Source organism: Nicotiana tomentosiformis, chromosome 6, assembly GCF_000390325.3.
Source record: "Nicotiana tomentosiformis chromosome 6, ASM39032v3, whole genome shotgun sequence".
NCBI classification, from domain to species: Eukaryota; Viridiplantae; Streptophyta; class Magnoliopsida; order Solanales; family Solanaceae; genus Nicotiana; species Nicotiana tomentosiformis.
The window spans coordinates 137,285,037-137,357,125 of NC_090817.1; the positions used below are offsets into that span (position 1 = coordinate 137,285,037).

Genomic DNA, 72,089 nt, shown 5'->3' on the forward strand with positions numbered 1-72,089 from the left:
ATTATTATAGACTTATGTTGAGTATCGCTCATTCTTATCAAAGTTGGAGATAAATTAGTATTTTTCGCTGTTAGTGGATGGACTATTAATGGTAGATATTTGTTTTGGTTAATTGATAAAATTATTGTTGTTTGAATTGATATTAGGATGTTGGTTGTTGATTTGAGACAGGGAAATATTTGGGATAGTCCAAAAACAAGAAAAACTCTATCCGATTTTCTGTAAAATATCGATGAGGCTTACTTGGGGGCACTTGCTCCTAAGTGCCGGTCATGATCCTAAATTTGGTAGTGACTAAGTTGGTATCAGAGCTTAGGCTTTAAGTCCTGAGTCGTGGAGCAATGTTTAGTAGAGTCTTGTTCATGAGTATGTACACGCCCATACTTATGATCTTGAGGCTACTGAACATCTAGGAATATTTTTTCTTCTTTCATTCTTTGATCGTGCGTTGAGATAACTTGAGATTGACTTTGGAGTATTTCTTTCGCATATGGCTAGGACACGCACACCCTCATCTGCTGGACGTGGTGCTGGACGTGGTACTACCCGGGGTGGTGGTCAAGTTGGGGTTCATCAAACTAGAAGACAGGCTGCTCCTCAACCTGAAGTTGAGAACATGGGTCAACCCCAAGCTACTATGCCAGATCAAGTGCAAGAACATGGGTTCAGGATGCTCCATCACTAGTGCCAACTGTTGTACCTACTGTTGCCTTACCTACAGACGCAGTGGAAAGGTTATTGAATGTGTTAGAGGCATTGATGCCTACTCAAGGTGGAAGTTCATCTCCTCAGGCTACTTTACAGACACAAGCACCTGCACAGACTAAGACTTTCGGGAATAAGGAAGTATCCCTACAAGAGTTCCTGAAATTAAAATCACCAAAATTCACAGGTTCTGATAATTCAGCAGATCCTCAAAGTTTCTTGGATGGGACACTCAAGGCATTGCGTGCTCTAGGATGTTCTAGTGAGAGGGTCGTGGAGCTCGCAACATACAAACTAGAGGATATGGCTAACACATGGTATGAAACTATATTTCTAGGAAGGCCAGCATAAGCAGCCCTACTGACATGGGACGAATTCAGTAAGTTGTTTATGGATCATTTTCTTCTAGGTAGCCTGAGGCAAAAATATGCTAGAGACTTTGAAAGATTGGTTCAGACTCCAGATATAGATGTGTCAACCTACAACACGAAGTTTTGTAATCTGGCGAGATATGCTCTTTGCCTACCCATGAAGCTCGAGTTCGGAGGTTTGTTGATGGGTTGGTTGGTCATCTATACACTGCAGTAACCCCACAGATGAAGACTTCGTCCTACACTGATGCAGTTGATCTCGCTAGAAAGATTGAAAATAAGGGACATGATGAGCGTGCAGCTAGTGAATTACGTAAGAAGGCCAAGACAGGAGGATCTTTCAATGGAGGTTTTAGTGAAAATTGCAGAGCGGTATATCAGGGACAACATCAATAGGGTTCTCAGATAGGGACACATTTGTCTTCACAGTCCGCATACATACCACATTACAGACAGGGTACTAGCGGACCATCATCATCATATGGACATCGTAATTCTGGGAAAATATATGCCACTACTCCAGTCTGCCAGACCTGTGGTAGATCACATTTGGGCCAGTGTCGTGTTTTGACTAGAGAGTGCTTTCGATGTGGCCAGTTGGGACATCACTTGAGGGATTGCCCTCAGCCTACGAGGAATTTCAACCAGGCTTCTACTCAGTCAGCTGCACACTCAAACTACTCGTAATACCTTAGGTGCTACAGGTATAGGAAATTGAGGTCGAGGTGCTGGAGATCGTGCTACTGTGAATCAAGGACAAGGGAATGCTGGTAGAGGCCAGGCAAGAGTTTTTGCATTTACTAGACAGGATGCTCAGGCCTCGAATGCAGTGGTTACATGTATTCGTTATGTCTATTCATTTGATGCACTTACGTCGATTGATCCGAGCTCTACTCACTCCTAAGTGTCCTCGTACTTTGCTTTGAGGTTTAGTAGACAGTCTGAGCTATTGAATGATCCTTTTCTAGTTGCTACTCCTATTGGGGAGTCTCTATTAGCTGAATATGTGTATTGTGCTTGTCAGATTCGGGTTGAGCATAGAGATACTCTAGCTGACCTTATTGTACTTGATATGATTGACTTTGACATGCTGATGGGAATGGATTGGTTATATTCTTGCTATGCTATCGTCGATTGTCATGCAAACATAGTTAAATTTGAAATACCAAACGAACGCAGTTTTATTCTAAGAGAGAGTCAGGTTCAAGAGATTTCCAATTTTGTATCCTTTATGAAGGCTCAACGACTTCTGAAGAAAGGTTGCTTGGGTCTCTTAGCTATTATAAATGAAACAAGAAAGGAAACAGTTAGTATAGAAAATGTACCACCAGTGAGGATTTTCTAATGTATTTACTGAGGATTTACCAAGATTGCCTCTAGTACGAGAAATAAATTTTGGTATTGATTTGCCACCTGACACATAGCCCATATCAATACCCCCATATCGGATAGCACCAACAGAGTTGAAGGAGCTAAAACAATAACTGCAGGATTTGTTAGATAAGAGTTATATCAGACTGAGTATATCTCAATGGGGGTGCACCAGTACTGTTCGTAAAGAAGAAAGACAGATCCTTGAGAATGTGCATTGACTACATGAAGTTGAACAAGATAACAATACGCAATAAATATCCTTTGCCTCGTATAGATGACATGTTTGATCAGTTACAAGGAGTTGCTCACTTTTCAAAGATTGACCTTCGTTCTTGTTATCATCAGCTTAGAATCAAAGATGATGATATTTCTAAGACTTCTTTCAGAACTCGATACGAGCACTATGAGTTTCTTGTGATGCCTTTCGGACTGACTAATGCTCCAGCTGCATTCATGGATTTAATGAATAGGGTGTTCAAGCCATTTCTGGATAGATTTGTAATAGTATTTATTGATGATATCCTGATATATTCTCGTAGTCAAGGAGAACACGAGAATCATCTCAGGATTGTGTTGCAGACATTGCGAGAACATCGGCTTTATGCTAAGTTCTCGAAGTGTGAATTTTGGCTAGACTCAGTAGCATTTCTGGGGCATGTTGTATCCAAAGATGGAATTATGGTAGATCTTAAGAAGACAGAAGCTGTGCAGAAATGGCCTAGACCTACTTCTCCTACAGGGATTCGTAGCCTTTTAGGCTTAGCAGGCTATTACAGGCATTTTGTGTAGGATTTCTCCAGAATAGCGGCGCCACTAACTAAGCTAACACAGAAAAATGCAAGGTTTCAGTGGACGGAAGAATATGAGCAGAGCTTTCAAAAACTCAAAACGTGTTTGACTACCACACCCATATTAGCCTTACCATCGGGTTCTGGAGGATTTACGGTGTTTTGTGATGCATCGAAGGTGGGATTAGAATGTGTTCTCATGCTAAATGGCCGCGTTATAGCTTATGCTTTGATGCAATTGAAAAAGCACGAGCAAAACTATCCTACACATGATTTGGAGATGGCTGCAGTGGTATTTGCTCTAAATATTTGGAGGCATTACCTATACGGCGAAACTTGTGAGATTTATACTGACCATAAAAGTCTGAAGTATATCTTTCAGTAGATAGATCTAAATTTTTGTCAGCGTCGGTGGATGGAACTACTCAAGGACTATGACTGTTCTATTTTGTATCATCCTGGAAAAGCCAATGTGGTGGCTGATGCATTGAGTAGAAAATCTATGGGGGGTTTGGCACATATAGCTCCTACAAAGAGACTTTTGGCCAAAGATATTCAGAGACTAGAAGGTGCGGGTATCAGATTTAGTGTCAGAGATTCAAGAGGCATTGTTGGCTTGTGCTCATGCTAAGTCTTCATTAGTTGAGCGCATTAAGGCCACCCAATATGAGGATGAACGATTTTGCAAATACAGTGATGAGGCCTTAGCTGGTAAAAGCAAGGATATGATTGTTGAAAGTGATGGTGTTCTTCGAATGGGTGACAGGCTATGTGTTGCAGACATAGATGGGTTGAGGCATGCTATTCTTAAAGAAGCTCACAACTCTAGATACACTATACATCCTGGATCCACAAAAATGTATCATGACCAAAAGCAATTTTATTGGTGGGAAGGTATGAAAAAAGATGTTGCTAACTTTGTTTCTAGTTGTTTGACTTGTGAGCAGGTCAAGGCTGAGCATCAGTGACCCGCAAGACTGTTACAACAAATTGAGATTCCAGAGTGGAAATGTGAAAGAATTAATATGGATTTTGTCACCGGTCTACCAAGAACCCTTAGAGGTTATGACTCTGTATAAGTGATTGTAGATCGATTGACAAAATCAACACACTTTTTGCCAGTGAATTCTACGTATAGTGGAGTAAGATATGCACAGATGTTTATGAACGAAATTGTTTGACTTCACGGAGTTCCAGTATCCATCATATCTAATAGAGGATCACAGTTCACTTCACGCTTTTGGAAATCTTTTCAAGAAGCACTGGGTTCACGAGTAGATCTTAGTACTGCATTTCACCCACAGACAGACGGGCAGTCTGAACGTACTATATAGATCTTGAAGGATATGTTTAGAGCTTGCATTCTTGAGTTTGGAGGTAGTTGGGACTCTTATCTACCTTTAGTTGAATTTGCTTATAATAATAGCTTCCAGTCCAGTATTCAAATAGCACTGTACGAAGCACTGTATGGTAGAAGATGTCGTTCTCCTATCGGATGGTTTGAAGCTGGTGATACTAACTTATTAGGACCCAACTTAGTACAAGAAGCTATAGGCAAGGTCTAGTTGATCAGACAAAGCTTGATTACATCTCAAAGCAGACAAAAATCTTATGCGGATAAGAGAAGAAGAGACTTAGTGTTCGCAACTAGAGACAAAGTATTCCTACGAGTCTCTCCTATGAAGGATGTGATGCGATATGGGAAAAGAGGCAAGTTGAGACCCAGATTTGTAGGACCGTATGAGATAAGTGGGAGCTGTGGCTTATCGTTTGGCACTTCCTCCTGAGTTATCTTTTATTCATCTAGTATTTTATTTCTCTATGCTTAAAAAATATATATCGGACTCCTCTCATGTTCTTGAAGCACCGACTATACCGCTTGATGAGAAGTTGTCTTACGAGGAGGAGCCGATGGCAATTGTTGATAGAAAAGTAATAAAGCTACGGTCAAAGGAAATTGTGTTCGTGAAAGTCATATGGAGAAACCATACAGTTGAAGAAGTTACATGGGAAGTTGAAGATGCTATGCGAGTCAAGTATCCTTATTTATTTCAGTCTACAGGTACGTACTTGGGTTAAATTCGGGGACCGAATTTTTATAAGATGGGGAGGATGTAATATCTCGTAATTTTTTTTAAAGAAAAGGGCATATTGGTTATTTTAGCAAACTAATTTAAAAAAATCAAAAAAGGGGGATTAGGGCCAAATCCCATTACGGGAGGCACAAAGCATTCAAGGCAATAGAAAAAAAGAAAGGAAAAAAAGAAAAATCCTTGTAAGCCACTTTTGAGAATCAAAGGAAACGTGAGGTTTTAGTTTTCTGCCATTGAAGAGGATCACAAGTATTCAACACAGAAAGCTAATTAAACAGAGAAGAAAAATGTAAATTTCTAAACTTAATTCATAGATTTGATTCATAAATTCCATGGCTATAGAGTTGGGTTGAGAGTTAGTTGAAGTATTAATATTTATGAAATAATAGAGTCCATGGAATTTTTCATGAATTGGTGAATATACTATATGTTTGGAATTGTATACTTATATATTTGTGTATATACCAATAAAAAAAGGATATTCCTTCTGAAACTTTTTCGTTTCGTTGGTGATTGGTAACCAAATATGATTGCTACTAATATTAGTGATATTGAAATAAAATATTACAATGAAAATTTATAGTAGTGAGTTGGGATACTGAAATGGGTCTTGATATTTCAAGTAGAATAAGAGAAATTTTTGGGTAAATATAATTCATCGAATTAAGAGTCAAATATAAACCTCAGAGGATTGGGTATTCTAAATTACTGATGAATTTAGCCTAAATGAGGCAATTAACACGAGATCGATGTTGATGTGGTTATAGATTGATTGAAGAAAGTCGTATGGATCGCTCGAGGTGAAGAATTTAGTATTTTACACGAGTACTGTGAGTAGTAATCTTACCGCAATTTGTGTTTACATAACTTGCATGATTTATACATGATTTTCAATATGAATATGTTAACGATTATTTTGAGTTGCATGTGGGACAAGTCTTTTACTCGATATGATATCGAAATAGTTATTTGAGATGATTACCGTTGTTTTAAATATTCTTGTTGTCACTAGATATGTTTTAGTGTTACTTGAATTTATGGTTATCGAAATAAAATTACATGATTTGATAAGAACCGAAATGCCCTATATTGTATTAAAATATTTTCTTATGAGTATATACGGATCACAGAGACAAGTATAAATAGGAGTTGACTTTGAATGATCCCGTAGCTAACGGTGGGTTCGTTAGACCTAGTGCACCTTGTAATTACCGATTACCGTTACAGCCCTCGCTAGTGGGAAGGTAGAACTAGCATACCGTTACTGATTTCCCTCGAATAGGAACTACCGTTATATTTGAATTCTTGCGAAGAAGTCCACAGTTATATCGATTATATGATCCGTTCATTGAAACCACCCAAACATGAATATTAATATTACACAGTATTTACCGAGCTTATTACTGAATTGTCAATTGATTTATATTACATAAAAAAAGATGAGACTGATTATTTTTTATTGTTTCTGAAAGGGCATTCTTATGATATTTTCTATTTAATATATATACTAGCATATTTTCTGACTTGTCCCCAATAAAACCGGTTGTGTTAAGTGTTATTACTCACTGAGCTAGCGACTCATTCCCCGCTAATTTCTTTTACAGAGAAAGCAGTTGACGCGGGCGAGGATTTCGTTAATTAGAGCGCACGGGTTGATAGTTTTTGGTGAGCTTCGCACTTGTTCGCGTGAGCAGAGATTTTATTTATTGTTATGGTCTTTCTTTGAACTCTTAGAGTCGCTCCATAGTCATTATTTTAGTGTCATGAGTATTCTTTTGTTATTATAGACTTATGTTGAGTATCGCTCATTCTTATCAAAGTTGGAGATAAATTAGTATTTCTAGCTGTTAGTGGGTGGACTATTAATGATAGATATTTCTTTTGGTTAATTGATAAAGTTATTGTTGTTTGAATTAATATTAGGATGTCGGTTGTTGATTTGAGACAGGAAAATTTTTGGGATAGTCCAAAAATAGGGGAAACTCTATCCGATTTTCTGTAAAATATCGATGAGGCTTACTTGGGGGCACTTGCTCCTAAGTGTCGGCCATGATCCTAAATTGAATCATGACAAGAATACAAGAAAGAGATTTTTGTTTCCTAAGGGTTCAACGGCCTCTCAAAGATAAGTACAGATGTCTCAGTACCGATCCGCAAGACTCTACTAAACCTGCTCATGACTTATGAGACCTATGTAACCTAGGCTTTGATACCAACTTGTCACTACCCAAAATCTCACCCGTCGTGATGGCACCTATCTCAATACTAGGTAAGCCGACAACATCAATAACCCATAATTTCCTTTAAATACGAAAAACATAATAATTAAGTTTAAGAGAAAATTTCACAAATACTGGATATAAATACACTGCCAAAGTCTGGTGTCACTCAGTATATGAGCATCTTGTCACAACCCAATTTCTTCTCCATTAGGTATCGTGATGGCACCTAGTCTTAGGGACTAGGTAAGCCGAACATTTACTGAATAACAATAATAGATAACATCTAACAACCTTAGAAATTGAATTCTCTATTAAGTTTACAATTCCCAATACCAGTAGTAGAAGTCATAAGCCCTTCTAGGAGAAGTTTTACATAATGAATACATCATTGTTCTGAAATAAGAGGAAACAATGGAAATAAATACAATAAAAGGTGACTTCGGAGCATGCGAACGCCCAACAGGTGTACCTTGAAGTCTCCAACCTCACCAAGCATAAATCTCAAACCAACTCGATCCAAAGTACCTGGCTCTGCACAAAAACAATGTACATAAGCGCACGGTGGTACCTAGTAAGTATCAAGCCTAACCTCGGTAAAGTAGTGACGAGACCAGGTCAAGACACTCACTGAACATCTAAACCTGTGCAGGATATGACATAAAGCTAACAAGAAAGGAATATTCAAGAAATGTCAATAGTGGCAGAAATCAAATTACAAACAGCAATAACGATAAGGGAAAAACGAATGGCAACGTGAATAATCAAATAATTGCGCGACAACATAGTTGGATACAGACAAGGGTAGATGTACTCAAGTAGGGGAAACGATGTCAACTCAACCAATCAAGTCATTACTAATACACGATCCCAATAATCCAAATTTCCGAAATCTCATACCATAAATCACATCCTCCAAACCTTTAACACGCACGGCACCTTGTGCCCACATATTTCCATCTCATTTTACACGACAAATTCCACGTGCTACACAGTACATAATATTCGTGACAAATGCTAAATAGGATGTTCAACAGACGTTATGTATATGTCAAAAAGTAAAACTACGGCTTCTGAACCAAGTAGGAAGTCAATGAGAAAATGAGTTTATTTGGAAATCATTTGATTAATGAAAATAACCTCTTTCAAATAAATGCAACCCTGGATAAGCTACTGAATTTAATATAGAATTTATTGAATTACAATATAATAACAATACCTTTTAAGTAAAATAAAACCTTAGATAGGCCAAGGAGGTTAAGTTGAGGAATAAATTGAAGTAAAATATGACAACTAGTAGCAATGGTAAGTATCGAAATAAACGGCGGGTTTTAACTTAAAAGTCACACAAGACAGCGTGATATTAATTATTTTATTTATTTAAAATTACTATGTTACTAACAACTCAGCAAGACAGGAGGCAATGACTCAACGTAGTAAATTCACCTAGAAAATCAATTTACTATAATAATATTATTAGGCAAAAGAACTCAGGAAATGACGGCAAGGCGCTAAGTCAACGACAATAACTCAAATCCTCGGAAAAACAGTAAAGAACCGGGAATACAAATTCTCAGAATCACGTACGAAAGAACCGAACCAATGCGACAAAGCAGGGAAATACAAAGCACAAAGTATGTTGCGGCGCGCAACCCAATCCCACCATATAATATCATTATCATAATTCACCCTTATTCCACCATATCAATTCACCCTTATTTCACCTGTTGCGGCATGCAACCCGATCCCACCGTACAGTATCAATAGCATGCCAATACACAAAAATATGTTGCGGTGCGCAACCCGATCCTACCATATAATATCATAATTCACCCTTATTTTCTCATAACAGTCCACCCTTATTTCACCTGTTGCGGCGTGCAACCTGATCCCACCATATAATAGCAATATCATAATATAAATATCCTCCCTTATTTCACCACCTCCCTTATTTCACCTGTTGCAGCGTGCAACCTGATCCCCCTTACAATAATTTAAATCAACAACAACAATTCAATGACTTCATTTACAAGAATTTCTACAATCAAGGGTATCAGTACCCAACGACAAAGAAACCACATAAAACCCGGAGGAACACAACAATTATACAAAAATGACAGGGTAGATAAGGTACATGGTAACTAAGTATGCAATCATAACAATTAAGACAGGTAGCAGATAAGTGTAAGACATGGAACAATTCAACAATTAAGCGGTAACAAGACAATAAGGAAGACAATAACTTCAACTACGACATATAAGGCCAAATAACGAGTAAGGAGTACAGTAGATGCAAACAATGTCAGATAAAGCATGTAAGAGTAGACTAACAACGAGATACCACGTATTATGACAATTCAATTAAAGGCATGAAAAGACATTAGATAACCTAAACCAGTCAAATACCACATATAGACCGTGTACCCACTCGTCACCTTGCGTACACGACTTTCACATAACAAGATAGCACAATTAACTCAATTTCTAAGGGGTAGTTTCCCCCACACAAAGTTAGGCAAGACACTTATCTCAAAAAAGACAAACCGATACTCTAAAATGAACTTCTCGGGTGAAATAACCTCCAGACAGTCCAAATCTAACAAAAATAACTTCAAAGCACAAATAAAACTCATAAGAAACTACTCCGGATCATAAAGTCTCAATCTTTATCAAAATCTAAAAATCGGTACAAAAATCGACCCCCGGGCCCGCACTCGGAACCCAACAAATTTTATAAAACTCGAACACCCATTCCGATATGAGTTCAACCATACTAAAATTACCGAATTCCGATACCATTTCGTCCCTCAAATCATGATTTTTCATTTTGAAAAATTTCTTCAAAAATCACCATTTTCCTCAACTCAAAATACAATTTAAATGGTAAAATAAAAATAAAATCATGGAATATATTAAATTCTAGGTGAATAATACTTACCCAATCGATTTACTTGAAAAAACAATGAATAATCGCTCAAAACCGAGCTCTACAAGTCAAAATATGATAAAAATGGCCTAACCCTCGATTTGGAAAACTTATATTCTTCCCAGGTCTGAAAGCATCGCGAACGCGGAGAAAGGCTCGCGTTCGCGAAGAAGGAAAGTAAGGTTGTCCAGAAAAATCCTTTGTGAACGTGAGGGAAGGAGTGCGAACGTGAAGAACAAGGGATGGAACCTACGCGAACGCGAGACGGCGAACGCGAAGAAGAAATATGAGGCTGCCAGGAAGAGCTTCACGAACGCGGGTGGTTAATCGCGAACGTGGTGAAGGGGAAAAGCAAACCTTCACGAACGCGAACGCGTAGAAGGATCTCGAGGTGGTCAACAGAGACACTTAGTGAACACGAAAGGAGCTTCGCGATCGCGAAGAAGAACACCAGAAAAATAGAACAACAGTACAAAAATAGGAGAAATTGGCCCGTAGCCCACCCGGAACACACCCGAGGCCCCCGTGACCCCGTCTAAACATACCAATAAGTTCCATAACCTAACACGGACTCTCTTGGGGTCTCAAATTACATCAAACAATGTCAAAACTATGAATCGCACCATGAATCGAACTTATAAACTTTTAAATCTTCCAACTTCTAAAACTCGTGCCGAAACCTATCAAATCAACCCGGAATGACGTCAAATTTTTGCAGGAAAGTCCCAAATAACATAGCGGAGTTGTTCCAACTCTCGGAATCGCATTCTGACCCCAATATCAAAAAGGCCACTTCCGGTCAAAATCTCCGAAAATTCGACTTTTGCCATTTCAAGCCTACATCAGCTACAGACCTCAAATTCACCGTCAGGACATGCTCTCAAGTACAAAATCACCCAACGGAGCTAACAGAACCGTCGGAACTCCATTCCGGAGTTGTATTCACACAATTCCAACTACGATAAAAAATCCTAAGACTTAAGCTTCCGTTTTAGGGACTAAGTGTCTCAAATCACTCTGAATTATCCGGTAATTGAATTCAACCCCGCACGCAAGTCAATACACATAATATAAAGTTGTTCAAAACCTTATACCGTCGAACAGAATTTAAATTCTCAAAACGACCGATCGGGTCGTTACACATCTATATATCACTAGTCTGGAGAACACAGTCTATAATAGTCTGAGACCAAATACAGTAAACAAAAGATAGGGAAGGAGAGACAAGGTATGTGAAACACGACAGCTACCTTGGAATCCCCAGAAAATCAACTGTCACGACCCAAAATCCAACTAGTCGTGATGGCACCTAACCCAACCCGCTAGGTAAGCCAACTTTTAACTATCCAATTCCAATAACAATTATTAAAGAAATTTAAGTAAATAATTATCTTAACCTTATACATTCTCTAAGAACTGGTAGTACAAATCATGAGCTTCTAAGAATATAATATACAAAGCGGAAATGAAATAATACATAGTCTGTTTGAATAATACATAAACAGAGCTTTTATAAATCTAAGGCTACCCTGAACAAAAGGCAGCTACAACAGGAACGCAGGTACATCTTCAAGTCCCGCAACCATTGAGCACAGCAACAACAACAGCCAACATCTGCACGCAATGTGCATAAGTGTAGTATCAGTACAACCGACCCCATGTACTGAGTAAGTAACAAACCTAGCCGTAGGTTGAAAGTAGTGACGAGCTTCCACCAAGGTCGGGTCCAAAACCAATAGTCCACAACAATCCATTACAACATAAAGCAAATAATGCCAGAAGTAACTCAGGGATAAAATACCCAGCCAAATCATGATTTCAAACATAGTAGTTCTTTCTTTCAAATACATCAGTGAAAAAAAAACCAAATCATTTGTTGGAGTTGCCAAAAATATGAATAGTTTGAAAATAATAAATTTCTTCCAAAATCTTGTCAATAATAAATAAGATGTTTCATTTTCCTTCCAGATAACCCGTGTAAAAATAAATGCATCATTATGCCCATCTATCAACAATGTGTGAAAAATCATGAATGATGTGATGCAGTACATCACGAGGAAATACATCTCTTTGCATGTATGTCATGTGTGTTATGCCAATGTAATGCAACTCAATGATAAGATCATAAACAATCCCTCGGGCAGAACATCACTCATATACAGCCCCTCGGGCAAAACCTCACAGTCACTCGTGCCACTCGGGCATACCTCACAATCACTATTGCCACTCGGGCATACCTCACAATCACTATTGCCACTCGGGCATACCTCACAATTACTCATGCCTCCCAATCACTCAGCACTCGGCACTCGCACTCAGTAGGTACATGCGCTCACTAGGGGTGTGTACAGACTCTGGAGGGGCTCCTACAGCCCAAGCGCAATAATCTGCACGGATAACTCACGTACTGCACGGACAACTCACGTGCTATAATAATAAAGTATGTTGCAGGCGGGCATCCCCGATCCACAGTCATCCTCACAAATCAGGCCCTCGGCCTCACTCAGTCATAAATATGCTGCAGGCGGGCAGCCCCGATCCACTCATCCTCACAAATAAGGCCCTCAGCCTCACTTAGTCATAAACCTCTCAAGCCACTCGGGCATCTCAGAAAAATAGGGCATTCGGCCCAAAACATTTATATGCATCAAAATAGAGTCATAAAACTGAGTTATGATATGCAATAAAATGAATATGACTGAGTATGAATTTTCAATTTAACACAATAATTCAAAGCCATATGTCCTTTAAGGGTCCCAATAATACTGGCACATAGCCTCAACGTGATTTCTAATATGCTTTCAGCTTAATTTCTTTAACACATAAAACCGCATGGAAAATCTCAAGATTATTTAACTATAAAATTCCACATAAACAATTACGTCACAATTTCTATAGTACACGCCCACATGCCCGTCACCTAGCATGTGCGTCACCTACCAACAATTCACAAAATACATATATTCAGGGTTCATACCCTCAACTCCAAGATTAGAAGAGTTACTTACTTCGAACAAGCCAAATCCAATGTCGAGCAAGTTAAGCAATGCTCGAGCAATTCCACTCTGCATGTATCAACTTTCAAACGGCTCAAATCTAGTCACAATTAATTTGATTCAGCCCACAAATTTTATAGGAATTATTTCCATATCAAAATACTAATATTTCCACAAAATCCGAAATTATGTCCCAAAAATCACCCATGGGGCTCACATCCCGGAATCCAATGAAAGTTACAAAATATTAACACCCATTCAACCACGAGTCCAACCATATAAATTTTACTCAAATCCGACATCAACTCGACCCTCAAATCTCCAAATTAAACCAAGAGGGTTTTCATAAATTTTTCCAACTTAATTCATCAATTAAATGCTAAAAACAACCATGGATTCGGGTAATTTAATCAATATTGAGTTAAGAACACTTACCCCGTTGTTTCCTCTGAAAATCTCCCAAACATTGCCTCAATCCGAGCTCCAAATCGTTAAAAATGGAAAATGGGACGAAGTCCCATTTTCTGAACTTATACTTTTTGTCCACCTCTCTTCTTCGCGAACGCGACAGGTCCCTTGCGTTCGCGAAGCACAAAATGTGCTTCCCAATATTTGCTCTTCGCGAACGCGAGACACTGTTCGCGAACGCGATGCTTTATAAAGCCTTTCTTCGCGAATGCGAGCTCCCATTTAGCGAACGCGAAGGCAAAAGTCCATGCCTACTATATTTCCCTTCGCGAACGCGATACCCCATACGCGAACGCGATGCACAACCCAGCTTCTCTTTGTGAACGTGATACCTTCTCACGAATGCGAAGAGTAAATCATGCCTGCCACAAATTCCTCTTCGCGAACGCGAAAGAGAAAATCCGAAAAATGCAGCAACAGATATCAGCAATCTCACCAATGCCAAAAGTGATTCGTTAACCATCCAAAACTCACCCGAGCCCCTCGGGACCTCAACCAAATATACCAACAAGTCCTAAAACATCATACGGACTTAGTCGAACCCTCAAATAACCTTAAACAATGCTAAAACCATGAATTATACCCCAATTCAAGCCTAATGAACTTTGAAATTTCTAGTTTCTACAACTTGCGCCGAAACACATCAAATCACGTCTGATTGTCCTCAAATTTTACACACAAGTCATAAACGACATAACGGAGCTATTCCAATTTCTAGAATCGGATTCCGATCTCGATATCAAAAAGTCAACTCCCCGGTCAAACTTCCTAAAAATTTAACTTTCGGCATTTCAAGCCTAATTCCACTACGGACCTCCAAATAATTTTCCGAACACGCTCCTAAGTCCAAAATCACCATACAGAGCTATTGGAATCATCAGAATTAAATTACAAGGTCGTTTACACATAAGTTGACATCCAGTCATTATTTTAACTTAAGCTTTAAACCTTGGAACTAAGTGTTCCAATTCATTTCAAAACCTCATCGGACCCGAACCAATTACCCCAGCAATTCACACAACAACTGTAAAGTACAATTTGAGCAGTAAAGGGGAAAGCGGGGTTGTAATACTCAAAATGGCCGGCCGGATCGTTACATCAACTGTGCGATGGAATCAACACCTACTGTGTCCGGGAATACCTGGATCTGCACACGAAGTGCAGGGTGTAGTATGAGTACAACCAACTTAGTAAGTAACACTATTAAATAAAGAACTGAAGATAGTGACGAGCTTCACTACTAAGTCCAAATACAGTAATTTTCAACATATAAGGGTAGGCATGCTCTCAAGTTCAACATTTAAAATTTCACAGTAATTTCATATCAACTTCGACTGAAACAGAAGATAATGTCTTTTAGAAATTTCTAAAACAGTGATATATGACCGTTGAAATGCAATAATAATGAAATCAACGCATCCTCTCCGAGTAACAGTCACCCAGTCCTCTCATTGACTCCAACCTTACAGTCACTCTTTCCTCATAGTCACTAATTCCTCACAGTCACTCATTCCTCTCAACACTCAGCTTTTGGCACTCGGCACTTGCACTCAGTAGGTACCTTTGCTCACTGGGGGTTGTACAGACTCCGAAGGGGCTCCTTCAGCCAAAGCGCTATAACAAGCTAATCATGGCATAAATCAGTAAAACATGATGTGACGTGCAGCCCGATCCCATAAATATCCTCACAATTAGGCCCTCGGCCTCACTCAGTCATCAACCTCTCCAGTCTCTCGGGCTCTCAGAAATCATGATATGCAACCCAACATCAATGATATGATGCATCAATAATGAATTATAGAGACTGAGATAAAATGTACAAATAAAAGTGTGACTGAGTGTAAAATAATAATTTAGCAGATAATTCCAAAAGTACACGATATTTGTGGGTCCAAACAGTGTAAACACATGATTTAAATATGATTTATAATTCAATTTCTCTAATACGTGGAAAATGTACGGATATCAACAGATTATTCAACTGCACAGTTCCATGAAATCGACCAAGTCACAATTCCTACGGTGCACGCCCACACGCCCATCATCTAGCATGTGCGCCACCTCAAAACCAATAATATAACACATAATCTGGGGTTTCATACCCTCAAGTCCAAATTTAGAACTGTTACTTACCTCAAAACGTGTAATTCTTTATTCTGTAATACCTTTGCCTCGCGAATCGGCCTCCAAACGCCTCGAATCTAGCCACAAATAGTTCAATTCAGTCAATACAAATTATAGAAATTAATTCCATATGAAAATATAAATTTTCCTAAAAAATCCGAAATTGTACTCAAAAATTATCCGTGGGGCCCACGTATTGGAACCCGACAAGAGTTACAAAATATGAATGCCCATTCATCCACGAGTCCAACCATACTAAATTTACCAAATTCCGACAACAACTCCACTTTCAAATCCTCAAATCTTATTTTTAAATCCCTAGGCCCAAATCCTCTAATTTCACCTCAAAAAAACGTAATCTAGTCGAAATACTCAATGATAATCCAATAAATGCTTCTTATATTTTACCTTATACACTTCTTTCTTCCAACTTCAAGAAGCATATTAATAATAACACAGCAACAACCTCAAGAATATGTAGGAGAGATAGAATCTTACCTTAATAAACTATGACCTGCCAATTATGCTCCAAACAGTCATGCCATAAGCAGCTACGACAAGCTAATCTATGAGAGATGGAGGGATAAATTCTCTATTATGATTTTACTGCCCACGTTTTGCCCCATCAAAAGATAGAAAATTTTTGAAAATAAAATCCCAAAGTTGCCTCTCAATCTCTCATATTTTTTTGCTTTTAAGGCTAGGTGGTGATGCTTGTTAATAATATACATATTCTGAAAATGAAACTTTGAGGTTTATTAATACTTAGTGGGTTGTGGACCCACATGATAATCATTTAATAAGAAAAAAAAAGTTTGGCCATGGAGCAGCCACCAAGATATACCTATCCATGGTACATGAGTCATAAAGTGGAGATTTGAGTAGTCCTGCGTGGACTCCATAATTGTCCCCTATTTTGGGCACTTGTCTTCCACTAATCCCTAATTACATCCTTGCATTTAACATATTATGCACATAATTAATTTCTAAATCTCATTTCACTTAAATACTAATATAATCCATATACCTTACTATCAAGGTCATATACCTTACTAGTCCATAAATATGGGGTATTATAGCTTGGACCGTATTTTATTCCAAAATGTCAAATTTCGACCAATCTCAATTTCTTCAACTCGTTTACCCTCTGACCTTCATGACTCTTACTTATCACTTGTTTGAAATAGCATAATACTTATAACCATCAAAATTCAAATCCGGGGTCGTTTACACATAAGTCAACATCCGGTCAACTTTTTCAACTTAAGTTTTCAATTATGAGACTAAGTGTCTCAATTCACTCCGAAATCCTTTCGGACCCGAATCAACTAACCCGGTAAGTCATAAAATAACTGTAAAGTATAAATTAAACAGTAAATGGAGAAATATGGATATAATACTCAAAACGACCGTCTGGATCGTTACATGAAATTGGTATGAAATGTTTTGGATCAACTCTCACTAGCGATAATCTGTCCGATGGCACAGAAATGGTCAACTGCTTTCTTTTTCTTCCTTTGACCTCGGACCGTTTAGCATCGTTGCTAAGCTTTCGGGCCATCTTTTCTAGCTAGTATATATCACTCAATATATACGAAATGGTCTAGCCAAATAGTAAAAAATCTATTAGGGGTTGTACTGATTTTCTTACCATATTTAGTTTTCCTATTTCTGGAAGGAAAGGAAAATATATTTATCATAATTGTATTTTCCTTTTTGTAGAAGGAAATTATAATTTTTTCATGTTTGGCTAGTCCTTTTTCTTGTAGGAAAAAGTTTTGACTTCTATAAATTGAGGATCCTTCCTTCTCATTCAGTAGCATTCATAATGTAGCCATATGGGGTTTAAGAGTCGTGTTTAGGGGGAGAACTTTACGGGACAAGTATTAGTGGATCACTTGAGCTTGCCTCTTTGTGAGGTTATTTTCTCGATATTTTGTACTCTCTTTTATTATAGTGGATTGCTCATCTCCGCCCGTGGACGTAGGTCAATTGGCCGAATCACGTTAAATGTTTGTGTCTTTTTTGATAGATTTCTCTTTTGTTGTTGTATTTATCGTCGTTCAATATTTGCTCTACTAGCTCCCGCATGACACCTGATTATTTCGATCCTAACAAAATCACTCGTCGATGAATACTAATTGAAAGCAGCGAGAAAAAAATTAAATTAGATTTTGGGTAAGGAATAAGATGATACGCTCACTTTGGTATGACTATTTCTATTATTAATATGGAGTAGAATTTATGAAGTCAACTCGAGGAAAACCAACCCCCCCCCCCCCCCCACACACACACCACATAGGGAAAAGACTAAGAGCCCATTTGGATTAGCTGTTTGTAAATAGTTGATAAGCCTGAAGTGCTGAAAAATATTTTTAAGTGTTGAAACTTATTTTTTAAATAAACATTTACGTGTTTTGATAGACGTACTAAAACTCATAATAAACAGTTCATGTGTTTGGTAGAAAAGTGCTGATAAGTTATTTTTTTAGTTAGAAAGACTAAAATATCCTTTTAAACCTTACAAAAAATTATAAATTAAAATAAATTTATAAAGAAAAGGATGAGCAACGAACATGGAATAAAAAGAAAGTTAGAAAATTTATTTTGGGAACAATATTTTGTGAATTAAAAAATATTATTAATGATAAACTAGTAAAAGCCTTGGTCAAACTAAGTGGGCGTTTGGACATAAGAATTGTAAAATTTCAAAACAAAGTGAAAATGATATTTGAAAATTAGAGTTGTGTTTGGACATGAATATAATTTTGGATTTTTTTTGAAGTTTTGTGACTGATCTGAGTAAAAATTTTGGAAAACAGTTTTTTGGAGTTTTTCAAATCCATAATTCATCTTCAAATGAAAATTAAAAATTTTATGGCCAAACATTGATTTCGAAAAAAAGTGAAATTTTTTCGAAAAAATGTGAAAAAATTCTTATGTCCAAACGGGGTCAAGTGAAGCTGAAAAGTCATAAGTTGGGAGGTGACTAATTTTTGACTTATGGATAATTTTAGCTTATAAGTACTTTGGATATTTATCAAACGCGTAAATAAGCCAAAAGGTGCTTATAAGCAAGTTTGACCAGCTTATAAGCTTACCCAAACACCCTCTAAAAACACGAGCATTTTCTCTTTTGTGCCGCCAATATCTATCCCTTATTTTTAACCAATTAGGATCAGAATAATCAAAATTATTAATCATAAGTACCCTAACATAGATAATGATCACATTTTAAATTTTCAAATCTAATATGATACTCAACGATTTCCGGTAACATTTGAAACGTAGCTAGTATAACTTATAGGGAGTGAACATAGAACGTCCCCTAAACTGATGCCAAGGGTGACTTCATAAAAGTAGTGGCTTAAAGTCAAATTTTAATAAAAATTTTATACTTTTTTATTAGTACATATACACACATATATGCAAAAAAAATTAATCTTGCCATTTTTTTCTTACTTGTTGTTTATAATATATTTTAAATGATATAAAATCTTTAACTTCATATAGTAATATTATTATTTATATTAGAAAAGGGGTAATTTAAATAAATGAGATGTTAGACATGTAGTTGCAATATGGTACCTTTAATATTGTTGTAAAAAATATATTTACTAATATGAAGATTTAAGTGGTTTAATTTAGAGTTTTAAAAATATTTTCATTGTTAAAGAGTAGACATCTTTCTTTCTTTTTTTATAGTTTTTTTGAACTTATTTTTTCTAAAAACATTATATTGTCTAGTTTGAAATAAAACACTACAAGAAAAATGGCTTTTAAGGACGAGAAAAATGGTCCCTAAAGGTCTGTTCTAGTCCTTAAATGTCATTAACGCCCCTCCCTCTAGGCTTCGCCGCTAAAGCTTAATAACGACGAGGTTACATTTCTGGTCCCTAAAATGTTTTGCGGCCAGTTAAATTCTAGTCCTTAAAGTGCTTTTGGGGAGCAGATTTTTAGTCCCTAAACATCGATAAATTGGTGCCTAAAAACTTTCAGCGACTAATTTTACTGGTCCCTATATTTATACATGCTCTTTAATTGTCCTAATTTTAAAATATTATACAATTTTTAATATAGATAAAGAAATGCATATAGAAAATTCTCCATAATTAATAGGCTACTTTCATATATATATATATATATATATATATATATATATATAAACAATGATACATATGTCATAATATTGTTTACACAATCGCTTAGTGCAAAACACTAATAGTCCTAGCAATAGTCATAGCAAAATGATAGCCAACTCGTGAACATATTATGTCTTCAAAACTGCATCTCTTGAAAGTCTTCAAACCCTGTAAAACAAGAACTATAAAGCTCGACTACAAAGTGGTTAAACAATTTTACCGTTAATACAATTCTAACAATGGCCTAACCACTTACCACAATAAAGTTCATATTCATCAAGTGTAAGTATATATACTTCAAAAATCAAACATCAACGTGCATAGGGGCTGCAATAATACAAACAATAATGATCAGGAAAAACACATATACATAAGTGGTTATTATATATGATTCTAGAGCAATAACTCATTTGAATAATCAAAATCAATACGATAATCAAAACTAAACAGATTTTAAGAGATTTTGATATGAGAAATTACCACATTCTATTTTCAGAGAATACTTGAGATGAATGACACACAACATTATGTGAGCTTTGCTTAAGTTAGAAGAAAACTCAACAAAATATTCATTCTTTCAGTGTTATATGGGAGTATATCTTATGTCTGCTTCATTCTTCCTATCCTTGGAAGCTTCTCTAAGCCACTTTGTTCATAAAATCAGAGTTCTTCTCCTAAGGCAAATCAACAACTGAAAAGAAAAAATAGCATAAGCAACTAAATGTAGTTAAAAAAATAACACCTTCATGAGATGATTTAACATCACTTATGCACTTAGGCGTTTCAAATAGACAATAGGAAGCAGCATTTCAACCAAATATTCGTACCTCAATCCTAGCCCAAAGCTCATAAGCTAAATAATGATCCCACTGTTGTAGTACCATCAAATACCGCACTGAAAGAATTTAATGATTTGTTAGCATCCATAATCTGAAGGTACATGATTTTTTGAACCCTATAAACAGGATGCAAGGCATATAAGAAAAAAAATATTATATTCAATAATGTTAGGTTGCTCACAAACGATTACAGAAATGGCTGGAAAAGTGTTTAAGGCATATATATAATTCTTATGGGAAGCTCTCCGTAAATGTATTCTCATAATCTTTTTGTAGTTGTTTAAGTGCTCCAAAATATTGTGATAAAGAGTGATGTATCGACGTGCTACAGCTTATTAGCACCATATTATACAGTATCATCTATCAGATAGACTAGTTTTGTGTTGTACATAATATACAGAGAGTGTTAACAAGGATTATTCTCTTACTATATTTTGTATTAACCAGACATAGAGTAAACTTCCGATCTAAGTCATCATTAGAGCTTAGAATCATTACCTAATCAATGTTAGAAGAGAAAACTCAGATAGGAATGAACCTAACTCAATGTTATTGTTTATACAAATCTAAACACTATGTCACGACCCAAAATCCCAACCTGTCGTGATGGCGCCTATCTCAATAGGCAAGCCGATAATATCAATAAACCACATTTTCTTTTAAGTTTGAAAATATAATAAATTTGAGTTTAATAAAAGGCTTCCCAATTTCCGATACAAACACTCCCAAAATCTGGTGTCACTAAGTGCATGAGCATCTAATCTGAATACAAGTCTGCAAAATACGGTACATAATAGTCTGAAACCAAATGCAGTAAATAAGTTGATAGGGAAGGAGAGACAAGGTCTGCAAAACATGACAGCTACCTCTGAATCTCCGAAAAATCAACTATGCGAAATAATCATCCGCTATGTCCGGGAACACCTGGATCTGCACACGAAGTGCAAGGTGTAGTATGAGTACAACCAACTCAGCAAGCAACAATAATAAATAAAGAACTGAAGATAGTGACGAGCTACACAGTTATAGTTCACTTTCAGTAATTCCAGCAAAGAATAGAGATACTTTCAAATCCAACAGTTTAAGTCAAATCAATTTTATACAGTTCAAGTTCATGTAATCCGGATATAAAATCTTTCAAAGAATTTCACAACAATGACAGATAGCAACTAAGTGCAACAACAAATGAAAAGCAAGTACAGCCTCTCAGGGCAACAGTCACTTAACTCGTCACAACAGCTCAACCACTCGGCTCTCAGCCCTCAGCACTCTCACTCAATGGGTACTCGCGCTCACTGGGGTGTACAGACTCCGGAGGGGCTCCTACAGCCCAAGCGCTATAATCTGCACGGCCAACTCACGTGTTGCACGGACAACTCACGTGCTATAATATAAATATCTGGATCTGCACGGCCAACTCACGTGCTGCACGGACAACCCACGTGCTATAGTATCAATATCTGGATCCGCACGGCTAACTCACGTGCTGCACGGACAACTCACGTGCTATAATATCACGCACGGACAACTCACGTGCTATAATATAATATCTCACAATCAGGCCCTCGGCCTTACTCAGTCACAAATCTCTCCAGTCTCTCGGGCTCTCAATAATCATAAAATCAGCCCAAACAATAATGATATGATGCATCAAGAATGAACAATAGAGATTGAGATAAAATAAACAAGTAAACTGTGACTGAATACAAAACAACAATTTAAGCAGATAATTCAACATATAGACGACCTCTGTGGGTCCCAACAATACTAACATATAGCCTAAACATGGTTTCTAGCATGACTTATAGTCAAGTTTCCACAACACATAGAGAGCACATAACTATCAAAAAGTTACTCAGCTTTACAGTTTTCACGGGACGGACCAAGTCACAATCCCCATCGGTGCACGCCCACACGTCCGTCACCTAGCATGTGCATTACCTCCAAAAGTAATCACATGAAACCAAATTCCGAGGTTTCATACCCTCGGGACCAGATTTAAAACCGTTACTTACTTCAAACCGTGTAATTCTTTATTCCGATATGCCATTGCCATGAGAATTGGTCTCCGAAGCCTCGTATCTAGCCACAATTAATTCGATTCGGTCAATACCAATTATTGTAATTAATTCCATAAGGAGATACTAATTTTTTCAATAAAATTCAAAATTAACTAAAAAATCGCCCGTGGGGCCCACATATCGGAACCCGATAAAAGTTACAAAATATGAATGTCCATCCACTACGAGTCCAACCATACAAATTTTACCAAATTCCGACATCAACTCGACCTTCAAATCTTCAATTAAAGTCTTTGAAGATTTCTACCATTTTCAACCCAATCTTTACCCATTTGAACTCAACAATCTTTCCATAAAACTTATTGATATGTATAAATAATACTATTATACCCAAAAATCATACTCTTAATCACTCATCTTTACCCAAACTCGAAATTGAAGACTAGGGGTTAGAACCTTACCTCTTGGATAAAGATCTTGTGATATTTCCTTGTTGGATTTAAAAACTTGAACAAGATCTTGATGAACAAAGCACTTGAGCTTCTTCCTCTCTCTAGAATACTGTTTCTTCTCTCTAAAAATGTCAGATTTTTGCTCCAAAATGAGTCTTAAAACCTATTTATCAAAATGGGATCGGGTTATGAAAATAGAAAAATTAACCCTCCGAAATCAGGTCTGCGGTCGCATAATGGACCACAGAATGGGTATGCGAGCCGTAAAGTTGATCGCAAAATCAGTGCCCAGAACTGGGCTCTTCTGGTCCATTCTGCGACCAGTTTACGGTCGCAGAAGCAGTTTTGCGATCGCATAACTATTTTGCGATCGCAGAATTATATTTTTCCAGCCTTTGATAATTTGGTCATAACTTTTTGTAAGAATGTCCAAATGACAAACGGTCTGAAAAGTTAGAAACTAGACTCAACAATATTTCATTTGATAGGTAATACACTATATAAAACTTTGTATCATGAGAGTTATGCTCATTTGAAGTTGGGTCTTGTGCGAACTCACTTGAACTTTAGTCTATTATGAAATTTCCAACTTCTACATTCGATGTCGAAACTACCGAATTAAGTCCGATAGACCTCAAATTTTGCACACAAGTCATAAATGATATAACGAACCTATTCCAATTTTCGGAATCAGATTCCGACCCCGATATCAAAAAATAACCCCCGGTCAAACTTTCCAAAAATTCAACTTTCGTCATTTCAAGCCTAATTCTACTACGGACCTCCAAAAAAATTTTCGGACACGCTCCTAAGTCCATAATCATCATACGGAGCTATTGGAATCATTAAAACTCTATTCCGGGGTCGTTTACACATAAGTCAACATCCGATCAACTATTTCAACTTAAACTTCCAACATGAAATTCATTCTTCCAAGCTAACTCCGAAATACCTTAAAATCAAAACCGACAATTCACACAAGTCATAATACCTCGTAGGAAGTTATGCAAGATCTCAAATAATTGAAAGGAGCGTAAATGCTCAAAATGACCGGTCGGGTCGTTACACACCATATCATCCACTGCCTCTGTTTCCTTAAGATTCTTAGAGGCTTAACAACTACAATTAATGGAATATGCTATTCATTTTCCTAATGCTACATAAATAGCCTCTTTCTCACCATAAGTTGAGAAATCGAGTTCATTTGCAGTGTACATAAAAATAAAGCTATGTGACTATTATGTTTACTTCAAATGTGCAAGAATGAATATCTTTCAACATACAATTGAAGTGCTTAACAAGAGTAGTATGACAAGATTTAATTCGAACTAGGTTCGGTACTTTTCGCCCAGATCCGGTAAATCCAGTAGGTGTTGCTCTATTCTTTCATTCTTTTAAGGTTTGTTTCTCTGCACCCAGAGTAATTAAAACACCAGCATTTAACATTAAATCTAGCTTTAGATAATGCTCCAAGGAATATATTCAATTATCCCCCAAATATTTTTTAAAAAGAATACTTCAAGAAAGGGAGTAATCTAGTCTAACAAAATTGACCAATCTATGTAGACCAAACGAAAAATAAACTTTAATTCTGAATACAAGATATAAAAAGCACTAAAAGCAAATGCACTAACCAATAAGAAAAACTCTGCACCCATGAGAAGCCGTGAACAAAATAGCCGACTAACGACAGAAATCAGTGGTGGGTGAACTAAATCATCACTTTGATTGAGGAAATCAGCAAGAAAATGGCAATGGAAAACCAGAAATAGAAAGAAATCGCCACTTTGATAGAAAATGGCGATGGTCTAGGTTTTGGAGAGGTGACAAAAAAACATGTGCTTTTATTTCTTTAATGTTCAGAAACATTTATTGTTTTATTTTTTTTATAATTCTTTAGAGGTTAAAAATATGGCGCCATTATTCCCGCTCAACTTAGAGAATTAAGGACCGGCTTTTCATGGTTTTGACGACTCGATTAATTCCTATCACTAACTATACAAACAAAACCGGCAATTAAGGATCAATAGAAAAATCCGTCCTTGTAAGTGTACTTTCAGGGACGAGAATCTTAGCTCCTCGTTAAATGTTGGTCGCTAATAAGCTATTGGAAATTTAAATTTGGAGTTTTTTGAGTTTTTCAAATTTTCAAAAAATACAGAATTCATATTCAAGTGAAAATTGAAAATTTTATGGCCAAATATTGATTTCGAAAAAAAGTGAAAAATTTTCGAAAAAATATGAAAAAATTCTTATGTCCAAACAGGCTCAAGTGCTTATAAGCTAAAAAGTCATAAGTTGGGAGGTGACTAACTTTTGAATTATGGCTGATTTTAGCTTATAAGCACTTTAGATGTTTATCAAACGCGTAGATAAGCCAAAAAGTGCTTATAAACCAGTTTGACCAGCTTATAATCTTACCCAAACACCCTCTAAAAACACGAGCATTTTCTCTTTTGTGCCGCCAATATCTATCCCTTGTTTTTAACCAATTAGGATCAGAATAATCAAAATTATTAATGATAAGCACCCTAACATAGATAATGATCACATTTTAAATTTTCAAATCTAATATGATACTCAACGATTTCCGCTAACATTTGAAACATAGCTAGTATAACTTATAGGGAGTGAACATAGAACTTCCCCTAAACTGATGCCAATGGCGACTTTATAAAAGTAGTGGCCTAAAGTCAAATTTTAATAAAAGATTTATACTTTTTATTAGTACATATACCCACATATATGCAACAAAAATTAATCTTGCCATGTTTTTCATACCTATTGTTTATAATATATATTTTTAAATAATATAAAATCTTTAACTTTATATAGTAATATTATTATTTATATTAGAAAAGGGTAATTTAAATAAATGAGATGTTAGACATGTAGTTGCAATATGGTACCTTTAATATTATTGTAAAAAATGTATTTACTAATATGAAGATTTAAGTTGTTTAATTTAGAGTTTTAAAAATATTTTCACTGTTAAAGAGTAGACATCTTTCTTTCCTTTTTTCAATTTTTTTGTACTTATTTTTTCTGCAAATATTATATTGTCTAGTTTGAAATAAAATTACAAAATCCATTATTAAAAATTTTGAGGACCTAAATCAAGGCTTTACTAGTCTCCTACTAGAGCCACTTGCCCACCCTAATATTCTAAATCAAGTTTGTAGAGTCTCAATTAAGACAAGACAATAATGGCAAGAACATTAAAGGTAGTGAATGCGTCATTCAGTTACCAAATGTGAATGAAACTGGTTGAAAAGTTCGTTCATGGTGGGGCAGTAGTCTGTAAATAATTGTTTATCATCAATGAGTGGCGACTCAATAGAACTGATGGCTTAAAACTAAAATATATTAAAAAGACCCTGAAATTTCTTTTATAAAATCCATATAATATTGAGACATACAAAAACCTACATGATTTTGATATAGTGGTGAGAGCGCAACTCATGATGTATGTGTTAGGCGCACGTCATATGGTATTGAATTATTCCTTTAAATGAAAATGGTAAAGGGGTGAGCCTATTATCCATCGTGTTTTGAACCTTGAGACATTTGTCTCGTGAATTTCTTAGTTAAAAAAGATGGGACACAAAAAAACTTGCTTTCTGGTGTGTAGATCAATCACATGTGACAAAAAGGAATAGTTAATCTAGAGAATTTGAGTTAAAATTAGAAAGTAAAATCGTAAGAAATATGAAAAAAGATTATACATAGAGGAAGAAATATAAAATTGATAAGAAGATAAATATATTATTTAATTTAGTGAGGAAAAAATTTATCCTATTAACTCACTCAATCCTACCTCTACCAAATTTTAAAAATTATTAAAATTTTGAAATCTTTTATTAAATATTATATAAAGAAAAATTATAAAGTATATTATATAGTAGTGCTTCATATTTTTGAGACCTTAAATATTTGGAGGCATAAGGCAAGGGCTTCACAGCCTTACCCTAGAGCCGTCCTTACTGATGCCAACATGCGCCCCACGATTCTCCATTTTTCTCTGCTGATATGATGGCACACTCCACCACGAAATTGCACCCCATAACCAACTTCAGCAAAAACTCCTCCTTTTTAAGTAATCAAAACTACTCAGATTCTCATCTCCATTATATTGTCCCATTATTATAACATAAGAAAAAGAGCTCCCTTTTTTCAAATCCAAAAATTCCTTCTCTTTTCATGGATTCCTCTAAAGCTTTTCTTTACTTAGTGTTCTTCCTCTTTTCACTTCATTTCTTTACGGTTTTTGCCACTGAATTTGCTGTTGGCGGTGACAAAGGATGGGCTGTTCCTAAAGTAAAAGATGATCAAGTGTATGACCAGTGGGCTGGAAAAAATAGGTTTAAGATTGGCGACACCTTAAGTCAGTACTCTTCTTTATCTTAAGCATTATCCATTATATCTCTTCACGTTCAAAGGCATCCAAAATATAATTTTACTATCATAATTAAATATTATAAACTTATGCTTCTTCTAAACATTGTTCAACTATATGTATCAAAAGCACACCCAAGTTATAAACAGGAGTGTAAATAGGTTACTAATACTTTATCGATGCAGTATAACCGATTATAGCATGTACTCACTAATAACACAGTATGGATTTTGATATGAAAGTTACATGTTACTATTAGTTATCTGTTATTGCAAATCTTATGTATATATATAATGTCAAACCGTTCAATAACAGTCTCGTTTGTTCCGATATTTTTTAATTGCTATAGTTAAGTTTATTATAGAGTGCATATATTATAACATAAAACAAAGAAGTTTTTCAAAGAAAACTTGGCCGTTATAAGGAAGTGTTGTTATAAAGGATAACTGTTATAGAGATGTCTCACTATAGTAGTATATATAAAAAAAATTATACTGTCAGTGTATATACAATCAGACCTCGTTATAATAACATCGTTATATAACAATCATTCACTATAAAAGCCAATTTTTTTATGGAACCAATTTTTATATTGTGTTACAATGTATATATTTTCTATAACAACACTTCACTATAATAACCAAAATAATTCAGAACAAACGAGGTTGTTATAGAGAGGTTTGACTGTAACATAATCACATCTACTACTACTATATACTACTCTCCGTTCAATTTGCATGATCTTTACTGTTATTTGACCCATAATGTCTATGTGGTGTACGTAGGTTTTGAGTATAAGAAAGATTCGGTTCTGGTGGTGACCAAAGAAGAGTACGAGAAATGCAAGTCGAGTCATCCAATTTTCTTCTCTAACAATGGAAAAACCATCTATAAATTGGAGCAACCAGGGTTGTACTACTTCATTAGTGGAGTATCAGGACATTGCGAGAGGGGTTTGAAAATGATAATCAAAGTTTTAGAACCAGAATCCCCACCTCAATCTGCTAACCAGACTTCCCCAACTAGTAGTGGTACTACTGCAGCTGCTACTCCAACTACAATGGCGTTTGTGGTGTCATTATTTGGAGCTCTTCTTTATTAACTAGTTTATGAATTTTGAATATTTTGTGTTTTTCACGTTAGGTACTTGGAGTTGCAACTTGGTTTCTACTTTCTACTAGTTGATTATGAACTCATGGAATTTGTTTTATTAGGCTTCAATATTGAAATAATTTATTTTACCAGATTGGAAATCACGGTTTTGTTGGTCACGTATTGCTCCTGTAGTTTACGTGAAATGTGTTTTTCTATTTTTTAAGCTTCATTGACACGAGTTCAATCGATTATACTGCCCACACGTCACTGCATAGTCAGTGGAATTGATTAACCTGAAAAATAAGATAGCAGGTTAAATTGCACTCATTTTGCAAATATTCATTTGCAATGTCGTGTAATCTGGATTTAAATTTGTAACTTAGCGATCTCAACCATTCATAAGCTGAAAGAAACCTGAAATTTCATTAGAAGAACAGAAAACAAGCCTATAAAAAAGGATCGTTACACAAATAACCGGTCAGATTCAATGTTTATTTTTTCTAGCCTATACATATATTATACACAGTTATATATATATACATGAATTATTCCGATGGCATGTCTTTGATAAGTATGAGAGGTTCAATATTCCGTATAAAATCAAAAGTTCTATAGCGAGAAGACTTTGAGGTATTGAAGACTGGTTCAATTATTACACACTTCATATAACTACACTCCAACCAAAACCTTAGAAATCTAGACTTGTTGTATGACCTAAGTGTGCGAGAACAATTGATGTCTAGATTTATCAGATTGATGAGCAATTATATATATTCCTTTATACAATTCCAATGAAAAAAAAATAAACTTTATAATTGTTAGTCAAGATTGATCCAACAAGGAGCTAACCCTATATTTGACTTTCTCTATATATGGTTCTTCTCCTCCTAAAAGAACGGATTACTATGTCATATTTTTCTTATCATATGTATTTAATATTATTCCCAACCAGCTGCTAGGACCTCCTGGAACATTTCCTTTTTATATACTCCATTTTTCTTGCTTTCCTTCTTTGGTTTTAGGTCAAGGAGCCTTGGCATAATTGTAATCCCTCCGTTTACTTTTAGTTGTTCACTTTTGACTTTACACTCTCTTTAAAAAAAATAAAAAATATATATATTTTATAATTTTACCTATAATGATGATAGCATTTTCAAAAATCTTAGAAAATAATTTGGGGAATGAGTAGTTAATGATAAGGGTAAAACATGTAAAAAAAAAATAATATTATCTTTTTCTTGATTTAGTATTTAATTTCTCTTGATTTAGTATTTAATTGCAATTGGGTGGGGTCTTAGATCGTTAAAGAAGAACTGTGTAAATAATATATTATTAGATGGCACATAATGTAAAAAAAGTGACTCACTAGTTTGATCCGTGACAAGCAATGATTAGATTAAGTAAAGAAGTGACTGACTATTATTTAAATCTAAGCTTTATTTGCGGCAAACAATTTTTGAATCTTTGAACAATGATAACACCATGATCAAAAGAAAACCTCGATTACTGTGGATGTAATCTTATTACAATCTCCTTAATTTCTTTTAAGTTGTAATCAATGCCACGTACACTAGTTTGGATTCCAGCCTAACCTTCTCTTTTTCGCTTTCAATAAAGGATAGCCAACATAAGCAAAAGAGAAAGAATGCATGCCATATTGCTAAACAAATTCTTTGAATGATGACCAAACCACGTCAATTTATTTCTAATCTTTTTTTAACGGCGGTGGTGTCCGAGTATATCTAGACTATTTCACTGAATAATATATTTAGGTAGATATAAGAAATTAATTACTCCCTTCGTCTCAAATTATCTATTTTATTTTTCTTTTACACGACCTTTGAGAGACATTAATTGAAAGGAGTTTTTGTCTATTTTACTCTCATTTATGTCTTAAAATATAATCTCTCTTTATTGAGTATTTATTCTATTTATATGTCATATTCATTCTCAAGGACAATTACTACTAAGGATAAAATGAGAAAAAAATAATTAATTTTGTCTTAAATTTTTAAAATGACAAATAATTTGAAATAATTATTTTTAGAAATCACGATATATAATTTGAGACAGTGGGAGTAATATATTTGTCTCCTCTTTTGAACTTGAGACCTCTGGCCTAAGTGCAATTTCATTTCCAATCTTATGATAGATTACTTACCCCTTTGTTGTTTATTTCTTTACCATTCTCGATTGAGCTCTTTAATTTAATAAGCTTCTAAATATGGGATCAGTCCGTATTTTCTAACGAAGGGAAGGAAACTCTTTTAGAAATGTATTTCTTTATTTGAACGGTGTTACCCGTTCTAACAGCGGGACCAATTTAAAAGAGGAAATATTTGTCCTCTAATTCTTGTTTTTAAATAAAGTCTGATTTAACAGTACAAAGCTTAATTTGTTGGGATTCTCATGTTATTACTTCGATCAAGCTCAGACCAAAATCAATGATTGGAACATGTGACAATTAGACACTTTAAATGAGATGCCCAGGAAAAGGAACGTTGCAAATCTTTCAAAATTAGAGGAAAGCAGTCAAGAAAAGAAGGAAAGAGAAAAACATCAAACATTAACTGTTTGGATGTTTCAAAGAGGACCATGGTTCCCATTTGCAAAGGTAAAAACGTTGCCCCATATTGCACATTTTCGAATACAGCCCACACCCCATTTTTTCTTATAAGGGTGACTTCCGTACCTCAATTATTTTACCAGGTACCTATTATTTCTTACCAGCGCAAATACCATTTAATATGCATGAGATGTTATAAAGAATCATTAATTCTTAGTGGTGTGTTAGTGACAGAAAACAACAATTTCAACTAATGATCAGAATGTGCTGCTGAGGGTAAAATAAGCAGTAGGGTAATTCCAACTTTGTCTTTGATGAATATAAATACAAGTTTATGAAGCCAAGAACACTGACATCAACTGAGAATTAAGAATGCAAACACAATGAACAATTTTAAAGCAATCATGAGAACCTGAGAAGTCAGATAAAAGTCGGTATGTGTCATCTCTGATCATGCAGTAAATCATTAACTACAATGGGACATAAATTATGCCTGGTGATCAAATAGCAAGTAAAATTTGGTGATAATCAGTAACATATAATATCTTCCATTCCATCCAAGAAAAAGAAAAGAAATACATCAACCAGTTTCCATTCTCTAACCGGATTTTCTTTTCAAACATAACACAACATGGATATATCTCCATGTAGTTGGCTCAAGAAAGGACTACATATTTAACAACAACAAAGTCGCAATTCCAAGAAAGTGAGGTCGGCTAAACGAACACTCATTGTCTATGTCGCTCCATTTAAGCCTCTCTCAGTCAGACTACATGTTAACAGAAAAAAAAGGAGGAAAATTTATTTATCTAAGACTCTAAATAGTCGAGTTTGCGCATGGATGCTTAAACTCTGAGCAAGTAAATACTAAGTTCAGGAGCTCCATCACTATCAGGATTCATCATGTAGAAAGCCTCTGAATCTCTAGACCCCACTACTCTCTCAAACTTTGCCCTCATATACATCACATCCCCTGAGTCATGACACTCACCATTCCCTTCTGGTAAAACACCAGCACCCATTGATATTGGCTCCACAGCTTTCAGAATCTGCAATTCCTTTGTCCCACATTCCCTTCTTGTTGCAAAGCCACATTTCTTCCCATTACAGTAAGTCCTCCACAAAATCTCATCTATGAGTCTAGTTGATTTTTTCTCTTCTTCTTCCTTGTCACATTCCAATGCAATCCTAACCAATCCGGATGCCATTTCGCGGACTAATCCACTTATAGGGGTGGCTAATTCTACCAAGAAAGCTGGCTTTGAATTGGGATCTTTCTGAAATGCAAAATGTACATGTCCTTTCTTGTGTCCGAAAAGGGTGCCCACAACTTTAGTTCCTAGGCCTTGTTGGAAATATCCTTTGTTTCTACCAAGTGATGTTAGTACAGATTTCAGCCTGGCCACTGCTTTCCTCCCTGTTGGAGCAGATGCTGAAGTTGCTGTTACTGATTCTTGAATTAACTTCTTGTCCTCTGTCTTGTCTTCAAGAATAGTGTTTAAGGAAGAAGATTTGGAGGTTGAGACTTGGGGATATTTCAAAGGAGATAACTTTATGTTTTCTGCTTTTACATCTTCAGTGTTGTTTGTGTATGAGGTGGCTTTAAGGAATGGATCTTCTGCTGCTACTTGTTGTTCTTCATTGCTGACTTTAGTTGTCCAGTTTAACTGCTTCTTGGAGGACAGATCATGGAAATTCCTTGCCATGATTGTCTTCATCCGAGAAAGAAAAGCAAAGTAGGCTGCACTTTTAAAGTGTTAGTTGGTAGGTAGGAGAATGAGGATTGACAGATTCGTATAATTTTATTTTAGACACCTGATAATGTAAAAGTTCATTTATACAACGGAACATTGATTTGTTCTTTTCGGAGTATTCTTTTTTTATTATTATTTAAATTTGTTTATCTTCTAGTACTTGGTCATAGTACAAGAATCTGACAAAAAGAAAACATAAGCTACCCCACCAACTGTCATGGGAACTGGGAGTGAAATACGAGGAAAGGGCAGGCATGAGTTGGGAGATATCCCCCCACCCCCTAACAATAATATTTTGAAATAAAGAAAGGAATCTCAGTGAGACAAGGTAAGGAGTATCTTGACTTGAACCCAAACACAGTAAAAAAGAAAAATGAGGTGGTCACAAAATCAGAGAACTATAGCTGTTTACAGCAGACATCCCCTTCTCTGCAAAACATACCCAGAGGACCAGAGTCAGTGATGAATGGTGATGTTGGGCTTAGCTCAAACGATCACTTTAGATTCTCTACTCAAGAAGACACAATTATTTACAATAAACAGTACCACAAAGGTAACATTGAATTCAGGTGTCTCTTTCTTGTCCTCTTTCATTGAGCTTCAAATATTGCCAAAGCCAAACCCTGGAAATGCGATGGTGGGCCTAAATGAAAAAGAAGATCCATTTTTCATTTTCCTCTGCCGGATATTCAATTACCTGGAAGGGAAAAAGCGAAAGCACCAGAAACAAACAGTGGCAGATCCAAAATAAACAAAGAACGGTCATTTAGGCAATTTATAATGACCCTTATTCTATTGCGACGATCACATTCATCATTCTCTCCCACTGGTTCAGTGTTGGGACAATTTTTTATTTGGTAAAGTACTATCTTTTCCAGTAGTTTCCGTGTTGAGATTGTTTTTTATTTGGGCAAAATGGAAAGAGGCAAAGACCCCTTTGTGACAGAAATACTCACAAGAGCCCTCATAAACCAACATTCTGAAGCAAATTCCTACTAATTTACATAATATATGAACATAATGCATCGAGTACAAACTGAACTAGAGCCCTCACAGTCGACACATGCGCCAGGAGCTTTTTCCACATAATAGAAGAAAGATCCCACTACTAAGACTAAAGATGCTTTTCCTACAGAACAACAAAAAGTGAAGTTAGCTATTAAAGTTTTGCTTTGCTTCTGAATCTTGCTCCTTGGGGGGGCCTGTAACACCACCATTCATCATTGCATGCGCCTCAGCAAGCATCCTCTGTTGCTCAGCTTCTGAATCTTGCTGCTTGGGGAGGCCTGTAACATCGCCATTCATCCTTACACATGCCTCAGCAAACATCCTCTGCTGCTCAGTTTCTGAATCTTGCTGCTTGGTGGGGCCTGTAACATCGCCATTCATCCTTGCACACGCCTCAGCAAACATCCTCTGTTGTCCAACTTCTGAATCTTGCTGCTTGGGGGGGCCTGTAACACCACCATTCATCCTTGCACGTGCCTCGGCGAACATTCTCTGTTGCTCAGCTAAAGCTTCTTCTTCAGTCATTTCGGCTACATTATTACATTTCCCAGATCTCACAGTGTCCTATGGTAGAAAAATACACCAAAAGGAAATAAATGATAAAACTTATTGCAGTTATAAATCACTTTAAATGGTTTAGCCACATGCTGTGAACTCAAGGGGAGAAGGAGAAACTCACTTGGAGAACAAAAGACAAAATGAAAAGAAATCACTAAGATAAGACCTCCATGAGAAAAGGAAAGAGATGGTAGCTCAACAGATGATACACTAGCTATTCAACAGAGAAGCTGAATTAATAATAGGTTATCCATATGTCAAACTAAAGTAAGACAATAAGAAAAGAGAAATTACCATGGTCTCTAGCTTGTGTTGTTCATATGCAGCATATACTTCTTCTATATATTCCCCAAAACCAAGAACCTGAGAGATCATAAATTAACATAAGCAAAGACGATACAAGCAAGTTCTGATTACCAAATCATATCTTTATTTTTCACTCCAAGCCAAAGCAAGGATATCATAAAAATTCACTAGCGGATAATATTAATATATTAACGTCAAAAGGATAATACATGATTAAAATTTCTGGCTGGTATTTTATAAAGGTAAAAAAGGAAAGATTTCTGGATGGTCAATGATGAAAATAATTGTGTCACTACTATTCCATTGGTTTCTGTGGTGAATACATTCCTCAGACCCCAGATAAAGGAAACCATCATTTACATAATATGCAGACATCAGTTAAAATCATGAATGATATTTGCATTAGTTATCTTTACAACACCTCATTGTCACTTCCAGGGCATAAGAAAACAGATTCCTAAGTGAAGAAGCTTTGTTATCCTATTGGCCTAACTTTAGCTCAAGGGAAAACTACATCTGAACTGACCTATCTCATCTTGGAGTAAACTGATATAAATCATACAGTAAAAAGTGCCAGTAGAGAATTGCAGAACAGGATAAACATAGAAGAAAATACACACAGAAGAAGAATTACAGGATCAGGTCAAGCACCTCTAAAGCCTTGAGTACATGTTCTGGTGCAATTGTTCGTTTGCCTTCTCTATTACAAACTTCATTCGATTCTGAGGAGATAAGATTAATGAACTCTGCACAACACAGAAAAAGTCACAAACACTTAGCTAAGGAGAAAGAGGGAAATGACCTTGTGAAGTTAATTTAGAAAATAATGGAAGTTAAATAAAGTAATAATAGAAGCTATGACTTTGCTATCCACTTAAGGTAATTGAAGAGGTGGTGATCCAATTATCCATAGAGGGAGATCAGGAAACGAAAGATAGTTTAACAAAGACATATCACCAGCAGCTCCGCCCCAAATTACTTTAAATTCATCTAACAGGACATGGACTGTAAAAAGAGATCAATGAATTTTGGATCTATTAGTATAACTGTGTAATCTGGAAGCAATCTATTTGAGTTGTATGAATCATTTTTTTAAAAATAAAAAATTTGGTGTCTGGGCCAACTTTCGTGCACCTTTACTATTCAAACAGCGTACTTGCGTCCTCCCACTAAAGCAGGTTCCAAGTAAATTCTGGCTTAGGCAAATGGGAAGAACCACATAGTTTTTTGCCTCTACCAGGATTCCAACCTTGATCTATTTGAGGTGTATGAATCATTTTAGAATAAAACGCAGGATCTTTTTAAAACCTTGACTCCTATTAACAGTTTCTCATAGTAACCCGCTTAATGTCTTAAATGTCTTAAACTGTGCTCAGTAGTCACTACCAAGCACTTCTCTCATACTTTTCTTACTATGTCTCTTCAGACTATATGAAATTTGAGGACCAAGAGGCCTTGAAGACACACTACTCCCTCAATTCAATAACTTCCAACAGTGACAATAGATTATACACCAGCTTATTCCCAGTAAATCAGCTTGATAAAAGAAACTCCCATTAAAATCAGAGAGAAGCAGAATTGCGTTCATTTTGATTTTTGCACCGGGTGTCCGAGTCTCTTTGAGCCCCGACTAATCCCGGGGGTGCACAGGCCCTCGGCAAGGAGTTTCCCGCAAGTGCACCACGGTTAATTCAGGTTTTACCCAGTCCGATGGCCCTCAGAAAACTGTTTGCACCCAGTGGGTTTCGAACTTGAGACCTTGAAAGGGAGCAAACCCCAAGGCTCAAGTCAATTGCCACCAGGCCAACCCCTGAGGGTTCAGAATTGCGTTCATAATCAAACAGTATTAAACAAAGTCAGAGCCATCATGATAACTAAACTGAATTCATAAAATTAAATTGGACAAATTAAAATCAACTCACCTACACAACATTCAATCAAAAGATCTTGAGCATCTCGGGCAACACGAACATCTGGGGGCAACATTTCTTTAATAATTTTTGTCATAGTTGCTGAAAAGAGATACACTGGTCAGTATAGCCAAAGAAAGTAAACCATTAATGAAACTAAGTAATTTAAATCAAATAGCAAATTCGTGAATATTTAAATGACTTTCAGAGATTAGGAATAAAAAAGCAGCATTTTTTCTTTATACGCTGATGAGATAGAACTGAGTTACTCTGGCTATTGATACATAATGTGACGGGAAATTCAAAAAAGATTGACACAAAATATCCTACTTACTATGTAGAGCTAGAACAAAAATAGAGAAGTTTAGACAGCACGAAGAATCAAGCTATTAGCTAACTGAAACTGATTTTAGAATTCAGTAAGTTGTGCACTGCTCAACCCTATTTCTCGACTTAAAACTCAACTGTGAGACAAAAATGCTATACAACGTTTTTTGCAACCACCTAGCTAATTATGTCGTCTTTTGGACAGGATAATCATAAGTGTTTAGCTAATATCTCACGAGAACTCTAATATCTTGGACAGGATAATCATAAATTAAGCTAATAAACAATTTTCCTCACCAAATAATTTAAACTTTCAAATCAGTAGACGCTCATTTAATTTGGTGAAAAGCAATCCGAGTAAACAGTAATTAAGTCTAAATATGCTGGCTCAAAATTATTCTTTTCTGAATATATTTATACATGAACGGAAACTAAAGAGAGAAGAGAGAAGAAACCTTTGGGAAGTGAAGCATCTTCCTTTGATTTACCAACGATGTCCATAGGTTCCATTTTAACCCTTCAATAACCAAACCAAAAATTCTTAAAATTAAAATCACAAACTCTTCGAATTTGCAGAAAAAACTAAAAGGAAAGATCTGGAGCTTAGAAGAGAAAATAAATAAAATTATACTGACCTTACGAGGAGAAAATCGCGATTCAGGCAGATTGGAATTAAATAAAAATTCAGTAGCAATTCAGCCGATTGGCAGATATATAAAAAGGGATCGACGTAGGTGATCGGAGTCGTAGACGGTGGTTGTTCATGGTCGATATAGAGAAGGAAGTGGTCTAGGGCTAAGTTTCTGTAAAGCGCATTGAATGAATAGAATACCCACGCGCGCGTAAGGACGTGCGGCTCATAAAGCAAAGGTTCGTGAGTAATAATAGGTGAGTGGTTTGCACGTAGATCTTAAGGGTGTGGGAAAGTGTGAGAAGATAAAATATAGTTTATGTTGTTATATAGTAGTGTATTCGTCTTTACGGCAGCGGATACCGCGGGTATAAGCGGTGGTCATAAAATTCGAAAAATCAAATCAATATCGGTTTCTTCCGTTCTTGGGTACTTAATTCGGTATAAATATTTCAAAAGTTTTGTACGGTTCTCGGTATTGAACTTTTGATACACCAAAATATCGAGATTTTCAGTAAGCCCGTCAACATTTCCCAACTCCAAGTCCAACTGCACATTTCCCGACCCAACTCCAATTACCATTTATAATCCATCAATTTCGTTTAACATGCTACTCTCTCCGTCCCGTGAATCTGTTTGACTGAGCACAAAATTTAAAAAAAAATAAAGACTTTTAGAATTTGTGATCTTAAACAATTCAAAAAGAGGCCCAGAATATTTGTGTGGTTATAAAAACTTCTCATTAATGATAGAATTATAAATTTAAGCAAAATTATTTTCAAATTTAGAAAGGGATCATTTTTTTTTGAACGAACCAAAAAAGAAATAGATTCACATAAACTGGAACGGAGATAGTATTATATTTTTGTCAGTTATGTCCTATCTGAATGTTAAACTAGAATGCAATACATGAAAAAATTATACAAACGCTAACTGATTCTTGAAGCCTCTTGCAGCTGCATTTCCCTTATCTCCCAATGATGAAATATTTATCCACTACCTTGAACTAGAAGTATATATACACAAAATCTGTAGTTAAATTTTATCAAATATTTAGACATATGTAAATAAACTGTGTCTGCACTCACAAGTTTTAAAATCCTAGATCATGGTATTATTGAGTTTACTCAAATCTTATTGTAGTGAGGTGTCAACCTGAGAACATAGGCCAAGACAAATTGAGCAGGGTACGTGAATATGTTCTATACCATGGTGTGTTCTTTCTGCCAAACAATCAGCATGGTAAAGATGACTGCAAACTAAAACTTCCACAACTAAGGTGTACAAATGAAATCGACAAATCGCACAAATTCGATAATTCGAATCAAATCGAGAAAAAAAATTCGACTATAGTTTGGTTTGATAATTGGTTTGGTATTGCAAAAAGCCCCCACCATATTTGGTTTGGTTTGGTTTTAACTACAAAAAAGTCAAACCGAAACCAGATCAACCCGACATTATATGTATAGAAGTTTTAAATATATTTCATGCATAAAAATATTTATTGTAGTGTAGTTTATAAATATTTCTTAAGTTTTTTTATAGTTTTATCTTTTAACGTATTATTTCAAGCTTGGACTTATAATTTTTGGATGCTCCAATAAGTTTTATAGTCCATAAATGTTAGTAACTCAAATAAATCCTAAACCAAAATCAAATCAATATTAATACTAATAAAATACATTCAATTCAATTGTACTGTGAATGAAAATAGTGTTGGATATTTATTTTTTAGTTTTTCCATGGTTTAGATAAAATGTATAACTTATTTTTCTTTTAATGGCTAGTCATGTAAATAATAGTACTTATTAGTCGTAATTTTTAAATTATATTTTTTTATTATAGCTTATTAATAATATTTATTTTATGCGATTTTATTAGCTTTATTGTTGAATATTTTAATACAATGTCATGACTCATCTCATATTTATGTTATTTTATTGAAAAACACCTTATATAGTTTTGTCTTACTAGGATTAAAGAAATATTTGGAGCACAAATTTTACGATTTGTGCTATGAAGACTTTATGAGGAAAAAAAAACCCTGAAAACTCGAATAATCCGAGAAACCCCGAGATTAAAAAACCTGACTTTTATTGGTTTGGTTTGGTTTGGTATTTAGATTTGATAACCCGATACAATTGATTTGGTTTGGTAATTAAAAAATCCGAACTAACCCGACCTATGTACACCTCTAGCCACGACAAAGGATTCGCTAGAGGATATATACTGCTATTGAGTAACACGACAGAACATATATGTGAAGAAATTATTTTTTCTTTGAAAATTGTCTAAAGAAAACTAACAGCTATTTTACCGTCCATACCAAAATTGTACCGAACCAAACTAAGAAATACCGAACCGTATCGAACTACATTGGTACTGTATTTGGTATGAACAATTGATATACTGAATACCGAACTGAAATTCTTAAATATCGTATCGAAATACCGAACGCACACCCCTAGCAGGTAGTGGTGAAATTTCATGAATTGCCAATGGAAGCGAGAGGAGAGGAGAGAAGAGTTACTGATTCTAGTGGATTTGCTTATCCATGCCCACTATAGATGCCTTAATTTGGGTCGTGTAGTTGGGCCCGCGGTCCATTTAGTATCAAGTCTTTGTTTTTTTTCTTTTGAAATTTTACACTGTATAGCCGGTCTCCAAAATAATAGCCAGCAAATATATATTTTTTGTATTTTAATATATAATATTATACATTAACTAGCGATTGTAATTATTTTTGACTAGCTGGCCAAACGTGTTAAAAGCTCTTTTCTTTTTGCTTCCTTTGGGCACCACTATTTTAAAAGGCAGAATTAAGACTCGCCCATGGTGAGACACTCATAAAATGCTGTAAAATTTGCATGGGGCGCCCTATTTGGTCGCCCCTTTTTAACTTGTTTTCTGTTTGCATCCGTACCCATTTTTTTGTTAAAAGCCTTTTAAAAAGATGATTTTGCCCTTCTTTATTAAAAGACTACTTTCTCTCCAAATATACGTCATTCTACTGTCTCTGTCTCTCTTCTCTCGTTCTTCGCATTTTTTTATTTGTTTCTCTTTGAAATCAAACGATTTTCGATTCTTCTTGATTTTTTAACTGTTTGTTCCCCAATAACATTACGTTTAATCGCAGGTACATTGCATTAACTTTCTGGGTTTTATTTTAGTATTATTTTTACAATTTAATTTCTAATTTTTTTTTATAGTCATCTTAGTTGAATCGTTTCCCTTTTTTTTATTTATGATAAAATAGTTTCCTAGGTTTTACTTTGATTAGTGCATTAGTTTTCTAGGTTTTACTTTTACGATTGTGTTTTTAGTTTTTTTGAATGTGCGTTTGTGTTTTTGATGAAAATTCTATAAATTCTTCAGTGATTTTTGGATATTTTGATATTTTTAACAATTTTGAGAGTAAAATAGATGATGCTATTAAAGTGTGAAGTTTATAATACTTCAATGACAACTTAATTCTAGGAGCTGGAGTTTTGTTTTGTGTTTTGTGTTTTTGTTATATTATTTTATGAACTTCAACATTATTTAGAGTTGAATTTGTGTTCTGTATTTGTAACTTCAGCATTTCTAGGAGCTAAAGTTTTGTTTTGTGTTTGCTAAACTTCGAGTTTTTGCTGAAATTTTTGTCTTGTAACTGTTGAACTTCAGCATTATAGTCCTGAAGTTTTTGCTTTGTGTTTGCTGAACTTCGAGTTTATGCTGAAGTTTTTGTTTTATAATTGGTGAACTTTCAGCATTTTAGGAGCTGAAATTTTATTTTGTATTTGCTGAACTTTAGCATTTAGGAGCTGAAGTTTTTATTTTATATTTGCTGAACTTCAGCCTTCTTAGACCTGAAGTTTTAACTGATTTTTTTGATAATGTTCTGACGTTATTTTTCCTATCTTTTTTTTTTGAACAGATGGCATCTACAAATCCTAAAGCACCTAAAGATCCTAAAACACCTAAAGCACGTAGAATACACAAATCTCCTTCACTCCCTATTACTCTACCTATAAAACCAGAGGACAGATATTATGAGCTTGGAGATTGGTTTAACTGTCATGCTTACTGGAAGGGGAACAACGGATTGAAGCATTATATTGTAACTTTCTTGACTCTTACACAACATGAGAGGCTGGATATTGATACATTTTGGTATATTATGGCTATGGAGAATTTTTATTGCAGCATGTAGTTGGTTCATTATTTGATTCTTTCTCGCGTATTCACCAATGATCGAGACTTCGTTAGTTTCAAGATTTTTGGTCATAATGTGTCGTTTAGTCTTGAAGACTTTCATATTATGTGCGGTTTGAGGATCACAACACATAATGTTGAAAAACCAGTTAAACAAGAGAGCAAGATTCTGAAGCGCTATTTTGGCAAGTCTAAGGGTGTGACCTTGAAGGACATTCGAGATTATATGACCCGGAATAAAATTTAAAAGGATGATGTGAATTTCAAACATGTATGCGAGAGTGATGAAGATATTGTGAAGCTTATGGAAATTCTTGTTGTGGAGTCTGTTTTGTTTGAAAAAAAAATGAATCAACTGTGTCGGCAGAGTATGCGGCTATTGTTGAAGACGATAAGGTTTGTGTTGATTATCCTTGGGGTAATGCGTCTTATGAGAAGCTCATTACCTCAATGAAATATTCTTTGGACAACCAGGACAAAAAGAAACCAACTGAGTATACTGTAGGTGGATTTTCATTTCCACTATGCGTTTGGTTCTATGAGCGCTTCCCAGATATTCGAGAGAAGTATTTAAAAGAGGAAGACTTCCTTGATGCCCCTCAGGTTCCCAGGATATTAAGTTATGTATCTTTGGGAGAGCCTAAATATAAAGAACTTTATGAAAATTATTTCAGTAATCATGGTGTAAGTTAATGTTTTTTATTTTTCCTTTTTTTCTGTAATTGTGCCTTATAAGCTGAAGTTAGCAAATATAAGTTAGAAACTTGAACGTTTTTGATCTGAAGTTTATAACTTTTGATAGTCACACTTTATAGGCTGTAGTTTTTTTGCATACATTTTCCCGTTAATAAGCAATCTTTTAAGAGGCAGATTTATATATGCGAATTTTTTTTGGTTCATTTCATAAAACTTCACACAAAACATGCTTAAGTTTTGTCCAGCAGTCTGCAATTTTTGTAATGATTTTTTCCAAACTTCAGAGAGAATATGCTGAAGTTATTTAGTTCATTTTCTAAAACTTCAGTCTAAATATGCTGAAGTTTTGTTATACATATTTTTTTTTTTTTTGTGTGTGTTAAAGATATGAATTTCACTTACAATTTTTTCTCACTGAAGTCATTGCGTACTTTTTTAAAATGCAACCAAACTTATAAGCCGCGCAACAAAAATGAGTAGTTTGTACTTCAAGCAATATATAAAAGAGTATTTTTCAATCCAAGAGCTTTTTTTTAATTTTTACGAAAACAATCACATTTCACCTATATCATTCAATAATAAAAGTGTCAATTCAGACCAAGGATTATTGAACGTTAGAGTATTTTTCAGCATATTTCTTGGAATATGGATGAGGTGCTGGAGAGGACAAGCAAGTTATTCTGTTATGTCCAATTTATTTACAACGACTGCATTTGGTAGACTTCAATGATACTGATTCAGTCGTAGAGATATGCCTCTTCTTTTGTCTTCTTCCTTGTAAAATCTCTACATCGGGAGGTTTTGTGATTTCAGATTCTACATTTTGTGGAATATCCCATGCATTTTGATCTGCCATAGTATTCACATGTCCTTCATATATTTTGAACCATGTTTTCCTTGAATACGATTTTGAGCAGTAATCGGATTTTTGCAAATGTAACGACCCGGCTGGTCGTTTCGAGAGTTTTAGTTATGTTTCCCCCCATTTCATCTTCTTTATGTGTTATTTAGCTGTAATGTGTTATATCGGGTTGGTTGATTTGGGTCCGGAGTGATTTCAGAGTGGAATGAGACACTTAGTCTTTAAAGTAGAAGCTTAAGTTGGAAAAGTCAACTGGATATTGACCTATATGTAAACGATCTCGGATTTGAATTTTTATGGTTCTTTAACTTCGTTAGGTAATTTTGGACTTAGGAGTTCGTCCGGAATGTGATTTGGAGGTCCGTAGTGGAATTAGGCTTGAATTGGCAAAATTAGAAATTTGACAATTTTTGGTCGGCAGTGAAAAATTTGATATCGGGGTCGGAGTAGAATTCCGTAGTTGGAGTAGGTTCGTATTGTCATTTGTGACGTGTATGAAAAATTTGAGGTCATTCGGACGTGGTTTGGTTGGTTTCGGCATCGATGGTCGAATTTGGAAATTTAGAAGTTCTTAGGCTTGAATCCGAGGGTAATTTGGTATTTTGATGTTGTTTTGAGTAATTCGAATGTTCGACTAAGTTTGTATGTTGATATATGACTTATTGGTATTTTTGGTTGAGGTCCCGAGGGCCTCGGGGTGATTCCGGGTGACTAACGGATTTGTGGTAGTTGGAAAATGCAACTGAAGTTGTTGCTACTGATATTTCCGCACCTGCGGAAGGGGGAGTCGCAGGTGCAAGGCTGCAGGTGCGTTTGGGGTAGCCCCAGATGCAGAAATGGAAGGCCAAGGCTGGGAACCAGGTGCGAAGGATTGGTCGCATCTGCGAGCCCGCATGTGCGAGGCCTTGAGCGCAGATGCGGAAATGAAGAGTTGAGCCGATTCCGCAGAAGTGGAAGTGTTGCGCAGGTGCGCGCCGCAGGTGCGGAACCTGGGGCGCAGGTGCGTAATTTGAGGACTTAAGTGGTTCTCGCAGGTGCTAGGATTCGACCGCAGCAGCGGACATTTGGCCGCAGGTGCGAATGTGCTGGGTAGAAAAATCCTAGTTCGTGGTTTTGTCTTCATTTTTCAATTTTTGGATTTGAGAAACTCGAGAGAGAGGCGATTTTTAGAAGGTTTTCAAGGAGCAACGTTGGGGTAAGTGATCCTAACCCATAATAGTATAAATTTCGTGAATCTATGGCTTTGTTCGTCATTAATTAGTTGGATTTTGGAGTGAGAATAAGGGGTTTAGGGCTTGAGATTTTGGAGAATTTAATTTAAGGATTTGAGGGACCAAACGATGTCAGATTTTGATGAATTACATATGTATGGACTCGTGAGTGAATGAGCTTTCTAGTTTCATAAATTTTTCGGATTTTGAGACGTGGGCCAGGGGTCGGGTTTGAGCCAATTTCGGATTTTGGGGCTAATTTGATAGTTTTTCTTGTGGAATTCATTCATTTAGCATAAATTGATGGTATTGTACTGATTGTGAATAGATTCGTAGCATTTGGAGGTCGAGTCGAGAGGCAAGAGCATCGCGGAGTAGGGATTTGATCGGTTTGAGGTAAGTAACGATTGTAAATCTAGTCCTGAGGATATGAAACCCCGGATTTTGTACCATTTACTATTTTGAGGTGACGCACATGCTAGGTGACGGGCGTGTGGGCATGCACCATTGGGGATTATGACTTGGTCTGTCCCGTAGCAACTGTAAAGTTGCATATTTTATTGAAACTATATGATACTTAAGAGTTTTAGAATTGAATTTCTATAAATTGGGCGGAATGCCATGTTTTGGCCTTATGCCAGTGCTGTTTGGACCCTTAGGGGCCTTTTCTTAGTATCCTCTCATTGGTTTCGATTGAAAATCTATACTCAGTCATGGTTATACTTATTAACTGTATAATTCTATTTTTATTACTCTGTTTTGATGCATATAAATGTTGTTTTGGGCTGAATGCCCTGTTTTACTGAGAGCCCGAGTGGCTTGAGAGGTTTATGAGTTAGTGAGGCCAAGGGCCTGATTTGTAAGGATATTTATGGGATCAGACTGCCCGCCGCAACATGGTTTGATATAGGCCGAGGCCTGAGTGATTTATGCCATGATTTGGCTTGATATAACGCTTGGGCTGAAAGAGCCCCTCCGGAGTCTGTACACACCCCCAGTGAGCGCAGGTACCTACTAAGTGCAAGTGTCGAGTGCCGAGTGCTGAGTGACTGGGAGGTATAAGTGATTGTGAGGTATGCCCGAGTGGCATGAGTGATTGTGAGGTTTTTCCGAGAGGCATGGATAACTGTGAGGTTTGCCCGAGGGGCTGTATATGAGTGATGTTTTGCCCGAGGGGCTATTTATGATTTTATCATTTTTGCTCACCTTTGAATTGAGCCTCTGTTTGAAACTGTTAAAAAATATCTTTAAATGATTTTTACTGGAACTGGGTTTTAAACAAGATGATTTGATTCAAACACTGATTTTTAAAGCATGTTGTATTTTACCGAGATTTCATGATATGAATTTTATATGCTTTATTGCTCGTCACTACTGCTTAGTCTTTATTTACTATTGTTACTTACTAAGTTGGCGTACTCACGTTACTCCATGCACCTTGTGTGCAGATCCAGGTGTAGCTGGACATGGTAGCGGTTGTTGACTGTTCCGGTTGCAGATTTTCTTGGGGATAGCAAGGTAGCTTCCTGGCGATCGCAGCCCTGCTCTTCTCCCTCTTATCTTCCTTTAGTTGTATTTAGCTATTTTCCATACTATATTAGTCTTGATATTGTCAGACAAATTGTAGTAGATGCTCATGACTAGTGACACCCCGATGTCGGATTTTTGTTTTCTTTTCCGCACTTTTGTTTGATTTGAACTCCTTTACAAAGGTTTTTATGTTAAATAGCCTTGAATTTTCTTTGAAATAAAAATATCGGTTTGTTTTGGAAAATGAGTCGGCTTGCCTAGTTCCACGATAGGCGCCATCACGACAGGGTTAGTTTGGGTCGTGACAACAAATATCTCTTATTAATAGCAGCAATTGCGTGTGGACAGTGCAATTCATCAAGTTGGAATTTTAAGCAGTCACAAGTTCTCTTCTTTAAGTCCACAATGAATTCCATTTCTTCACTATTTATTCTAAACAACATTGAATCAAGGTTGAACACCTAAGAAGGAATAAAAAAGTAAAAAAAACTATAGTAGTATATTATTGCTTCAAAAAGAAAAAGTACGAAATTTTTTATATGTAACCAGTAAATCACTGCAGCAGATATAAAAAGCTGAAGTGATTATGTATTAGTTAATTACTTCAGAGAAAACACGTTGAAGTAAATTCTGAAGTTAATAAATATACTCACAAACATTTTGCAAGCCAAGTCCATCTTCTTGTTCATCTCTTCTTCTGCCCATATTGATACTTTGTGAAAAGTTTCATGTGCGTTTTTTCTCCGTTCGTAAAACCACTCTCCCAACTTTTCTTGGATGAAATCTAACATTCTTAAAATAGGTATCTCTCTCGCTTTTAGTAACACGGAATTCATTGATTCTACCGTGTTTGTTGTCAGTATATCATAACGTCGCCGTGGGAACCACGATCGAGCCCATCTCTCTGGCGGCTCTTTCATTATATAATTGTATGTGTTTTTTGTCAACACTTTTGATTTGGGACATTAACTGATTAAAATCTTCACGTTTGTATGACCTTGCAGCGCTTTGAAAAAGATTTATTAACGTGGCTTTTGCATGTCTTTGCTTTAAATTTTTCTCAAAGTGATAGAGGCAGATACCATGATGAGCTTCAGGATAAACTTTTCTAATTCCATTTGCGATCGATTGGTTTCTATCTAATAAGAAAACCAGTTCACGACGGACTTGAATTACTTTTCTCATTTCCCCGAAGAACCAAATATATGCATCATTGTTTTCTGAATTTGCTATACCAAAAGATAGAGGAAATATTTGATTGTTTGCATCCTTTGATATAATAACAAATAGAACTCTACGATATTTTGACTTTAAAAATATTGTATCTACTGCAATCACGGGTCTACAGTAGCACCAACTAGCTATTGATGCTGCAGGATCAAAGAACATGTAAGAAAATCTGTATAGCGAAACACAAAAAAATAAATCATAAGGTATGAAGTTTTTCAAATAGGAACATTTGAAACTTCAGGCTGATGGTTATTATTGTTTTGCTTACCGATTCTGCTCACCTCTTTTTATGCTAGTGTACGTCACTGGGTTTCTATGTACCATCATGTGTAGGTATGAAGGAAGAATCTAGTAGTTCTCTTCCTGTGTTCCCCTTATGGAAGCAATAGCTTTTTGAATAACGCGCCATGCCTTGTGATATCCAATGTCAATTCCAAATTTCTTTTTCATTTCACTTTCTACAAAGGCTGGTATAACCACAATCTTTTTATCTTGAACATGTTCTAAAATTTGTTTACTTATAAAGTTTGATGTAGCATACTTCTGATATGATTTTCTTGCATCAACCGAGCATTCATGGTTATGATATTTTATCACCCTGAAAAGTGAGGAATTTTTTATTCTGGTAGCACGTACATTCCAACCACATTTCTCCACGATGCATTTCAGCTCGTATCTCTTTGAACATGATCTAACAGCAGTGAATTCAACTTTTTGGTTTATCTCCAAGCTGCAGCTGCAGAAAAATTTAGTCAGGTTCTTCTTGTTGTCAAAAATTGATCCTACTCTTATTTCCTCATGAAATGCATCGTGCCTAAGTATTTTACAGGGTGGAGATTCTTTTAACTTTCTCCTCACTCTTTTTCTTGATTTCTTAGAAGCAGTAGAAGTTTCAGCAATTTCTTCAATTGTATCTGATGTTATCTGTATAAATTCCCTGTTTTCTTCATCTTCGTTGTTGCTTGTCATTGCAGAAGGTAACAAAAAACTTTGTTGGATCGTGTGTTGGTCGTATATTTGTATTATTAGCTGTCCTTCTTCTTCTTGGTTGTCTATTTCCATTATTGGCTGTTCTAGTTCATGTTGATAATCAACATATTTTTCTGAATCTATTGTATATACAAGAGATGGTTTGAATGTTGCATATTCTGAAGCAGCTATACTGTCAGAAATGAGTTGTATTTTTTCGATGATAAAATGGCAATTCTTGTAGGCTGAATCAGTTGTTAGCAAATGTATACAGGTTCTGAGTTCTTCATCTGAAGTTACAAGCATCCCTTTGCTTGTATTTAGTTAGATATCAAACCATATATTTAGTGAATATTTGGTTGAATCAATATCTGTAAGTTCACTAATTTTCTTTTGGAAAGTATTGAATGATACTTGTTTATTAAGCAGAACAAGTTTTGTATCATGATCCAAGTATTTGAAATCAAAAGTCCACCTCTCATTGAAAGTAATAACAAGGCAAATCGAACACATCCTGCAGAAACATGTTTAGTGTCAAGTATTAGGAAACTGAACAAAAGAATTTAAGTGTAAAATTCATAAAAAATTCATTAGAAAATTACATACTACAAGATAAAAACATAAGCACATTTAAGCTGAAGTTTTAGTAAATATACTAGAATACTTCAGCTTGTTTATATTGAAGTTTTCAAAAAAAGCTCATGAAAAAGCTGTTTAATGCAGGACAAAACTTAAGCATGAACTAAATTTAACTTCAGCATGCAGGAGAAAATTACGTAGTGCAGGAGGAAAACTTCTGCAGGTTTTTCCTGAAATTTTTACAAATGAACTAAACAACTTCAACATCTTCTGCTGAAATTTCTGAAAAAGCTCATGACAAAACTATTGAATCTAGGACAAAATTTCAGCATATTTAATGCTGAAGTATTAGTAAATAAACTAAAAAACTTCAGCTTTTTTATACAACAAGACAAAGACTTCAGCGTTTCGGTGTGAAGGTTTAGAAAATTATGTAAAAACTCAGCTAGTTAAATTCACTAGAAAATTACATAGTGCAGGAGAAAAACTTCAGCAGGTTTGTCCTGAAGTTTTTACAAATGAACTAAACAACTTCAGCATCTTCTGTTGAAGTTTCGGAAAAAGCTCATGACAAAACTATTGAATCCAGGACAAAACTTCATCATATTTTAGTTTTGAAGTATTAGCAAATGAACTAAAAACTTCAGCTTTTTTATACTGCAAGACAAAGACTTCAGCGTTTTGGTATGAAGGTTTAGCAAATTATGTAAAAACTCAGCTAGTTAAATTCACTAGGAAATTACATAGTGCAGGAGGAAAACTTCAGCAGGTTTGTCCTGAAATTTTTACAAATGAACTAAACAACTTCATCATCTTCTGCTAAAATTTCGGAAAAAGCTCACGACAAAACTATTGAATCCAGGATAAAACTTCAGCATATTTTAGTATTGAAGTATTAGCAAATGAACTAAAAAAATTCAGCTTGTTTATACTGCAAGATAAAGACTTCAGCGTTTTGGTGTGAAGGTTTAGAAAATTATGTAAAAAGTCAGCTAGTTAAATTCACTAGAAAATTACATAGTGCAGGAGGAAAACTTAGCAGGTTTGTCCTGAAGTTTTTACAAATGAACTGAACAACTTCAGCATCTTCTGCTGAAGTTTCAGAAAAAGCTCATGATAAAACTATTAAATCCAGGACAAAACTTCAGCATATTTTAGTGTTGAAGTATTAGCAAATGAACTAAAAAACTTCAGCTTGTTTATATTGCAAGATAAAGACTTAAGCGTTTTGGTGTGAAGATTTAGAAAATTATGTAAAAAGTCAGATAGTTAAATTCACTAGAAAATTACATAGTGCAGGAGAAAAACTTAGCAGGTTTGTCCTGAAGTTTTTACAAATGAACTAAACAACTTCAGTATCTTCTGCTGAAGTTTCGAAAAAAGCTCATGACAAAACTATTGAATCCAAGACAAATCTTCAGCATATTTTAGTGATGAAGTATTAGTAAATGAACTAAAAAACTTCAGCTTGTTTATACTTGTCACGACCCAATTTTCCCTCCGTTTGGGTATCGTAATGGCACCTAGTCTTAGGGACTAGATAAGCCTAACAATAATTAAAACAACATTATTTAAATAGAATCTCTTAAAATTTTTAAAACCGGCAGTACAAGTCATAAGCTCTACAGAGTATTTACTAGAAAACTTCTAAATACAACTGTCCAGAAATAAGGCAAAACGAAAAGGTTGAAGGTGACTCCGAAGTCTGCGAACGCAGTAACAGATTTACCTTGAGTCTCCACAGCAACAGTCCACACAGCTAGCTAACGAACAAGTACCTGGATCTGCACAAAAATATGTAGAAGAGTAGCATGAGCACACCACAGCGGTGCCCAGTAAGTATCAAAACTAACCTCGGTGGAGTAGTGACGAGGAACAGTTAAGACACTCACTGGTCTAATAAACTGAACAGATATAAGTACATGACCAACGGAAGTATGATGTCACATAAAGACTATGCAATATGGCTCACAGTACAGTGATGGCAATAAGGAAGGAAACAACAAGTATCAACGGAATATCATGAAAATGACACAGAAAGGTGAATGGAACACAACCTAAATCCGAAATCATAAATACAGCAAGGACAAGTAATAACTCAGCAATTACAACCGCTTTTACATCAAGTTTTAGTCAACAACTCCACGAAGTACCGAACCTCGGACAAACCACAACTCACGGGTCTCAATACCTGAATTCTAACACTTAGCATCATGTGCCCTCATAACATCTCATAACCGCACTGACGGCTCACGTGCCAAATAGAGCCATTCTCACATAGAAGGCAAGTAAATAAGGGTGAACATCTATGCTCAACAATATCAAGAACACCTCTTATCTGATAAGAGTGCTTAACTATGTGTACGCTTATGCAAGTGTCCTAACATAGTCCATACCAGCAAATAAGCATAAGGAAGAAGAAGAACGGACAACACGTAGAATATTTTCTCACAGCTTTCACAAGATAAAGCTCACACAGGTACGTATACCACTACACAAATATCAACAACAAGAATTCTCCCAGGCCATAAATCATCATAAATCAATTTCTGACACAACCCACCTTGTCTCGCCACATGTGTAATAGTAACATAAATGCCCGCCTTGTCTCGCCACACGTGCATAATAATATTCCCACCTTGTCTTGCCACATGCGCAACCCATAAATATATATACATATCCCGCCTTGTCACGCCGCATGTGCAAATATCAATGGTAAATAGCACGACAGAAACCTCGTATAGCCCCATAATAACAACCGCACGGTAGAAACCTTGTGCATCACAATAATAACAACCGCACGACAGAAACCTCGTGCATCACCACAACAAGTACCACAACAACAATGACAATAATACAAAGTACGACAAGTAAATCAACTCAAGAACTTTAATTCACAAAGAAACGGTAGAACCAATTCACAAGGAATAACCACAATGAAGAATGTTAGGGATAAAGGGAACAACTCAACAAAGGGAAACTAATGTGTATCAATTATCCCACAATATACATTTCAACAATAGGGAAACTAACATGAGTCAAATAATTTCAAATAAAACAAGTCGACTAAGATATAGGATATCTAAAACTTCTTTTAAGGTTGAGGAATTACTAAGGATTTTCAACAATTTAATTAAGGATAAGCAGCGGAAAGATAATCATAACCTCAATTAAGACTGAACAAATTATAAGATGATATAATAATAATTTCAAATAAAGATAAGCAGTTATGAAAAGATAGCATGACAATAGAGGAGGTAAAATCTTCAGTTAAGTCAAATAAGAGTCAAATAGGCAATAAGAGTGAATCCTGAAAGCAATTAATTCTAATTAAAGCATGTAGAGGTGAAACTAGTAAATAGGAACTTAATCATATCAAGAACAACTTCATACTTAGTGAATATAAGGACCTAAGAATCCTAAAAGGCCAACTTTTCATAAATAAGTCTGAGCACGCACTCGTCACCTCGCGTGCATAGACTACAATCAACATAGAAGACTCAAACCTAAGGGGAAAATCCCCCACACAAGGTTAGGCAAGATACTTACCTCAAACCAAGCTCAACTATTCCGTAAGAATGTCCTTTGTTTTCAATTATCCGGCTCTGAATGGCCCAAATCTAGCCAAATACAATTGCATAACATGAATACAACCATAATAGACTCATCTAATTAATAAATTTAATACTTTAACAAAAATCCCGAAATCCGCCCTAAAGCTCGACCCGGGCCCATGTCTCGGAATCGGGTAAAAGTCATAAAATACGAACACTCATTCACTCACGAGTCTAACCATACAAAAATTATCAAATTCCGATATCATTTCGTCCCTCAAATCGTGATTTTTTATTTTGAATTTTTCTTTCAAAAATCACCATTTTTCTCAACTCAAAACACAAATTAAATGATAAAAATAAAGATAGAATCATGGAAATAAATAAATTCTAGGTGAAAAACACTTACCCAATTGATTTGTATGAAAAACCCACAAGGAATCGCTCAAAACCGAGCTCTAGAACTCCAAAAATGATAAAAATGGCAAACCCTCGGAATAGAGGACTTTATATTCTGCCCAGGGGTTTTGTGCATCGTGAACGTGGAGAAAGGGACACGTTCGCGAAGAAGAGAAACAAAAGCTGCCTAGTTGTTCTTCGCGAACGTGACAACACGTTCGCGAACGCGGAGAGGAAAAATATGATGGCCCAATGACTGCTCTTCGCGAACGCATGAAGTAGTATGCGAACGCGAAGAGTGTAATGGAATAGCTACGCAAATGCGTAAGTGACACACGAACGCGAAGAGGAAAATGATCACCAGTGCCCAGGGGCTGGTTTGCACTTCGCGAACGCGAGATAGAGAATGCGAACGCAAAGAAGGGGGTGGCAGAACTTCGCGAACGCGAGAGGGTGACTACGAATGCGAAGAGGAAATATTTCACCCTCCAAAATAACACTACGCGAACGCGAAGGCAAGGACACGAACGCGATGAAGGAGACCAGATGATAGATAACAACAATTCAAATTAGGGGAAAAAGACCCGTAGCCCATCCGAAACTCACCCGAGGCCCCCTTGACCCCGTCTAAACATACCAACAAGTCCTATAACCTAACACAGACTCGCTCGACTTCTCAAATCACATCAGACAACACCAAAAATACAAAATCGCACCACGAATCGAACTTATGAACTTCCAAAACTTCCAACTTTGAAAACTCGTGCCGAAACCAATCTAACCAACTCGGAATGACGTTAAATTTTGCAGGCAAGTCGCAAATAACATAACGGAGCTGTTCCAACTCTCGAAATTGTATTCTGACCCCGATATCAAAAAGTTCACTTCCGTTCCAAATTTCTAAAAATTCGACTTTCGCCATTTCAAGCTTAAATTAGTTACAAACCTCGGATTTACAGTCCGGACACACTTTTAAGTCCAAAATCACCCAACGGAGCTACTGGAACCGCCGAAACTCCATTCCGGAGTCGTCTTTACATAGTTCTGACTACGGTCAAAATTCTAAAACTTAAGTTTCCGTTTTAGGGACTAAGTGTCCCAAATCACTCTGAATCATCCGGTAACTGAATTCAACCACGCACGCAAGTCAATACACATAATATGAAGCTGCTCAGGGCCTTATGCCGCCGAACGAGACTTAAGTTCTCAAAACGACCGGCCGGGTCGTTACAATACTGCAAGACAAAGACTTCAGTATTTTGGTGTGAAGTTTTAGAAAATTATGTAAAACTCACCTTTTTTAATATCATGTTCTAGCAAACAAACCAAAAATTTCAGCAAGTTTGTCCTCATGACAAAACTATTTAAATGCCTATGTGTCCTGTATTTAACAGTATCCCGAAATAAATTTATTCTATAACTTCATGCAAGTGTGATTAAAATATATAGGTTGATTGAATTAAAACTTAAAAAGCATGATGAATTCATGAAGATCAATCAGTTTCAAAAACTAATTTGAATTCTGAAGATGATTTGCAATACTTACAATATATTTTGTAATTTTGAATTTGGAATTTGAATCTGGTTCAACTTTCTGATTTCGTGATTATGGCAGATGCGAGAGATAAATCTGAGGAGGGACGGAGTGATGGAGGAGAACCGTAAAGTGATTTATGCGTGATGTATCTTTTATATGTTTTGTCAGGGATATAATGGTCATATTATTATGGATGTCTTATCAACCGGGTACCAAATCAATAATTTTTAAAAATAGGGTACAGGTTAAAAGGTGGCACAAATATAGGGCATGATTGCAAATCCCCCTAAAATGCTCTTGAGCATACGTGCGGGTTCTTGTATTGAGAGATGTAGCTTTAAGTGTCCAAGTGTATGCTTCAGACACACCCAACACACAGGGCTCGTCCTGCAATATTTGTTTTTGTTCGATTATATATAATTAGCCTCGTATATCCTCAAATTTCTAAGCTTTAACACTTCAAAAAAGTTTCCTTCATTGATATATTACAACTCATAACTCACAAGTCCTAATATATATTTCATAACTCATAAGTCCAAACTAGTTGGAACACCATAATTATCCAAACATAAATTTTATTATAATCTCATTATAACTGGCCCACAAATGAATTCTTTGTATCCGTTAATAGTATTGACAAAATGTTGAATAAGTAATAGTAATGATAGAGAACTTGATCGCTTTTGTAATTTAGGCTAATATTGAATATTTGATCGGAAATCTTCTAATCTAAATCCTCAATACGGAGAGCAAGCAAGTTTTTTTTACCTTAGGAATAAAAACCACCACAAAATATAGACTATACATTATCTCCGAGAAAATGTGAATGAGGAGAAATCATCAATTTCTTTCCTTCCTCCCATATTTGGTTAAATATCAAATGATCAGATCTACTTTAGTATTTAATCCGTGTAGACATTAAATTTTTTTCTCTCTTTTTAGTTTTTTTTTTAAAGTGATCAAATATTCTTTTACCAATTATGACTTAGTACTTACTAAATAGAGTTACTTACCACTACTCCTTAATGTATCCAAGGAATGACAGTTTCGCCAGAAAATTATGCTACGTTGTTAGGTAATAGTTTTTATATTACGTATATATTATAAGTTGAATTTTTTTTACTTTTCCTTGTATTTTTTTTTAAATATATTTTGACACTCTGGTTAGCGCCGCCATGCTGATTACCATTTCTTTTTCGAAACAAAGGTTAAATATGATTCGCCGACGCATTTAATATTGATGTGTAAAGCAGTAAATTTTGTAATCAACCTAAAGTGACCGCAGGTTTGTCTATATTTATCCGACAGCTGCTCTCCCAAGAATACACTCAGTGGCAAAGGAGAGAAGTGGGTGACAATTTCGTCTGCGTTATTCTGGACTTATCGCCTGGTTTTTTCTTCTCTCTCTAATCATCTTCCAGAATTTTATTGTAGATTTCTACAACTCCACTAAATATATACTCTATATTCTGTATGTTTACTATATAATGTATATTACCATATTTATTATATGTTCCAAAAACTTCTATCGCAGTAGTCGATGAGTTTGGCAAGATCTGTGTGTATTATATAATTTATGTGCAATGCCTGGCAAATTGTAGTTTAAATATGTGGTAGTCAGATCTGTGATGCAACGCCATAGCTGAGATCTTGAGATCAGTTTCATTACTTGGTTAATTAGTTTTTCGCAGAGATCATCGAACATTATATTGGACGCATCATTTTTGGTGACTGTGGATTGGTTGAGGACACTGGAGGCAGCGGTTCATCGATCTGTTCCCTGAACGCAACAGCGCTGGGAATCGGTCGATAAACCTCTGCATCCAGCGCTTAAACCCCGTGACTAATTGGTCTATTCTACCAGTTGTGAAGTGCTTGATTTGGTGTAAACCGCCCGTGCAAGTAATTATTTATTAAGTTATCCTATTTATGATTTCTCTAGTCAAACTGAGTTACTATTAATTTTTAATCTGATGTTATGTGCTGTACTTTGTGCCATGTGGAGTAGAAACCACACCACTAGAAGCAACATGCTCTGGCTTCTTAATAGGAAAATGGCTTGCTGAAATTATGACTTGTAACTAGTAAAGGGAGATGTATATATAATATGTACAATTTTTCTTCCTCCGAATGTCTCTTCTAATTTGCATCTGTTACTTCTTTTCCACTTTGGTGAGAAATTCCAGGAACTTTAATTTGGAAGATTATTTCCATGCGTTGAGAATTTGGTTGGTTTTAATTTGACAAGGAAATTTTCCTATCTTTCTCACTTCTCCTTGTAGAGCGGTTCCTGTCAATCAAACTTCTACAGATGAAGCTGAAAACCCAATTTGCTTACGAAAAATGAGTGAAAAAAGGTGCATATAGTAGCTGTTCTCATGTCACTTTCTCAGGTTTTTGAGTGACATGCACCCCAATCGTTTGGTATCCTACATTTCTAGTACGGAATAACTTTACAGCCAGAGATTCAAAAATCATAATGGCACCCACATGTGTTAATAATAGAAGACATATGGTCTAGTTACACTCTCAGCACCATATAGTTCTCTGCTATAATTGCTGTTTAGATGCAAATTAGATGACAAATACAAAAGAATCAAATCTGTGACCATTTTATTCAATTGTTTCACTTTAGTCTTTCATTGGTTAGTCAAAAGTTGTTCCGGCAAGGACAAAAGTTACCTTCAAAAGAAAGTTTTGAAAGTGTGGGAAACATGCTCTAGTCATCGCCTTAGGCAAAAATAGTTGTCAAGTACCAAATTGCCAGAGAATCTATACAACATTCATAGCATCTAGAATCATATTCCTTTTGTCAAGTTAAAACCTAGCCAAGAATATTAGTTGGATTACACCAATCAAAATGACATAATAATACCCGGAGATAGGAGATCTTTTGACAGTTTGACTTTACTTAGATAGCAACAGAGAAAGGGTCTTGATGGACAAAGTTACCTATACTTGTGCTGAAAAAATTAGTCGACATGCGCATAAGCTAGTCCGGCCACTACCATTATCCAGAAAAAAAAGTGAAAGGGTACTATTTAACTTTAATCGGTCGAGTAATTGCAGGCAATTGATTCATTATTGCAAATTACAATTTTCTAGAATATAGAGGCATTTCACGAGCATATGGTTTTGGTTTCAGAAGGAGCATAATTAATTTGTTGTTTAGTCCTCCAAATACATCATGCCATTGATAAAGAGGTGAGTATGATTATGATAATTATAACCACATTGACATTAAGCAACCAATAGTTCTATTATTGGATGTAGTATATAGTGACAAAACCGTGTCCATATTAACAGTATATTGGCTTCCAGATGGTGAGTTACTAGGTGTTTACAACAGATATATACACAAAAAATTATCACGTAATGACATCAAATTAGCTATGGTCAATAGTAAAAAGGAATGACAATCTCTATGATCTCTTCCTTTATTTCCTCTGATTTTGCAATCTTCCATAACTTGTTGTAATCCCCAATTTTCTGTAATCTTTTTATTCTTTTGATTTACTTTTCTTTGTATTATTGAGCAGTCCTGCTCCTCCTTATGTATTTAAAGATGTTCATAGTAAATACACAACAACAGCCTTTGCAAATCCTTCAGTCTCTTTATGGTATCAGAGCTTTCTCATACTCTAACGAGTTTTCGATCCTATCATCTTTCTTCCCTATTAGTCCACCATGTCCAGTAACTCGAACTCTGGCGACATTCTTGCTACGCAAACAACAACACTCCCCGAAACCCTAACAATAATTGGCGCTCTCAAAACTCCAACAATCGAACCCGTGTTCAGTATCAATTGTGTGACAAATACGGACGCATTGCTCGTTTTTGCCGCTCTCAGAGTCACAGCATGAATGAGACACATGCTAATTTCTCATCCTCTACATCCATCAATCCAAGTTGGGTCATGGATACTGGTGCCTCGCATTACATTACTGCAGATACTCAGAATCTGCAGGCTTACTCTGAATACACAGGCACGGATGATGTCATAGTTGGTGATGACAATGGTATTAAAATAACTCACACATGCATACTACTCTCCCTACTCCATCTCGTACCTTTGTACTAAAAGATGTTTTATGCGCTCCATCTATTCATCGCAATCTTATTTCTGTTCCTTACTTTTGTGAGCAAAATAAAACATCTGTTGAATTTTTTCCTACTTTCTTTGTTGTGAAGGATCTGAGAACCGGAGCACCTCTGGCTCAAGGCCTGAATAGGACGCGTATTTATGAGGGGACTAGCGCTTCTCCGACTCCAGCTACCTACTTCATCAATGCTGCAAATCGCCCATCTCTTACACTTTGGCATCGTCGTCTTGGTCACCCACATCTTAAAGTTCTTAATTCTATTATTTCCAGATATAAGTTACCAGTTTCTCCCTCCCCTCAAGATAGTTGTAATTCTTGTCTTTGCAATAAAAGTCATCGTTTACCGTTTTTAACATCCACCTTAATTAGTTCTCGTCCATTAGAACTTTTATATACTCATGTTTGGGGACCCTCCCCCATTCCTTCTCATAATGGTGCCCGCTTTTATGTCATCTTTGTTGATCATTTTACAAAGCATATATGGCTTTTTCCACTCAAGCACAACTCTAATGTTACTGCTATATTTGTTAATTTTTAAATCTTGGTTGAATAGTATTTTAACTCCACAATTCTCACTGTATATTTAGATGGGGGCGGTGAGTATGAAGGTTTAACCAAGACATTGATTAACATGGGCATTCAATATCTGTTTTCACCCCCTTATAAACCCCAAAGAGTTATTACTGCTGAAAATTGAAACCCTATAATAACCAGAAAATTGAAACCCAAGTCTCGCCCTTGTGTCTTTCTTGGTTACTCTGTCACTCATCATTGTTACTAATGCCTTGATTCATCTATTTCCAAAATATTTCTCTCTCGTCATGTCATATTCCTGGAAAACAGTTTACCTTTTGCTTCCATTCCCCACGAGCTACCTCAGGTTATACCACAAGAAATACATTCCTAGCTTGATAACTCAACCGGCAACCATCAATCACCCTAAACTATCTTCGTCCTTAGCTCTTTCCGTGCCTCTAACAAATGTTTCATCGGTGCCTATGACAGCTCGTGTTTTACCGACAGAAAATATGCCACCATTATCCTTGTCATCCCCATTGGAACCAACTCCACATTCTACATCTTCTTCTGATAACCACAACGAAGAGACAGGTCCCTTGTCCTCCACGGCCATTCCCGCCTTGAGTGACGTTGCTCCTATCAATCCTTTGCAACAGGTAAGTTCTACTCCCTCTCAACCACCAGCTCGTGTTGTAACTCGCTCTCAGCATAATATTTTCAAACCCAAGCACAGAACCTATAAACAAGCAGTTCAGCACGCTACTTGGCGTAGTGTGATGTGTGAAGAGATTGGTGCTCTTGTTAAAAATAAAACATGAACTTTAGTTACTAAATCTCAAGCACAGAATGTAATTGGTTGAAAGTGGTTTTTTCGAATTAAACATGAACAAGATGGTACCATAGATAGATACAAAGGAAGATTGGTGGCCAAGGGTTTTCATCAACGTCCAGGTGTTGACTTTACTTCTACTTTCAGTCCGGTGGTTAAGCCAACTACCATTCATCTACAGTTGACGTTTGTTGTCCACTTCAAATGGCCTCTCTATCAGCTCAATGTTAACAATGCTTTCCTTTAGAGAACTTTAGCCGAAGAGGTTTATATGGATCAATCGCCTGGATTCATTGACAAGAGTCATCCTGATTATGTGTGCAAACTTCATAAAGCAATTTATGGACTTCGTCAAGCTCCTCGTGCATGGTATACAGAATTCAAGAACTTTATTACTTCTATTGGGTTTGTATGCTCACAATCAGATCCTTTTCTGTTCATTCTCCATGGCACAGACTCTGTTGTGTTTATTCTCCTATATGTGGATAATATCATACTCACCAGATCTTCACAATCCAGGATTTTTCATGTTAATGATGCACTGGCTCGTCATTTTTTCTCTCAAGGACTTATCTCCTTTGACATATTTTCTTGGCATTGAAGTTTGTCGCCAATCCATCAGTCTGTATCTCTCTCAGAAAAAAATATATAACTGGTCTTCTCCAGCGTTTTAACATGATGGAGGCCAAAGGAGTCCGTACACCCCTTGCTTCCTCGGCCATTTTGAAATTAGATGATGGATCTCCGCCTACAGATTGTAAAATGTATCGCGAGCTCATTGGTTCTCTTCAAGATCTATCGATCACTAGGCCCGACATTGCCTTTGCTATCAACCGCTTATCTCAATTCATGCACAAGCCATCCCATCAATATTGGCAAGCTGCAAAAAGAGTGTTGCATTATCTAAAAGCTACCAATCACCTTTGCTTACTCATCCGTCCAGTTGTACCGTTGAGTTTGATCACTTATTCCGATTCTGATTGGGGTGGGAATCCTGATGATCGATGTTCTACGGGTGCTTATGTTACCTTGCTTGGTGGTTCTCCTATCAGCTGGACGTGTATACAGTCGAAGTTGAGCTCGACTACAACTTGGTAGATTGGGCTTGGAACGTGGCGACCAAGGACTGCAAATCGTCCTCGAGTCTCACCGAGCTAGAACCCGAAGTCGAAAAGACTGCCTTCGAGGAACATTAAGTCTGGTGTCGACCTTAGCCTCGAACGAGCTCGGAGAAACATTGTTAAGGTAACTAACAGAAGCCCGAAATATCCGTGACTGGTCGAATATTACGGTGGAAATCTCGGCACGAATCAATACGGAGCCGGCAATCAGCGAATCAAGAGATCTTTTACCTTTTATAGAATTGTACCTAAAGTAAGATTTCTCTGCTATATAAAGAGGGGTTTGATTATTCATTGGATACATGGTAACACGCATCCCAAAGTAATATATTATTATTCTTTTTAAGTTCTTATTATTCTCTTGTTGTTCTGATATCGATTAATGTACTTCTCGCTGGAGAGTAGCTAACCTTCCAAGGCTAAGACTGTTCAACTGGTGTGGTTTGTATTTACTTTTCCATTGCTTATTTCAATTACAATTTGATTTACCGTTTTGTATCAAGTTAGATCACGTATCCTTAAAATCACTTACAAATTCAATTGTTATCCGATTTTACGGATAAACAGTTTAGCGCCCACCGTGGGGCTAAGGATAATAGTAGTTATTTGATACAAATATCCATATAACACTGCTTTACGCTTGTTCTTTGAAGTGTCTCTGATTTCAGGTTAAAACAAAAAATGTTAAACTCTCAATCAGCACACCTACATGTTGACAACGAGTCCGGTTACCACGGTGAAAATAATAACATAGCACCCGGTAATGAGGTACCGCCCATTGATCCCATCGAAATTCCAGTCGTAGACCCAATTGACACTAATTCATATGTGGCTATCGATGCAAACTTGCCAACTGACCCCGAGAATAGTGTCCGTGGTGGAGCCCGATTGGCAACTCAAAACACACAAAACATTGGAGGGGACGTGATCAGTCTATGGGTGATCTTCGAAATGTTGCAGGCTCAACAGGAGGCGATAGCTCAGTTATAGAACCAAAGCCGTGCACCGAGCAGGGTTGAACCTGATCCACTTCGAGAAGTCATCTGTAGGGATGAACAGGTCACAGAAAGGTCAAATGAACATGAATCGGGGGCTAACCCCTAGATCATAAAGATGCTCGAAGATCTAAAAAAAGGGATAAAATTCGGGGAGAAGAAAATTGAAGCTAATGACAAAAAGGTGGAAACCTACAATTCTAGAGTAGACCAGATCCCAGGAGCACCACCGATATTGAAAGGCCTGGATTCCAAGAAGTTCGTACAAAAACCTTTACCTCCGAGCGCGGCTCCGAAGCCGATCCCTAAGAAATTCTGCATGCACGAGATTGCTAAGTATAACGGAATGACCGACCCAAATGACCATGTGACCTCTTACACATGTTCCATCAAAGGGAACGACTTGGAGGTTGATGAGATCGAGTCTGTCCTATTGAAGAAGTTCGGAGAAACCATGTCAAAAGGGGCTATGATAAGGTATAACAACTTACCTCCTAATTCTATTGATTCATTTTCTATGCTTGTAGGTTCTTTCGTGAAAGCACACGCCAGGGCCATCAAGGTCAAAACCAGGAAATCAAACCTTTTCAAAGTAAAACAGAAGGATAACGAGATGCTCAGAGAGTTCGTGTCCCGGTTTCAAATGGAACGAATGGACCTGCCACCTTTCGCTGATGATTGGGCAGTTCAAGCTTTCACCTAAGGGCTCAATGTTCGAAGTTCGGTGGCTTAACAGCAGTTAAAACAAAACTTGGTTGAATATCTGACCGTTACATGGGGCGACGTGCATAACCGGTATCAATCGAAGATCATAGTGGAAATGATCAACTTGGGACCCCTTCGGGGTCTATTTATCCCATCAGAAGCAGCGACAAAGTCAAGAGAGACATCGATCGTGAACCGAGACCAAACAGGGATCGGTACCAACCGTATAATGGAGACCGAAGAAGCAGCAGGTCCGGGCAGAACTCTATGAAAAATGAAAGGAGAAGCGGCAGAGGTCATAGCAACCAGGGACTCATGAGCAAAAACAGCTTCGATAGGCCCATCGGGGCTAAAGAAGCACCGAGGTTATCAGAATACAACTTTAATATCGATGTTGCCGCCATTGTATCAGCTATCGGACACATCAAAGATACCAAACGGCCTTGACCTCTACAATACGAGCCAACCCAAAGGGATCCTAACAAGATATGTAAATAGCATGACACTCATGGCTACATAATGGAGGATTGCCGACAGTTGAGAGAGGAAGTAGCCCGACTATTCAATAGCGGGCATCTTCAAGAATTCCTGAGTGACCGAGCCAAGAATCATTTTAGGAATAGGGATTCTAAAAAATAGACCGAACAAGAAGAACCTCAACACATCATTAACATGATTATTGGTGGGGTCGATGTCCCTCAGGGGCCAATGTTGAAATGCACCAAAGTGTCCATCACAAGGGAGAAGCGAACTCGAGATTACATACCGGAAGGAACCTTGTCTTTCAACGATGAGGATGCGGAAGGGATCATGCAGCCCCACAATGATGCACTGGTGATATCTGTACTCGTAAATAAAGTTTGAGTTAAGCGTGTGTTAATTGATCCATGTAGCTCGGCCAACATTATCTGATCGAGGGTCGTGGAGCAGCTCGGTCTACAAGACCAAATCGTGCATGCAGTACGAGTTCTAAACGGATTCAACATGGAATATGAAACTACTAAGGGTGAGATAACACTATCGGTGACCACTGCCAGAACCATCCAGGAAGCTAAGTTTTATGTAATCGAAGGAGACATGAGGTTTTGGAAGGCCATAGATCTACAACATAAGGGCAATACCCTCAACTTTACACCAAGTGTTAACATTCCCAACACCAACTGGAATTAAAACAATCTATAGAGAATAGCCAGCCGCAAAGAAGATATTTGTGGTCGAAGAGGCAGTTCTGATATCCGCGCTTGCAATGGCAAAAGAGGCCAAGTTCGGTCACAAACCAGAAACTAAATAGCAATTACCGACAGCAGCTCTAACCCAACCAGAGAAACAGGGGACTGATGAAGATGATTATTATGATTACGGGGTACCTAGGTCTTTTATAGTTCTCGATGATTCCGACGCCACTAAATCGACGGTCGAGAAGCTGAAGCAGGTCATATTGGTCGAGCACCTACTCGATCGAAAGGTATACCTGGGCACGGGGTTAAATCCCGAGCTCAGGAAAAACCTCGTTCAGTTTCTTATCGCTAACATAGATTATTTAATATCGATGTCCCATCCGGTGAAGCAGAAGAGAAGACCCCAGTCCGAGATCAAACATGCTTTCATCAAGGACGAGGTATCTAAACTCCTTAAAATAGGTTCCATTCGGGAGTTTAAATACCCAGATTGGTTAGAAAACGTAGTGGTAGTCCCTAAAAGGGGGAATACATTAAGAATGTGTGTAGACTATAAGGATGTGAATAAGGCATGTCCCAAGGACTCTTTCCCTTTGCCCATTATCGATCGCATGATCGATGCCACAACCAGCCACGAGATCCTCAGTTTTCTCGACGCCTGCTCCGTGTACAACCAAATATAGATGGACCTGGGTGACCAGGAAAAAACCTCCTTCATCACTAAATACGACACCTACTTCTATAACGTGATGCCATTCAGGTAAAATGCTGCTGCTACTTACCAACGCCTAGTAAATCGGATGTTCGAGGAACAAATAGGAAAATCAATAGAGGTTTATATTGATGATATGTTGGTTAAGTCCTTGTAAGCAGAGGACCTTTTAAAACATTTGCAGGAAACCTTCAGCATATTAAAGAAATACAATATGAAGCTGAACCTAGGGAAATGAGCATTCGGAGTTGGGTCAGGTAAATTCCTCGGATTCATGGTATCCAACCGAGGAATCGAGATTAACATCGACAAAATCAAAGCCATCGAAGATATCACGGTTGTGTACAATGTGAAGGCTATGCAAGGATTAACCGGGCGCATAACTGCCCTCGGGCGATTCATCTCGAGGTCCTCCAACAAGAGCCACTGGTTCTTCACACTATTGAAGAAGAAGAATAACTTCTCATGGACCCCGGAGTGCCAGCGGGCTTTGGAGGAACTCAGGCGGTATCTATCGAGCCCACCGCTGCTTCACACGCCAAAGATAGATGAACAACTATACTTGTACTTGGCAGTATCACAAATAGCAGTAAGTGGAGTCCTGGTCCGGGAAGAATAAGGTACATAATTTCCAATTTACTACGTTAGCAGGACCCTAGGAGAGGCCGACACTAGGTATCCTCACCTAGAAAAATTGGCGCTCGCTTTGCTAAGCGCCTCTAGAAAGTTAAAACCATACTTCCAGTGTCACCCATATGTGTTGTGACTACTTACCCATTGAGGAATGTTATGCATAAGCCCGAGATCTCGGGCCAGTTGGCCAAATGGGCCGTAGAAATAAGTGGGTATGACATTGAATATCGACCCCGGATTGCCATTAAATCTCAAATTTTGGCAGACTTTGTAGCCAACTTTATGCCAGCCCTAATACCTGAGGTCAAAAGAGAGTCATTAATCAACTCAGGGACCTCATCGGGGATCTGGAACCTCTCAGACGGTGCCTCAAACGCAAAAGGGTCTGGACTTGGTATCGTATTGAAACCACCGACATGCAATGTAGTTAGACAATCTATTAGGACTGTGAAATTGATTAACAATGAGGCTGAATACAAGGCCCTGATTGAAGGTCTCGAACTAGCCAAAAGCTTGGGGGCAGAGGTAATTGAAGCTAAGTGTGACTCCCTCCTTGTGGTAAACCAAGTTAATGGGATGTTCGAGGTCAGAGAAGAACGAATGCAAAGGTACCTAGATAAATTTCAGGTAACATTGCATCGATTCAAAGAATGGACTTTGCAACATATACCTCGAGATCAAAACAGTAAGGTCGATGCCCTCGCTAACCTGGGCTCATCGGTCGAGGACGACGAGTTCAACTCGGGGGCAGTTGTATAACTTATGAGATCGGTAGTGGAAGAAGGTCATGCCGAGATTAACTCAACGAGCCTAACTTGGGACTGGAGAAATAAATATATAGAATACCTGAAGACCGAAAAACTGCCATCGGATCCAAAAGAACTGAGGGCCCTACGTGCAAAGGCTGCCCGATTTAGCCTATCCCAAGACAGAATCCTGTTCAAAAGGACATTCCATGGTCCACTCGCGATATGTCTAGGACCAGGGGACACCGAGTACGTTTTGAGGGAAATCCACGAAGGCACTTGTGGAAATCATTCAGGAGCCGAATCATTAGTTCAAAAATTTATCAGAGCCGGCTATTACTGAATTGATATGGAAAAGGACGCAAAGGAGTTCGTACGAAAAAAGTGACGAATGTCAAAAACACGCTCCGATGATTCATCAGCCCGGGGAGCTGCTGCATTCAGTTTTGTCACCATGGCCGTTCATGAAGTAGGGGATGGATATTGTCAGCCCCCTTCCATGGGAACTCGGTAAGGCTCAATTTATATTGTTTATGACTAACTATTTTTCTATATGGGTGGAAGCCCAGGCATACGAAAAGTTCACGGATAAAGAGCTCATCGACTTCATTTGGGATCATATCATATGCCGATTCGGAATGCCGGCCGAGATCGTGTGCGACAACGGGAAATTATTCATCGGCAACAAGGTAAGCAAGTTTCTCGAAGATCATAAGATCAAAAGGATCCTATCAATACCCTACCACCCTAGTGTCATGCCCCAACCTCAGAGAGCACGACCGGTGCTCAACCGAGTGAACCCGGTCGAGCAAGCCTATTAAACCTTTTCTACCCGACTCATTCGTAATCCAAAACGGGATCGCATCACCATTTGTAAAAACAGGGGAGAGATCAATTATAAAAATATATAAACGTTGCTAGTTCATTTTTCCTTATATACATTGTGCCATAGTTGAGTTCCCAAAATACAATTCGATCCAACGAACACCCCAACATACATACATGGCCTAGATAAACGTCTATGGATCCTCTAAGAGTACAAAAGAGTAACATGACAATGCCGGCAACAAGGCCCCGGCTATACCTCAAAATATGAAAACTTATACAAAAGAAGGACTACATGACCCCTGGGAGAAATGGGGCTCACCAAGACTGCTGTGAGGAGAGAAAGGGAGCACCAACTATCTGCGATCGGCACTATCTGCGATGGAACCCCCTACATCCATTCAAAGATGTAGCGCCCCCCGGCAAAAGGGACGTTAGTAATGTCGAATAATACTAGTATGTAAGGCAAAACCCAATCTTAGTAGAATGAACAGTGAAACAAAGAGAAGGCAGTCATAATAATCAATAAGAGTTTCATAGAAATACAAAGAAAACACCAAGTAAGGGTCACATAGTTTCCAATTCAATCTTTTCATCTTTTTAGATTAATAATCTTTAGTACCAAAGCCACAACTCACAATGCCACCGTATTTTTACACGGAGTCCAGTCTCGGCCCGACCGGCTAAGCCACTCAAGTGAGACATATCCATATCCACAATGTAAATTAATAATTCTAATACAAATGCCACCATGTGTATAGCATGGCGTCTGATCTCGGCCCGATCGGCTAAGCCATCTCAAGTGAGACATATCCATATCCACAATGTAAATCAATAATTCCAACACAAATGCCACCATGTGTACAGCATGGCATGCGATCTCGGCTCGATCGGCTAAGCCATCTCACTTGAGACATAACCTCTTTCAATTGTTCACTAAATTCACATTTCTTTCCCATCTTTCGTTACATGGCACAAACAGCCTCATTTATTAAGTAGTTCTTGGCACTTGGGAACATTTTACAATTCAAGTCTCTTCCCTTTTTATCCATTCAAATAACATCATCATATAAGGCATTGCACACAAAAGGGAAGGAGCTTGGAAACAACATAATTACGTTCTTAAATAGCATGATGACACGGTAACCATCTAAAACAATTAGGGAACATGAATCTTTCAATCCAATACACTAAGGCAAATAATTCTAGTATGATCAAGTTAGAACTTACACCCATCATTCGGACACCAGGAGTTCGATTCTAGGAAGAAGAGAGTTAGCCATACATACCTCAATTTCGCTTCTTTAGATTCTCCAATTATCTGGAACCCTTGGCAACCTCAATCTATTTTAGCAATATAAAAATTGAACCCAGAATTAGGAAAACGTTCATGGTTCTAACTCACTTTTTTCCCACACTCTTTATCACACATGCATGCAAGATAAATCACCCTCACACCCATGAAGTATCACCCTAGAACCCCATTATAGCTATGTTTGAAATTAAGAGCTGAGGTGATGAAGCCTTACCTTTTAGGATGAAGAATTTGGTGCTCTTCTTGAATATTTCCAAGCTTTGAGTGATGGTTGAAGATTAATTGATGAAAATTAGGCCCTCCCTCTAGAACCCTCTCTCTCTCTCACTCTAGAAATATCAGAAATGAGCTTCAAAATAGACTAAATGGGTGTTTTAACGGAATGGGGGTCAGGTTTTTAATTAAGAAAAATGGTGCCCCGACACAGGTCTGCGGTCGCATATGCGACCGTATAATGGTTATGCAGTACGCAAAGTGACCGCAAAAATGGCTCTCAGGGGCCTAAACTTTCGGCTCAGGTATGTGACCAGTATGCGGTCCACATACTTGTTTTGCGGTCGCATAATGCACCGTAGAACTCCCTCCGCAGCAATCCAAGATGAATTATACGAGCGATGTGCGGTCCGCATATCGATTATGCGGTCGCATAATCGACCGCAAAACTGACCTCAAGTTGGCCAAACTTACTGCTTCACTCTGCGGCCATTATGCGGTCCGTAGAGTGATTATGCGGCCGCAGAAACATTTTATTCTACGAAATATTTTCTCTAAGTCCTTAGGGTACTGTTCAATCCAATAAGAATTTCTACTATAATAACGCAGGAATCTATCTTGGCACCACGAAACCCCGAGTTTTTGGTTAAATTTTTACGGGTCCTTACATCCTCCCCCACTTAAGATCATTCGTCCTCGAACGAGGATCAAGGTTTACTTAACACAGTTTCAGTTATGCCACATACCATCAGCCCCAAATTTGCCTAACTTCCTAATTTCCTGAAAATTTCGCCAGAGTTTCCTTTGTATTTAGGCCTATCCACCTGCCAGAGAGCCCCCGAAGCACACCTTAGCAATATATATAGAATTAAATGACACAACAAAATATAAAATAACACAAACCGAAGCCTCATGGGGGACATATAGCTAGAAAGAAGTGTCTTTATATTAGCCGAACAAGTGATACAACTTTAGGGGAAACAACTTCATAGAACTATTACATGGCTATTCAAACAAATGAGGGTACTTTTCTTTCATTTCATTCTCGGTTTCCAAGTAGCTTCTTCGACTTGTTGGTTTCGCCATAACACCTTCACAGATGCAATTTCTTTGTTTCTCAACTTTCGGACCTGCCTATCAAGAATAGCAACCGAAATTTCTTCATATGACAATTCTTCACTAACCTCGATGGTCTCAACCGGCACAATAGCGGACTGATCTCCAACTACCTTCTTCAACATGGACACATGGAATACTGGGTGTACTAATGACATCTCAGGTGGTAGTTCAAGCTTGTACGCCACCTGACCTATCCTTTGAATGATTCTATACGGCTTGACATACCTTGGACTTAATTTCCCTTTCTTTCCAAACCGCATGATCCCCTTTATGGGAGATACCTTCAAGAACACCCAATCATCTTCTTTGAACTCTAAGTCTCTGCGACGAACATCCGAGTAGGATTTTTTACGACTCTGAGTAGTTTTCAACTGCTCTTTTATGATCTTAACATTTTCCATAGCCTGATGCACAAGGTCTGGTCCTATTAGTTCAGCTTCTCCAACCTCGAACCACCCAATCGACGATCTACATCTTCTACCATACAAGGCCTCAAATGGCACCATCTGAATACTAGCATGGAAGCTGTTGTTATAAGCAAATTCTATGAGCGAAAAATGATCATCACAACTACCCTTGAAGTCAAGCACACACGCATGCAACATGTCCTCAAGCGTCTGAATAGTCCGCTCTGCTTGCCCGTCAGTTTGTGGATGGAAGGTCGTGCTAATATTTACCTGCGTACCCAAACCATGCTGAAATTTCTTCCAGAAATTAGCTATGAATTGGGCCCCTCGATCGGAAATGATGGAAACTGGAGTTCCATGAAGCCTGACTATTTGGTTAATATACAATTGAGCATATTATTCCGCAGTGTCGGTGGATTTAACTGGCAAGAAGTGCGCTGATTTCGTGAGTCGATCCATGATCATCCAAATTGAGTCAAACTTACGTGGAGTGTGCGGTAACCCTACCACAAAATCCATATTGATCATTTCCCATTTCCACACTGGAATTTCTATACTCTGTGCTAACCCACCGGGCCTTTGATGCTCGGTTTTCACCTGTTGACAGTTTGAACATTTTGCTACAAAGTCTGCCACACCCCTCTTCATCTCATTCCACCAGTAAACTTCCTTGAGATCATGATACATGTTTTTAGAGCCTAGGTGCACGGAATATCTAGAAGTATGAGCTTCTACCATGATTCTTTCCCGAAGACCATTTACATTTGGAACACATAGTCGTCCTTGGTACCGTAATGTACCGTCATCCATGCCAAGAGAAAAAACCGTAGTCTTGTGTTTATGAATCCCTTTCTTCAGTTGCACCAACACTGGATCACTGTATTGCTTCACCTTGACCTCCGTCACAAGCGATGATTCCGCCCTATTCCGCACAATCACTCCCCCTTCACTAGAGTCCGTAAGATGAACTCCCAAACCGGCTAACTGGTGAACCTCCCGGGCCAAGGGCCTTTGACATGCCTCCAAGTGAGCCAAACTACCCATAGATTTCCGACTAAAAGCATCCGCCACCACTCTAGCCTTCCCCGGATGATACGAAATGTCGATGTCATAATCTTTGAGCAACTCAAGCCACCTTCTCTGCCTTAAGTTCAATTCCTTCTGCTTGAAAATGTATTGGAGACTTTTGTGGTCCGTGAATACATCTACATGGACTCCATACAAATAATGACGCCAAATTTTTAATGCAAAAACCACCGCCGCAAGCTCTAAATCATGAGTTGGATAGTTCTTTTCATGATTCTTAAGTTATCTTGAAGCATATGCTATAACCTTACCATGTTGCATTAATACACCCCCAAGACCGATCCTTGAAGCATCGCAATACACCACAAACCCCTCAGTACCTTCTGGCAGGGTCAATACCGTCGCCAGAGTCAATCTTGATTTCAATTCCTGAAAGCTTCTTTCACAAGCATCGGACCATTGGAACTTAACCGCCTTCTGCGTCAATTAAGTCAATGGAGAGGCAAGAGTGGAGAACCCCTCCACGAACCTCCTATAATACCCGGCCAAACCCAAGAAACTGTAGATCTCTATTGGAGTAGTAGGTCTAGGAAAATCCTTCACCGCCGCAATCTTTTGAGGATCAACCTTAATTCCTTCTCCGGAGACGACATGACCCAGGAATGTAACAGATTCAAGCCAAAATTCATATTTCGAGAACTTTGCATACAATTGGTGTTGATGAAGAGTCTGAAGAACTGCCCTGCGGTGGTCGGTGTGATCCTCTCGACTTCGTGAATATACCAGGGTGTCGTCAATAAATACTATCACAA

General features: G+C 37.1%; 3 protein-coding genes and 1 long non-coding RNA gene across 5 annotated transcripts; 1 reads left to right on the top strand and 3 right to left on the bottom strand.

Moving 5' to 3' along the window:
• Positions 1 to 20,173: 20,173 nt before the first annotated feature.
• Positions 20,174 to 25,438, bottom strand: LOC104093845 (uncharacterized). Of its 2 annotated transcripts, XR_004506487.2 has the most exons (6): positions 25,153 to 25,438; positions 21,912 to 21,975; positions 21,034 to 21,101; positions 20,687 to 20,897; positions 20,463 to 20,533; positions 20,174 to 20,374 (listed from the first exon to the last, which is right to left on the bottom strand). It is a non-coding gene; the product is annotated as an uncharacterized lncRNA (long non-coding RNA). The 2 variants fall into 2 exon arrangements; XR_004506489.2 differs by lacking the exon at positions 20,687 to 20,897 and having other exon boundaries at positions 25,153 to 25,434.
• A 2,051-nt stretch (positions 25,439 to 27,489) lies between these two features.
• Positions 27,490 to 29,170, top strand: LOC104093848 (early nodulin-like protein 5). The gene is made up of 2 exons (XM_009599683.4): positions 27,490 to 27,902; positions 28,700 to 29,170. The coding sequence occupies exons 1-2, from the start codon at positions 27,719 to 27,721 to the stop codon at positions 29,014 to 29,016; spliced, it is 501 nt and encodes a 166-aa protein (XP_009597978.1). The 5' UTR covers positions 27,490 to 27,718; the 3' UTR covers positions 29,017 to 29,170.
• A 3,112-nt stretch (positions 29,171 to 32,282) lies between these two features.
• On the bottom strand, positions 32,283 to 33,381 carry LOC104093857 (protein MIZU-KUSSEI 1-like). Its single transcript, XM_009599692.4, has one exon. It carries the CDS (start codon positions 33,291 to 33,293, stop codon positions 32,421 to 32,423), a length of 873 nt encoding a protein of 290 aa, XP_009597987.1. The 5' UTR covers positions 33,294 to 33,381; the 3' UTR covers positions 32,283 to 32,420.
• A 925-nt stretch (positions 33,382 to 34,306) lies between these two features.
• Positions 34,307 to 38,486, bottom strand: LOC104093864 (protein Dr1 homolog). The gene is made up of 6 exons (XM_009599698.4): positions 38,074 to 38,486; positions 37,894 to 37,955; positions 37,124 to 37,213; positions 35,853 to 35,947; positions 35,190 to 35,258; positions 34,307 to 34,901 (listed from the first exon to the last, which is right to left on the bottom strand). Exons 2-6 carry the CDS (start codon positions 37,946 to 37,948, stop codon positions 34,482 to 34,484), a joined length of 729 nt encoding a protein of 242 aa, XP_009597993.1. The 5' UTR covers positions 37,949 to 37,955; positions 38,074 to 38,486; the 3' UTR covers positions 34,307 to 34,481.
• Between the last annotated feature and the right edge of the window lie 33,603 nt (positions 38,487 to 72,089).

Coding starts and splice junctions, on each gene's coding strand:
- LOC104093864 (XM_009599698.4), bottom strand. CDS start 37,948: ATGGAACCTATGGACATCGTTGGTAAATCAAAGGAAGATGCTTCACTT. Junction 35,948..37,123: donor TTTGATTGAATGTTGTGTAG/GTGAGTTGATTT, acceptor TGTGTTGTGCAG/AGTTCATTAATCTTATCTCC. Junction 34,902..35,189: donor AACACAAGCTAGAGACCATG/GTAATTTCTCTT, acceptor TTTCTACCATAG/GACACTGTGAGATCTGGGAA.
- LOC104093857 (XM_009599692.4), bottom strand. CDS start 33,293: ATGAAGACAATCATGGCAAGGAATTTCCATGATCTGTCCTCCAAGAAG.
- LOC104093848 (XM_009599683.4), top strand. CDS start 27,719: ATGGATTCCTCTAAAGCTTTTCTTTACTTAGTGTTCTTCCTCTTTTCA. Junction 27,903..28,699: donor TAAGATTGGCGACACCTTAA/GTCAGTACTCTT, acceptor TGGTGTACGTAG/GTTTTGAGTATAAGAAAGAT.